The following is a 72,089-nucleotide window of genomic DNA, read 5'->3' as shown; positions in this document are numbered from 1 at the left end:
ATAATATTTATTATTATTATTATTATTACTGTTAAAGGAGAAAATTTTGTTAAAGGAGAAGACGGTATAAAAAAAACAGTGGACAAAATAGTGTTGAGATTATTGACAGTCGAAAGTATTCAGCTATTTATTCTGAAATAGTCCTGGACAATTTCTCCTTACGGTCTAGGGTACTGTCACAAGCAAATCACTTCTTGCATCCAGCATCGGGTCAGACCTGCTATGGGGTTTTTGAAGCACAATTGATTTCAATGGAGATTATAAAGCAAAGTTTAAGAAGCAGAGGTTAAGGTTATATGCCTTTGCTGTTATATTTACATTATTTATCATCTTCCATAAGTTGTTCTCTGAACAGCTGAGGAAGTTTAATGGAGACCATGCTGTCACTTGTAGGGAGCATGTGGATCCATTACTGCACCAGTGATGGTGTTAAAGCTGGGAGATGGTGGGGCTGGAGTGCCAGGTTCCCATCAAGCTGGTGTATCTGAGGAAGGATGTCGACCCGAAATATCACCTATCCGTGTTCTCCAGAGACGCTGTCTGACCTGCTGAGTTACTCCAGCACTTTGGGCCTTTTTATAGATGTGATGGGGCAGATGGGACTCGTCAGCCTGGGAAGGCAGTCCATCTAGAAGAGGGATAACTCTGATTTAAATCCTTCACTGCCTTGTGGCCATATCCAGTCATGGAAAAGGCTCCTGGAGTAAACCTCCAGAAAATCCGGAGCCCCTAAGGCAGTTTGTCGTTGTCTGCAACCTCGCGCTGGCAGCTCCTGCGAAGGAGCTGGTGCCAAACTGTAACGGCCCTGCTGTTCCTTTGGGCCGATCAGCGACGTGGAGAGGGGGGGACGTGCTGCATTGGCAACAGCCTGTCCTCCATATGACATTGCCCAGGCTTGCATCTGACCACACATCACCTGCAAACTAGGATGCATCACCCATGGTCAGTCATGATCGAGGGGGGCCTACCACTGCAATGTCATAAATACTTGTATCAGACATCTATATAGTTTCCCTGTATTTTCTAAGTTATGCCATTAAATTCAATTGAAGAATCTGTCCCAGATATTTATGTTTAAAAGGATAAAAGAGTCAGTGTACGGAAACGGAATATTAAAAGTTTTGATGTTGATGCTATTGACAAAGTATTTTTAAAAATTATTCCAGAAATCAAATAGTGTTTTGGGTATTCATTTTGGAAAGGAATGGCTACAAAATCTTAAACAGCATCTGCCTCAAAGAAGAGATAAGACTGTATATTATAGGAATCTTTGTCTGTAACGTCAACGGCTTGATATCCTAATCTCAAGCAATTAGCATGCAGTTTTTTTGTTGAGGGTGCTTGGAGATCATATAATTACAGTATCCTGTAATGAAATCTCAAAACATGGTCAATATTTAATTTAGTGTTGACATACAGGTGGTATCAACCTGTGTGTGTTTTGTGATGCTCAAAAATGAAGACTGTCAGTTCACATTTGTTGTTGGTTGAGTATTGCATTGTGTTAAGAATTGGCACTGAATCTTTCAATATCTGGTAGATACATTGGGGAGGGGAAGGGGGAGGGGAAGGGTTTAGGGGGGAAATAAATTTGAAATGCTGAATATCAAGCACTGACATGAAAAAAAAATTGTCCTATATTTTATGTAAAATGTGTTTTTGTTGTAATTTAACCGAGAATGAATTGATCGACATTCAATCATATAAAATGCAAAAATGGTCTGTGTTTGCTATCTTCCTCTTAAGAATGGAGTGGTGTTGGTTCACTGCAATGCTGGAGTGTCACGCTCAGCATCCATAGTGATAGGCTATCTCATGCAGCTACACGGACTCGACTTCAAAGATGCTTTCTCAGTCGTGAAGAATGCAAGGCAAGTTATCAGTCCCAACCCTGGGTTTGTGGAGCAATTAAAGAATTACCAGCCAAAGAAATGAATAATGGCTCTGAATAACAAGGATTGAATTTCGTGAGTGCTATGCCGTTAATGTGATTACACATTTAAAATCTGATAATGTCATTTTTATTGTGAATGTTTCCAATATTAATATTGTGTAAATATTTAAAAGAAAATAATTGTAATTGTGGTTTGTACGTTGATAATTTGCGAATTACAAAAAACTAAATGTGTATATTGTGCTCAGTTAAAGGAAGCTGCATTGTTTTATAAAATGAGCAAGACTGTATATTCTGTTTATTGATATAAATCAAAATACGATGTAGAAATCTATTTGCGTCATTTTGGATCAATGAATCAAACTATTTGTATTTTTAAAACCATGTTTACTTGATGTGCAATGGTTAATATTTATGATAACAGATATTCTACAAGTGAAACGCATAGAAAAATGAATATTTTGTTGGTGCTAAGAAATTGTATACAATTAGTTTTAAAGTAGAAATGGTTAAAGAAGGAATTTTTGTTCCAATCTATTTACCTGCCATTATAAATCACTAATGATAAAATATTTGATTTTTAAGGCAGGTCCCACCTAGTTATTTCAGCATATTTGTTTGCCATTGTTTCCCAAATGGATTCAAAATCTTCATTTACCAGGAAAGTTTAAACTTTGCAAAAATAAAATAATTCAAATTTAATTCTCTTTAATGAATATACCCTGGAGCATTTTGATTAAAATGTACAAAAATGCAATTATATTATTATTGTGTAAGCAATAAAATGTCGGGTTATTAAATTTAGTTTAAGGTGTCCTTTTCGGTTGTTAGAACCTCTCTACTAGGGGTTTATTTTTCTTCAAAAGCAGTTCTTTGGTGCGGCAAATATCGTAAGTGTAAGTAATCTCGACAATCAAGTGATCAAATCTACAGCTCTTTCTAATTTTCACCAGATTCATAACAAAAGTACCCTCCTTACAATAACATCCCAAATCAGTCCACACAATACATTATAACTGCTGTAGATGTCGGTTCCGAGGAGTGGGAAATGCAAAAGGTTGGTTGCAGGAGGCACTCCCGGGACTCAAGGATGTCCGGGCAAGGAGTGGGGTGTCGGTCCGTGTGCCGATCCGATCAAAGAAGGAAGAAAACCCTGCAGGAGCCTGGGGCTTACCTGGATTGGGAATTGTTTCAGTAGACCGAGTGTGAAGGTGGACCAGACTACAGAAATGGTGCAAAAACATGGCGACACGTGCATGTGTAAATATGCTAAAAGAATTTCACTGTGCTGTTGCATATATGGCATGCAAAGCACCATTCAAGATCTGTTAACAGTAATCACTAACAGAGTATAGATATTTAATATCTCCTAGAGCAATGTGTTCTGGAAGTAGCGAGCACAGGGTTTAAAGTGGGAGGGGAGAAATTTGTAGGTTTTTCACACAGGGAGTGGTGGTGAGCTGCTAGAGGAAGTGGCAGAGGCAGGTATGATACTATGTTTAAAGGCATTTGGACATGTACTTAGATAGGAAAGGAGAGAGGGATCCTGGCCTAATGCAGTCAAATGGAATTAGTGTAGATAGGCATGGGTAAGGTGGGTATTGAACCTATTTCTGTGATTCAATGATTCTAATTGTAACGGTTACAATTTGATAAAAGCAATGTGGCACACGGAATTCCATAGAGGGAAAGTGAAGAGCTCACTTTACACCAGGAAATACTTTTTGGGGAAAGATTTTATTAAAAGCTAGAACCTGTGCATTTGATATAGATTATTGTTTAAAAAAGACCAAATTGTCTTTATCTAGGTCCTCTAAGTAACAAACTTATACAAATGACCTGGAAACTATTGCCCATTTTGGTCCCGGCAAATATGCTTCGATGTTCCTACCATTTAATCAGCGGCCCATCTGTAGTTGTAGCACATTTAGAATCATCTTCTGTATATGAGGCTTCTTGTTAGAACATTTATCTTTGTTGAGGAATAAACTTTATAATTCAATTTTTTAATATTCAAAAAGAATATGCATTGAACCTTCTGGGGAAAAAAAGTAAAAAACGAAACAATTTTCCACATGTGCTGCATTTTTATCGTTGAACTGGAGTTAAAGGTGGAAGAAAAGACTGATGATCAGGTGCCATGCTGTTACTGCAACTGACCTAATACGTTCACCTCCTATTTCAGTGAGTAGCCAACATTTAGGTTCAATTGTACTTTATTTGTCACGTGGTCTGACGTACAGTGAAATTCATTTTGCATACAGTTCAGTACAAGTATCACAAGTACATCTAAAGTAAGTATCTCCGATACAGTTTGTGTGTGTGTAGCAGTAGTGCACAGAGACAGTATACAGGCTTGCGAGTTTGGTGCCATTTACAAGAAGTTTGGATGACAATCCTGTACGCAAGAGATAGTCTTAATTTTATGTGATAACATACAGTAGGTACATCATAATACAGATCCTTTGGCTTGCAATATCAGTGCAGAACTTAATGCTAAGAGTATGACTTATCTACTTGCACATGCCATATCCCTTCATTCTCTGCATATCTCTATGCTTATCCAAGTCTTTTAAATGCCACTAATGGATCTGCTTCAACCACCACCCCTGGCAGTGCGTTCCAGGCACTCGCCACCCTCTGTGTAAAAAATAAATGCATCTGATTAATGCACTGTGATCTTACTTAAACAACACAAATGTGAACAATGACATTGGATTTCAGTCAAATTAAAATTTAAACCAGTATAGCTCTTTACAGAGACAACAATGTTAACACTAATACTGTTGATTTATTCACCTCTTTTCAAAAGGAGGGGTGAACGGATGCCTGCTGTAAAATTAGATATTTTGCAGGAAAATGTGTAGCAATACTTTAAGGGTGTTCCTCAGATTTGTCTTTTCCTGTTTCCTCAACCACTGATTCCAACACTGCTATTTTATTTGTTATATGTTCAATTGATTTCCCCATGGAATAACATCTTGTGCATTTTGTAGAAAGGACCAGCAAATGAAAGATAACTAGATTTATGGGAATCCTTGTGGACGCAAACTGAAATAGAAGTAAATATAACTGCATTTATCTGATGTACATTTGTTAGAAGATACTCTGAATCACTAGAGAACCAGGGAAAGACACAATATGCTGGAAAATCTCAGCAGGTCGGGCAGTATCACTGGAGAATTGTGGTCCTGACCTGAAAGGTCACCTTTTCCTGTTCTCTAGGGATGCTGCTAAGTTAAACCTGCATTTTTTGTTTTTTTAAATTTCTTTAGCAGTTCTTCTTTAGTTCATTACTTTGATTCAGTCTATACATCTAACTGTTTATACATAACTAAAACTCTGATCTTGTTATCTTCGGGCTTGGCGGTCATTCTATTTGTGCAAAAACGGTACACAATAGCGCTACGATTTTCGGCAGCTTACTCACCATTCTTCTGCGCTGTGATTGCACCAAGTTTTGTTCCGATCGGTGGAAGCTGTTAAGAGCTATCGAGGTTTAAAAATCGTAAAAACCGCGCGAGCGCAGATCGATTGCCTCTTCTGCCATCCAGCGGCGCGTGGATTGGTCCCTTCTACTGTCACTCCGCGGGACGGTCCGCCCCTTCCTCCGCCATCACGTCTTTACTGCAGCTGCGGGAGGCTCTGGATGGCTGGCGGAGGTCTCCAACCAGACACAATTTTCGGAGGGAGGGACCGGAAAACGGCCCGACCCGGCCCAGCTCAGCCCGGCGCGGAGTCGGAGATGGCCCCGATGCTGCCAAATGGAAAGCGGAGACTCTGATCCGGTCGGAGAACGACCAGCGGCCAGCGCCCGCTGTGAATCTCCATCGCACCGCCAACCCCTTCCCCTCTGGTCCCCCTCGCTGGCTCCTGCCCCCCTCCCTATGATACCGCACTCTCCCCCAGATTCAGGGAGTTTCTTCCCAGCTGTTATCAGGCAACTGAATTATCCTACCACGACCAGAGAGCAGTGCTGAATTATCCTACCACAACCAGAGAGCAGTGCTGAATTACTATCTCCCTCTTTGATGACCCTCGGATAATCCTTGACTGGACTTTGCTGGATTTACCTTGCACTAAATGTCATTCCCTTACTATGTACCTGTATCTATACACTGTAAATGGATAAATTGTAATCATGTATTGTCTTTCTACTGACTGGTTAGCACGCAACAAAGCTTTTCACTGTACCTCGGTACACGTGACAATAAACTAAACTGAAACGGAACAGAGTGTTGCTGGTTGTATATCAAATAGTGTTATCACATCCACTTTTTGTACATAGCATAATTGTCACTCATGTGGCCATCTTGAGTGATAGAATGCTTCTGCTGTTTGAGAGTCTTTCCCACCTGTCTCAGCCCCTCTACATGTAGTAGTCCACAGAGGCTTTGCATTGGCTGCACAGCTTCAGTGTACCCCTCAGCACTCACCACTGCAGCCTGGAATGTGCCAGTCATAACATTCCCTTACACAAGTTCCACTGTGTTCGAAGACCTCCAAGGTTCGGGAAGACCAAAACTTTCACCCAGTTGATTATCTTTCAGCCGCACCTGATGACTGTCTCTGTGAGCATCTCTGGGGACAGCCTTTAAATCAGAGAGTCCTCTGATTGGGAAACCTCATAACAATGATTGTCTACAACACAACATTGGATGGCAAACAAGATGCTGATAATAAGCAAATCAAAGTAGTTGGTTAAAGTCATGCTTCCTGTTTCATACATGATGATTAGGTCACAATCACGTTAGGTCACAGCAATATTCATCACTGCTAGGGATCCACTGAAGTAATGTCTGATTTGAACTTTTAAATCCAATATGTACACATTCTGAATAATAACACTACAACAATCAAACATTTCAAATAAATCAGCAGAGCAGGTCAGTCAGCACTTTTTAAAGAGAAAAGCCATTATTCAATATTAGTTTTCTGTCCTTCATTATAAATGAACACTGAAAGGTACACAGCAATAAAGTAATAAAAATTGAAACAGACAAATTCTAGACAATTACATAAACGCTACATTAATTACCTGCTCTACAGAAAGGCTAAATTCAATGCGAAATACAATTATCATTTCAGTGTGTGGTTGCATCATCATGTTGAAATATAATGTCAAAACATCTTTAAGTGTGTTTGATAAAGAATAACAATGGTATATAGTCACTATAGTTTATGTCATTTTCCTGGGCATTATGGCTCAAAGTGACTATTGAATAAAACGGAGGACTAATTTCACAGACTTTCGGTATTCGAACCTCAAGTGTCAAGATGACCTTCACTTCAGTTCTGGTGGCATTTCTTTTAGTTAGTTAAAAAATGAAATCATGAAACATATTTTAACAAAGGCTCGTATCTCCCAAAAAGTTCTGAATAATGGGTAGAGACTTTAACGGCTGAAACTGAGGAGTTTTTTCTGCTGTCATAAGATAAGAGGAACAAAGGGGTAATGAGTGAAGTTTAGATGTGGATTGCCTGCTCACTCAATGAATGGTGGAACAGCTGTGATGACAAGAGTCAAGAGTGTTTAATTGTATGTGTAGGAAAGAACTGCAGATGCTGGTTTAAATCGAAGGTAGACACAAAATGCTGGAGTAACTCAGCGGGACAGGCAGCATCTCTGGAGAGAAGGAATGGGTGACTTTTCAGGTCGAGACGCTTCTTCAGACTGATGTCGGGTGAACAGGTTCTCCCACCAGCCTTACTGTCTCCGACTACATTCTACCTCTGTCCCGCCCACTCCCCTGACATCAGTCTGAAGAAGGGTCCCGACCCGAAACGTCACCTATTCCTTCTCTCCAGAGATGCAGCCTGTCCCACTATGTTTAATTGTTACACGTACAGCTAAGGAACAATGAAATTCAACTTGGTAGTCACAGTTTGCAGATTTCTAAACCTTCTTCTTGGTTGTTGGAGTGAAAGAATATTCCGAGGGATAGGTTATACAAGCATTTGGATGGGCAGGGGCTGATAATGAATAGTTAGCATGGTTTTGTACGTGGGAGGTCGTGTCTCATAAATCTGATTGAGCTTTTTGAAGACGTGACCAAAAAGGTTGATGAGGGCAGAGCTGTAGATGTTGTATACAGGAGCGGAAATTGCCATCAAAACATGAGGGGACACAATTTCTTGGTGCCCGCACGCCCTGGAAGGGCCTGTGGACGGTAACATCGGGAACTGACTTGGTTGGTGACCGACTCCGAACTCCAGCAACAGCAGCTTCGTCCGCCCCAAATCGTGGGGCTTCAATCGGCCCATTTGTGGGGGCATTCATCGACTGGCGCGGCTTAAAACTGGCCGCGGGATCTTCCATCGCCCGTCGGGGACTACAACATCGGGAGCCTGGATGCAGCTATTTGACAGCGGGGCGATGGAAGCTCCCGCGACTGATTTTAAGCCGCGTCGGGCGATGTATGGCCCCGCGAACGGATCGATTCAAGCTCCGCTCTATGGTCTTTGCTCCACCAGGACGTCTCCCTCCTCCAATCACCGTGCTCTATCCTCAGTCGCACCCCCCTACTTCTGCCTCTGACCGACACCTCCCTCCTTCAATCATCGCGCTGAATCACCATGTCCCCCCCCCCCCCATTGCCTGCTAACAGATGTCTCTCTCGTCCAATCGGCGCCCTCGATCATCAGTCCCACCTCCACTATCTCACGGAAAGCGCAGATTTTTATTTCACCAAATTTCAAAATCCGGATTACAAAACATGGGGGGATTGTCCCCCACCTCTCAAAACATGGAGGGGGTGTGTGTGCCCCGTCTCCCCCAGGATTTCCGCCCATGGTTGTATACATGGATTTCAGTAAGGCATTCGACAAGGTTCCACATGGTAGGCTGCTCTGGAAGGTTAGATCTCATGGGATCCAAGGAGAGATAGCTGAATGGATAGCAAATTGGCTTCATGGAACCCGAAGGAAGCAGAGGGTGATGATGGAAGGTTGCTTCTCGAAGTGGAGGCCTGTGACTAGTGGTGTGCCTCAGGGTTTGGTGCTGGGCCCATTACTGTTTGTCATCAACATCAATGATTTGGATGAGAACATACAAGGTTAGCAAGTTTGCTGATGATACAAAAGTGGGTGGTTTTGCAGATAGTGAAGATGGTTGTGAAAAATTGCAGCAGGATCTTGATCGATTGGCCAGGTGGGATGAGGAATGTTGATGGAATTTAATCCAGAGAAATATGAGGTGTTGCATTTTGGGATGTCTAACAAGGGCAGGACTTACACAGTGAATGGTGGGCTTCTGGGGAGTGCGGTAGAGTAGAGAGATCTAGGAGTACAGGTGTATGGTTCCTTGAAGGTTGAGTCGCAGGTAGATAAGGTGGTCAAAAAGGCTTTTGGCACATTGGCCTTCATCAGTCAGAGTATTGAATATAGAAGTTGGGAGGTCATGTTGCAGTTGTATAAGACGTTGGTGAGACCGCATTTAGAGTATCGTGTTCATTTCTGCGCACCATGTTATAGGAAAGATATTGGCAAGCTTGAAAGGGTTCAGAGAAGATTTACGGGGATGTTGCCAAGACTAGAGAGTCTGAGCTATAGGCAGAGGTTGAGTAGGCTGGGTCTCTATTCCTTATAGATGTTGGAGAAGTCCAGAATTAGGGGTCAGTTTAAGGATAAGAGGGAAGTCTTTTAGGACCGAGATGAGAAAATCATTTTTCACACAGAGTGGTGAATCTGTGGAATTCTCTGCCACAGAAGGTAGTTGAGGCCAGTTCATTGGCTATATTTAAGAGGGAGTTAGATGTGGCCCTTGTGGCTAAAGGGATCAGGGGTTATGGAGAGAAGGCAGGGATGGGATACTGAGTTGGATGATCAGCCATGATCATATCGAATGGCGGTGCAGGCTCGAAGGGCCTACTCCTGCACTTATTTTCTATGTTTCTATAAGATCATGAGAGGAATAGATCGGGTAGAGAATCTCTTGCCCAGAGTGGGGGAATCGAGGAGCAGAGGACATAGGTTCAAGGTGAAGGGGAAAAGATTTAATAAGAATCTGAGGGGTAACTTTTTCCACACAAAGGGTGGTGGGTGTAGGGAACAAGCTGCCAGGAGGAAGTTGAGGCTGAGACTATCCCAACGTTTAAGAAATAGTTAGACAGGTTCATGGATAGGACAAGTTTGGAGGGATATGGACCAAATGCAGGCAGGTGAGACTAGTGTAGCTGGGACATGTTAGCCGGTGTGGGCTGAAGGGCATTTCCACACTGTATAAATGAGAGCTGGGTTGCGGTGTGGAGGGCAGGTGCAAATGCTACTTTGGGTGTGGGAATGTAGAATTGAGGAAATAATCAGATCAGCCAAGATTTTTTAAACAACAGAGCAATTAAGTACCTATTTCTGCTTCTAATGTTAACTCATTTTCCCTTTCAAAAAAATGTTGCTTGACTTGCTAAATATTTGCAACATTCACAACATTTTGTTATAAATAATACCTGCTTTTTGAAAGAGCTGACAGAGACTCGATGGCCAGAAAGGTCACTTTCTGTGTTTTATATTACATCTTGTCACACTTTCTATCACAACGGCAGCAGACAGTCAGGGTGGGCAGTAGGACATCAAAAACCATAGCCGTGAGCACTGGCTCGCCCCAAGGCTGTGTCCTAAGCCCCCTGCTGTTTAGTCTGCTTACACACGACTGTACTGCTGGACTCAATAACAACTTCATCAACAAGTTCGCTGATGACACAACAGTGGTGGGTCTCATCAGTGACAATGATGAGTCGGCGTACAGGATGGAGGTGGAGCTGTTCACAGGATGGTGCAAATCCCACAACCTCATTCTCAACGTGGGAAAAACTAAGGAGATGGTGGTTGACTTCAGGAGGGCGGGAAAACAACACCATACACCTCTGCACATCGATGGAGCTGATGTGGAAAGGGTCAGCAGCATGAAGTTCCTAGGACTCCACCTGTCAGATGACCTGATGTCCACAACCAACACCACAGCACTGGCCAAGAGAGCCCAGCAGCGACTACACCCTCTCCGAAGACTACGTAAAGCAGGTCTCCCCACTACACATCTACGAACTTTTTATAGGGGGACAATCGAGAGCACATTAACCAACGGCATCACTTCCTGGTTCGGGAGCTGCAAGGCGTACGAACGGCACCAACTTGACAGGATTGTGAAGACCGCCAGCAGGATTATTGGTGCTCCACTCCCTTTCTTGCTGGACATATACAGGAAGAGATGTATCAACAGAGCTATCTCCATCATCAAAGACCCCTACCACCCATCGCATCACATATTCTCCATCCTGCCATCTGGGAAGAGGTACAGGAGCATTAGCTGCAAAACCAGCAGGATGCTCCTCAGCTTCTTCCCGCAGGCTATAAGACTGTTAAACGGACTTTGCCCCCTGCCAAAGTATCGCGCACCAACCACCAACCTGGACAGAGCCACTGTCGTGCCGCTGCCGATCGGAACGCCTGTTGATGTTTAGTTGAGAGTAGTGTTAAACTTGTTCATGATATATGTATTTTTATTTCTATTTATTTTTTACTGCACACTGAATGGACACTGGTTTGAGTAACGTTTTTTTGTTTCCTCTGGGTATGTGAGTACTCAGGAAAATAACAATAAAGATATACAATACAATACTTCACAGATTTCAATTTAGAAAATGCTGCAAATCCTGACAAACAAACTTCCATTTCAAACGTTAATTCTCTTTTTCCACACCTGCACCCTAACCTTGAGTTTTTCCAGTATGTTTTGTTTATGGAGTCCTAGTCATGCTGCATGGACACACAGACCCAGTTTAAGATTTCTAGAAGATTATAAGACACAAAATGCTGGAGTAACTCAGGCAACACCTCTGGAGAAAAGGAATAGGCGACATTTCAGATCTGGGGAGAGGGCAACTAATGGCATGAAAAGGTACCGAACAATCAGAGCAGGCACCGATAACTAAGATAGGTGGAGCCCACAAGAGTCAATTGTGTTTTATTGTCGTATGTCCCAGATAGAAGAAATAAATTCTTACTTGCAGCACAACATAATATGTAAACATAGTACACTGTAAACAATATGATAAACGAGAGAAAAATAAAAAAGTTCCATGTGTATATATACACACATAATCACAAGTACACACACACACATATATATATATATATACACATATACTCAAAAAACAAACAATAGTACTGCAATAATAATAGTCTATTGTAGTTCAGAGCTTATTTGAGGTTGTGGTGTTTAATCGCCTGATGACTGCAGGGAAGAAGCTGTTCCTGAACCTGGACGTTACAGTTTTCAGGCTCCTGTACCTACTTCCAGATGGCAGGGGTGGAATCAGTGTGGCCAGGATGGTGTGGGTCCCTGATGATGCTGGCTGCCTTTTTGAGGCAGCGACTCCGAAGTTGGGGAGGTCAGAGCCGGTCATGGACTGGGCAGTGTTCACAACAAAGATCTTATAACGGAGCTATAAGATCTTTGGTTCACAACTTTTGTGAAGTCAATTGTTGGCTTTGGAAGAGGTGATAACGAAGGGATACGAACAGCATCGTTTTTTTCATTTCCCTTGTAAATCACTTGAGCAACTCTACACGAGATTGCATCACTCTTGGTTAAAAAAATGCCTTGATATCAGTAGGATTCCTGCCCCGCCTACCTGCTTGTTGCTGTTCAGACCTGTATGATTTTGCCCATTGCTCATCTGAAGATTGCCAAAGCGGATAAAAATACGATTAGCATAAAGCTTTGGGATAAGATACCAGCCGGGGACAAGCAGCACCAAGCGAGACGGGGAAAGCCCTACGACCTCCAGCCCTTGGAAGCAAACACAGAGCAGAGTTGGGTGACGCTTGTTTTTTCCCATCGTGCAGCTCCGCGGTTGCAATTGGGAGGGAGAGATTTTTCCGCCATTTCTGAAAAACGGTGCGGAGCCTGCAGCCTCTGCTGCGGAGCCGGTGGGAGTTGAAGCAGAGGTTGCGGGCGCTGCTGCAGAGCCGACGCTCGTTGGTGTGGGGCGCTGCTGTAGATCCCGGCCGGAGTTGGTGCTGTTGAGCCGGCGGGAGTCGCAGAGCTTGCAGGGCGCTGCTGCTGTAGAACCGGCGGAGTAGCTGCACAGCTTGCAGGACGCTGCTGCTGTAGAACCGGCGGAGTAGTTGCAGAGCCGGCGGGTGCTGTTGCTGTAGAACCGGCGGAGTAGTTGCAGAGCCGGCGGAGTAGTTGCAGAGCCGGCGGGTGCTGTTGCTGCTGCGGGTCCGGGCCGCGCCGCTCGCGCTCCGGGTCCACGTGGGCTCAACATTCTCGAACCTCCCGGGGAATGGAGTTCCAAGGTAAGGTTCGGGCGGCCCGGAGCGCGCGCGCGCGGCCTCTCTGCTGTGCAACAACTCAGAGCAAAGGCCGCAGCAAACTCCGAATACACGCTTGCAAGAATGCGCAGAATCAATCTGAAGAAGGGTTTCGGCCCGAAACGTTGCCTATTTCCTTCGCTCCATAGATGCTGCTGCACCCGCTGAGTTTCTCCAGCATTTTTGTGTACCTGCGCAGAATCAATGGCCGGGGGGAAAGTGCAACACCACGCACACTCCGGCCCTGTCTGTGTGCAGGCGGTATATTTTAGGTAGGCGCATGGCATTCATGACTTAACGACTGCTCCGTGCTTTTATTTCTGCTTGCATCTGTGAGACTGCATCACGAGTTTGTGCATTGCACCCCAGTCCAACAAATGTTAGCACCCCAGATCTTTGCAACAAATGTTAATGATCTACTCGTGATCCAAGCTGAGTTAAAGATGATTACAATTTCTTCGTTGCGGCCTAGACACTAGCAGACGTTTCCGTTGGGATTTGGACACTGATTCGAGAGTATGTGTGTCCATTTAATCCGTTTTGCACCGAGGGCTGTTGAAAGTAGGACCCCACTTTTCCAAGAGCTAATTCCCAGAGGCAAAGCCCTGCCGTCGGGCATAACAATAGAAGGAAGAGGGAAAATGAAATCATCCCAAACCCTCGGTCTTGGATGACTCATTAACTACTTCACTGAAAATGTTGAAATGTTAAGTTGAAACAAGTCCGGGGAAATTGTGAGATCCCATGTGATGTCCTTTTGTTAAGAAGTTGTACTGATACTGGAGTTCATAATATTTATTGGTCAGCTGCTAGTTTTTAAAAATATACAAGTGAAAGTGCATGATTGGACTAGCCAGACTGATAGTTTAATCACTTGGTATTAAGGTCTTGCATGGGGATAACTTGAGTAATTTAAACCAAACTGTCACAAGCCTGAAATACTCCAGTGTGGTGTTTGAGTTTACGGATCAGTGACGTGGGATTGATAAACTGACTTATTGAAAAACAAATAAGTTAAATTATTAGGTGTGGTAAAAAATATAATGGGGACACAAGACTGCAGATGCTGGAATTTGCAGCAAATATTAAACTGCTGGAGGAATTTGGGGTAGAACAGAACCTGTGGAGGTGGAAAGGAATTGTGTAATAAATGCTCAGGTTTTTGCATTCATTTGCTACTGGATATAAATGAGTAGTTTAGTAATTCTTGTATTACATGGAGGATTCCTTGTAAACTGCATTGTAAACTGTTAGAAAGGCCGAAGAAAGCAAAAGCCCCCTTCCCAGTTTAAAACGGTAAAGGAGAGGAATGACACACCCACACGAGCCCCCACTGATCAACCTCTGACCGCCCTGTCAGTCTCTTAGGACACTGTCAAGTCACTTTTATTTCTATAGCACATTTAAAAAAACAACTCTCGTTGACCAAAGTGCTTTACATTGGTGCAGGTACCAACGTTATATAACAGTGGTTCATACTTTACGTATATACATATAGCCCTCCCTCAGAGGACGTCAAGAAAGGCTTGTGAGTAAAGATGAGTTTTAAATCTCGACTTAAAAGAGTCGATGGAGGGGGCAGTTCTGATGGGAAGAAGGATGCTATTCCACAGTCTAGGAGCTGCAACCGCAAAGGCGCGGTCGCCCCTGAGCTTATGCCTAGACCGCGGGATGGTCAGTAACCCCAAGTCGGCCGATCTGAGGGACCTGGAGGTGTTGTGGTGGGTGAGCAGATTTTTGATGCAGGTGGGGACAAGCCCGTTAAGGGCTTTGTAAACATAAAGAAGGAGCTTGAAATTTATTCGGAACCGCACAGGGAGCCAGTGGAGAGAGGCCAGGATCGGGGTGATGTGGTCCCTTTTTCGGGTACCCGTCAGGAGTCTCGCAGCAGCGTTTTGGACCAGTTGCAGACGGGACAGGGAAGATTGGCTGATGCCAGTGTAAAGGGAGTTGCAGTAATCGAGGCGGGAGGAGATAAATGTGTGGATGATCTTTTCGAGGTCGTCAAACTGGAGGAATTGTTTTTATTTTAGCTATAGTCCGAAGCTGGAAGAAGCTAGCATTTACCACTAGCTGTCAGAGCATCTTTCAAGAGGACGAATCCACACTGTGTTTGGACCAGACGGCGTACGTGGCCAGGAGCTAAAAACGGGTGAACCAACTGGCTGGAGTATTCAAGGCCATTTCCTGCCTCTCGTTTCTGTGATCCGAGTTTCCTACCTGCTTCGAAAGAGCATCTAGTTGTACCGCTGTCCAAGCAGATTGTGGTGTCCTCCCTCCTCGGCTACTGTCCTTTGGAGCATACGTTCATAGTAATTAAGTCCTTTGAGAGGTTGGTTTTGGTGTGAATCAACTCCAGGCTCAGAAATGTTTAAGAAAGAACTGCAGATGCTGAAAAAATCGATGGTAGACAAAAATGCTGGAGAATCTCAGCGGCTGAGGCAGCATCTATGGAGCAAAGGAATAGGTGACGTTTCAGGTCGAGACCCTTCTTCAGTCTGCCTTCACTCCTTTTCAATCTGTCTATGGTCACAGCAGGTCCATAGGAGATGCTATCTCACTAGCTCTCCACCCTGCTCAGGACAAACTGGATAACAGCAACACATACGTCAAGCTGCTGATCATGACTACAACTACACAATCATCCCCTCCAAACTCACGACCAGGCAAAAAGACCTGGACCTCCGTCACTCTGTTTGCAACTGGACAATGCTCAGTTAGGTGGATGAGTATCGACATCTCCTCACCATCAACATGGTGCACCTCAAGGCTGTGTGGGCTTATACGTCTGCTTTGGGTTTGTAGAGATACCTGTACATTGCCCTTCTTGTGCTTATGACAATAAACTCAACTTGACTTTAATGGAATGAAAGTGCATTTATAAGCCATATACCATGTGTGCATTTATAGGCCATATACCATGTGTGAAAGGGAACTTGCAGGTTTCTTTTAATGAATCAGGTGCTTTTGTCCTAGTTGATAGGGGTTTCGATCTGAAGGGTGGCGCAGCGGTAGAGTTGCTGCCTTCCAGCCCCAGAGATCTTGGTTCAATCCTGACTACGGGTGCTGTCTGTGCGGAGCTTGTACGTTCTCCCCGTGACCGCATAGCTTTTCTCCGGGAGTTCTAGTTTCCTCCCACATCTCAAAGATTTGCAGGTTTAATTGGCTTCCGTAAATTGGCCCTAGTGTGTAGGATGCAAAAGTGGAATAACATAGAACTAGTGTGAACGGGTCAGCGTGGACTTGGTGGGCAGTAGGGCCTGTTTCTGCGCTGTATCTCTAAACTAAACACCTGCCCATCAGGTTTGCTGTGTGGTCCTCTGCTGAATCTTCAACATGGCAGCCGAGATACTTTTTAAAAAGAAAATTGCTTGAATAATTTTTATATACTTGCTTACAATAATCACCCATTGCGTTTAATTATAGCGTCTGAACCAATGTCTCTGGGATCACCGACGTCTCCTAAGCCTGGTGGAGGGGCCCAGTTTCTGCCTGGTTTCTTGATGGGGGATTTACCAGCTCCAGTCACTCCACAAGCACGTAACTATGTTGGCAATTTGGCCGGTATAACGGATGTACGAATTCCATTTGGAGGTGAGGCGTGTGACGCAATGGAACAGACAGAAATGATGCTGAAGTTTTAGTCTGCTCCTTAAATTGTACTTGGCCATTGCATTTTAGTTTTGGGAACAGTACAAGTTGATGGCAAAGTCATGTCTACATGCAATTATTTCATTTTAGTTTTTTTTGGAGAATATTTTCAGTGAGGACATTGAGATTTGTCACGTATACTGAGGTACAGTGAAAAGCATTGTTTTGCATCCTATCCAATCAGATCAGATAATACTATATATAAATACAATCATGTCAAACTCAAGTACAACAGGTAGAGAAAAGGGGAAGATACAGGGTGCAGAATATAGTTTGCAGCATTGTAGCTACATCAGATCCATAAGCAATGTTCAATGTCTGCAAAGGGGTAGAGGCGCATTAGAGTGGACCCTAGACTTAAGGAAGGTCCATTCAGAAGCATGATAGGAGGGGAAGAAATCCTGGGTTTGCAGTCATCAGCTTTTGTTACCCTTGAAGAAAAGCAGGGCTTTTAGCTGCATACTATCCTAACGTCAGTGTAAAATGCTGCTTAGTCTTCAATATATGTGCAGACATTTGTTCATTCTTGTATTATCAAAAAGAAAGAAGGTAATGATAAGACAAAACTGATCCTTAATTATAAGAATGTCCTATTAAAATTTTTAGTTACTGATCCGTAAAGTAAAGCAATTTCATGTCTGCTCTGTGGATCTTATCTTGCATTTGGGTTGACATTTCTGGCACAGCAAACACAGTATTTAACTTAGCCATTAAAAAATATATTTGCTAAAACTGCTAACAAAATTATAACTGTTTTAACTGTAAAGCTGTCTTGCAAATGAGAAACATATTGTTGCATCCTTTTTTTTTTTTTTTCAAATTAGGGGGCACACATCCCCAACCAGTCGTCTCCAGCCCTAAAGATAAGTGTGGTGGTGCACCACCGGTTCGTAGTCTCTATGATGACCTGGGAACGTCAAGAGCTGGACTTGCATCCTTAAACTCACGGCAACTGGTAAGGAACTAGTTTCAAGCACAAGGATTGTTCTTGTGGGTATGGGCGGAAATCTCAGGGGGGGGTGTGTGTGTGATGGGGGGCACTTCCCCCCCCACTCATGCTTTGAGAGGTGGGGGACAATCCCCCCCCCCCCCCCCCCCCCCCCCCCCCCCCCATGTTTTGTGATCCGGACTTTATCAGACGTTTTCTAAGGGCTGAATCTGCTCGTTCGCTGGGCCTTTCATTGCCCGGCGCAGCTTAAAATCAAACTGCTGCGTCGAGGCGACCAAGGCTCCCGATGTTGAAGTCCCCGCCGGCCGATGAAAAGGCTGATTCAAGTCCCACGGTTCGGGGCGGACGAAGCTGCTGTTGCTGGAGTCGGTCACCAACCAGGTCAGCTCCCGATGTTACCGTCCACAGGGCCCACGGCCGAAGCCTGTGTGTCTGTGCGCACGTGCGGACGCCAAGAAATTGTGTCCCCCCCCCCCCCCCCCCCCCATGTTTTGATAGTGATTTCCGTGCCTGCTTGTGGGTAAAATATCTCTGCAGCTCAGGGCTGCGATACATATCTCTCCCTGCAGCAGCATACAGCAGGATTATCCCTCCAATTGTGTGGTTATGAGTGAGGAAGGCCTGGGTGATGTTTATACAATTTTAAATGTAAATGAGTAGAAGCAGTTTGATTTCTTTACAGGAAAAATAAATCAATTTATTTCAGTTGAAATTTTATGTAATTCAGATGCAATGTTGGATGGCTGTTTGCTCTATTTTCTATCAGTGCTAAACAAGACATAACTATTTCCTTTAACTTTTACATGAAATTAAGGATAGCATTTAAAACAAGCTATTCATTTGGGTTTTGGTGACCTTCCTGGTATAAATTGCAATAACCACCAGCTAGATATCCCCACCCACCTTCCACCAAACTCACTGAATAAGGATAGATTCCCCCTAGTTTTTCCCCAACTTTTATCTCACTAGCCTCTGCATCAACACGTCATTTTTTTGATTTTTCCACCATCTCCAATGTGATCCTGCCATCACTCACATCTTCCCACCCCCTTTTTCACATTCTGCAGAGACGGCTCCCTCCGTAACTCGTTGGTTTCCTTTGTCCTTCCCACCCAAACCATCCCCTCCCCAGGTACTTTCCCATGCCACAGCAGGTGATGTAACACCTGTCCCTATACCTGCTCCCTCGCATCCATCCAGGGACCCCAGCAGTTCTCCAGGTGAGACAGAGATTCACGTGCACCTCCTCTGATCTCTGCAACCAGTGTTCCCGATGTTGCCTCCTTCAAATCGGCAAGACCATATGTAGACTAGTCAACTGTTTAACCAAACGCTTGTGGTCGGTCCACCGAGGCCTACTGGATCTCCCAGTTGCTAACTATTTTAACTCTTTTTCCCATTCCAAAACTGACCTTTCTTCCCTGATCCTCCATTGCCAGAGTGAGGCCTTATGTAAACTTTATTTCACATTGTTAATTTACAACCCAACGGAATGAACATTGATAGTGGGAGGGGTGTTGGGCAATTTAACCACCCCCCCTCCACCCACATTCCTTCCCCAGGCTTCTCTAATCATAACTCTTGTATCCTTCTCTCACACCTTATTCTTCATCTCTAGCCTTTGTTCCACCATCTGCCTATCAAAACCTCCCCTCACCTGTAATCACCTATCACTTGCCAGGTGTTGTCTTGTCCCTCCTTGATTTCACCTCCCCTTCCCTCGCCATCACAATACTCCTGTGTGAATTCTTTATTGTGAGATTTCCAAATCATTTTTCATTGGCTGTTTGTTTTATTGTAGGGGAATATTACAAGGTTACAAACTCCTGTGTCTGGATGTAATGCTTCGACACCTGGATCAGGTATGTTTGCTGCAAATGTAACAATCAGCGCACTGAAGCATGCGGTTTATTGCCCAGGAACCTGATTGTATGTTGTTTGAAGCCTTTAGTGTCGTCAATTTGATTTATTTAGTTTAGTTTCGAGACACAGCGCAGAAACGGGCCATTCGAGCCACCAAATTCACGCCAACTAGCGATCCCTGCACATTAACACTACCCTACATGTACTTGGAACAATTTTACATGAATACCAAGCCAATTAACTTACAAAACTGTACGTCTTTGGAGTGTGGGAGGAAACAAAAGATCTTGGGGAAAACCCATACGGGTCACAGGGAGAATGCTCAAACTACATATAGACAGCACCCATAGTCAGGATTGAACCCGGGTCTCTGGTGCTGCAAGGCGGTAGCTCTACCGCTACGCCACCATGCCGCCGAAAGTGTATAAACAAACTTCACCGTTTTCATGACTAGAAAGGCATGGGAAGTTCCTTTTTATTTGGCAGTTGAACATGCTGATGCTGTTTTACACCGAAGATACATACGCACAACTTTTCTCCTCTTATTTGCTTAATCGATTCATGTGCTCATCACGATACTTAAATGCTCTCAGCGACCCAGTTTCAAACGTACCTGGAATGCTCTGCAAGAGTATATCCCACTCTCTGAGTGAATAGGTTTCCCCTCAAATCTAATTTCACCGTCTTTAAATCTATGTACCTCAATTATATCCCCTCCCCTCCAGGGAGATCAAACCTAGCATCACCAATCTTTCCACATAACGGAACTGCTCATCCCAGGCAATTCCTGGTGAATCATCTCGGCATTCTCTCCAGTGCTATCACATCCTCCCTGTAGCATGGGGACCAGAACTGCACATAGTTCTCCAGCTGAGGGCTGACCAGGTTTCAGTAATGTTGGAGTACAATCTCCCTACTTCTGTATTAATCCTCATCACCAATGAAGGGTACTCAACTGCCTTTACAAATGGATCCTTGACTTCCTCAATCAGCAAAGATCGTTAACAGCACCTCCTCCTCACTGACCCCACTATTATAGTTACGCCTTGAGGATGCCTGCTCTACATTTTTTAATTTACAGCGTGGAAACGGGCCCATCGAGTCCGTGCCGACAAGCGATCCACTTACACAAGCACTATCCTACACACTGGTGACGATTTACAATATTTACCAAAGCTATTTAACCTACAAACCTGTACGTTCTTGGCGTTGGGGAGGCAACCGGATTGCCCAGGAAAACCTACGTAGTCACAGAGAACATACAAATTCTGTACAGGCTGTACCTGTAGTCGGGATCGAACTCGGGTCTCTGTCATTTAAGGCAGCAACTCTACCACTGCGCCAACGTGCCACCCCATACTTTCTTTACACCCACGACGGTGTGGCTAAGCCCAGCTCTAATGCCATCTATAAATTTGCTGTTGACACCACTGTTGGCAGAATCACCAGTGGTAATGAATCAGTGCAGGAGCGATAGAGAACACCTGGTTGAGTGATGCAACAACAACAACCTCTCACTCAGTGTCAGCAAGATCAAGAAACTAATCATCAACTTTAGAAAGGGGAAGTCGAGAGACCACGCGGCATTTTTCATTGCTGTGCTAACAGCCTCAAATTTCTGGATGATAGCAACAGGGATGAGATGAGTGGGCCAGCACATAGATGTAATACTGAAGAAGGCAAGCCAGCACCTCTACTCCACTTTGCACTCGAACAAACTTCTACAGATGCACTATCCTGATTTGTTGCATCATAGCCTTGTGTGGCCATACCAGCGCACGGGAACGCCTGAGACTGCAGAGAGTGGTGGACTCGGCCTGGTGCATCATGGGCACACCCTCCCAACATCGACACGATGTGCTGCCTCAATCATCAGTCAACTCCACAATCTGCATACACTGTTCTTGCTGGAGGAGATACAGAAGCCTGAGGTGCCTCACCACCTGGTTCAGGAGAAGGGTCCCGACCCGAAACATCACCTATCCTTTTTCCTCCAGAGATGCTGCCTGATCCGCTGAGTTATTCCAGCACTGTCTATCTTCAGAATAAACCAGCATCTGTAGTTCCTTTTTACATTCTTACTTGCCGTATCAGGTTCTTCAACCAACCCGCACAAGTCTAATCCTTCCTCAACAACTGAACGCCACAGGCTTTTTTTCTAATTGTATTTTGCAGCATGTTTTTTTTCTCTTTTTACTGTCTTGAAGAATTAATGTACAATTAGTGTTTTTGTGTGCCTAAGTCTTTTGTGGCTGTGATGTTGCTGCAACCAAGATTTTTAATTGTTCCTTTCCACACGTGTGCAAAATCATTAAGCTCGACATGAACATAAAGGATTGACACAATCTATCTGACTCCGCAATCTGTCCTGCTGAGTAACTCAGCATGACAAGCAGCATCTCTGGAGAGAAGGAATAGGTGACGTTTTGGGTCGAGACCCTTCTTCAGACTTAAACCAGCATCTGCAATTCTTTCCTACACATGAACATAAAGGACATGAGATAATAGTCTGAGGATAAAGGCAAGCCACTTAAGATACAATGAGGAAAATTGTCTTCTCTTGGTGGATGGGATAACCTGAGGATGGGGCAGCATGGTGGCACAGCAGTAGACTTGCTGCTCGACAGCGCTTGCAGCGCCAGAGACGCGGGTTTGATGCTGATTACGGGTGCTGTCTGTACGGAGTTTGTACCTTCTCCCCGTGACCTCATGGGTTTTCGCTGAGATTTTCGGTTTCCTTCCACACTCCAACGACGTACAAGTTTGTAGGTTAATTGGCTTGGGTTTGTATACTTGGTATAAGTGTAAATTGTCCTTAGTATGTGTAGGTTAGTGTTAATGTGCGGGGGATCGCTGGTCAGTGCGGACTCGGTGGGCTGAAGGGCCTGTTTCCGCGCTGTATCTCTAAACTAAACTAAACTAAACTGGATTCTTGTGCTGCAGAAAGCAATTGACTCCTTTAAATATATTCAAGGAGGTGTTAGATATTCATAAGTTTATAGCAGCAGAATTAGGCTCATTCGGCCCATTGAGTCTACTCCACCATTCAATCATGGCAGGTCCATCTCTCTCAACCCTACCGACAATGTTGTTCTTAAATTAAAGGGATCAAGGGATATGGGTGAAAGCTGCCATGGAGTATCGATTTCGAATGATCAGTTGTGCTCATAATGAATGGTCTACTCTTGCTGCTGTTTTCTGTATATCCTAAAGTGAAACGATTGTTCTGTAGAATGTGTGTGGACATGATGGTTCATTTTCTCATCATCAGGTGGTCATGTATTTAGTCCAACCACAATTGGCCATCACCGAAAGTCCACACTTTCACCAGCACAAGCAGATCCTTTCTACACTCAAGGGGAGTCCCTCACTTCGGATGATCATTTAGATGAAACGTGGATCACAGTTTTTGGGTTTGTACCATCTTTTTTTCTCTATAAATTGTAGTAATGGCCATGAATCTGCACCACAAATAATGGTGAGGCAATACAATGTTGCAATCTTTATAATGGGACAATCGAACAGTGATTGCTGGAGTATACATATGTATTGTTAAATGCATAAATCCAGAAGTTGCTTTCACTAATTCTACAACTGCGTGATGAATTGTTCCTGGTTTTTCTAATGGATTCAGCGAATTGGCAAGAACTTTAACTATTTATAACCTGTTTTCACTAAAATAAATCTCGGATAATGTGTTTTTGTGATTGAAGTAAAAAGAGTTCTCAATAGTGAAAAATATCCTCTGGCCTTAAATAAATACTTATTTCCTTTGATTGTTATTTAACCGTCATTTCTAAATTTCATGCCTGTTTAGACTGAGGTTTAATGAGAGTCATACTGGCTCTTAAGCCCAACCCCGTTCATGTTGACAAAGATGCCACATCTAAACTGGTCCCATTTGTACACATTTGGCTCGTATCTTTCTAAACCTTAGTTTAGTAAATTAGTTAACTTTTAGAAAGCCATGACTGAATCTATTTCCTACACTCTCTCCGGCAGGGTATTTGGGATGTTGTGCATTCATTGCAAAGCTAAATCCACTCCTTTAAGGCTTCTGGGTCTTAGACATACATATTGACTGTCCAGTTATTACTGCTTCCAGTTAATCGAGTATTTTAAAGGTCTTTTCTTTCCATTTTTGCTCTTAGCCCATGACACTTGAGGGCGAGTAAATTAACGCAAGTCTACCCACAGAGTGACAATCTCTTGTCCACGGAACAATTCTACCATGTCCCTTCAGAAACATTCTTCCTCATCCTAAAATTCACTGGCCAGAAAGGGCACTATACTCATCTGGGCACAACTAGTTTTTTTAAATTCTTGCGTAAGTTCAGTATAACTTCCCTCAGTTTTCCATTCTGTTACTCTGTTTATCAAAGTCTGCATCACCCCTGCTTTGTTGACCTATTTTATCACCTTTGAAAATGTGTTCACAAATATTCCCATGCAAACTTTGTTTTACGTTGGAGAGCAGAATGGGCCAATCTCACTTTCCTTAATAAAAGGTAATTGAGAAGGATGCATTGAGAAGAGATGCAAGAGGTTTCACGGAAGTGTATTTAAATGGCTATTTCCAAATTAAGTTAGAACTTTAACTGTGTCTTAAATTGTGCGAGTTCGCTAAACCTTCAATGCAAATTCCATGGATTTGTACCCCTCCTCATTTTGTCCAGGGGCCATTTAGAATTCTCTTGTTTCCCCAGATTAAACCAGTTTAAATTTGAGAGTTGTCATTTTGGCATTGATCAACCTTTTGGGACACTGTTAAATCAGAAAATGTAGTGTTTATTATATTCTTAATGAATATCATGGCACATTTTACCTATAATAATAATAAAAGCAATATTTGCATTAACTTCAACTCGGTAGAGGATTCTTATGGCATCAAATGTTATGATAGCACAGGCTATTCTACTGACTAGTTTATAATCTGTGATAATTTCCATTCTCTTCTGTATTGGTTTTAATGGCCGACAGTTGAAGATTGAACAGTTGGTTTATTTTAATAATGGAATGAACATGGAAACCACTCATCTGGTTGGTTACATTTTTTTCTCATTGTAAATGCTGAAATTGCAAACATTTATCTGCAAAATGAATCAAATTCTAGGACCAAAATTAATCTTATAAAACTTAGTCATTGTTGATGTTTGTAGTTTTTAATTGAATGTATAGCTTGCACAGTAAGATCATAAGTGTTAGGAGTAGAATTAGGCCATTCAGCCGATCAAGTCTACTCCACCATTCAATCCTGATCTATCTTTCCCTCCTAACCCCATTCTCCTGTCTTCTCCCCATAACCTCTGACACTGTAGTATGAATCTATCGATCTCTGACTTAAATATATCCACTGACTTGCCCCCCACAGCCTTCAGTGGCAAAGAATTCCACAGATTCACCACCCTCTGATTAAAGAAATACCTCATCTCCTTCCTAAAGAAACTTCCTTTAATTCTGAGGCTATGACCTCCAGACATAGACTCTCCCGCTAGTGGAAGCATCCTCTCCACATCCACTCTATCCAAGCCATTCACTGTTCTGTACGTCTCAATTAACATCCCACCTTATTCTTCTAAACTCCAGCGAGTACAGGCCCAGTGCCGACAAACGCTCATCATATAATAACCTACTCATTCCTGGGATTGTAAACCTCCTCTAGACTCTCTCCAGAGCCAGCATATTCATCCTCTGATATGGTGCCCAAAACGGCCTGCAAAATTCCAAATGCGGCCCGACCAGCACTTTATAGAGCCTCAACATTACATCCCTATTTTTGTATACAAGCCCGCTCAAAATAAAAACTAGCATTGCTTTTGCTTTCTTTATTGCGGATAATGATGGTTGGAAAATCTTATTGCAGGTTTCCTCCCGCCTCTGCTTCATACATCCTCCTCCAATTTGCACAATATGGGAATATCTTAAAGCACGTGGTAAGCTTCTAAAAACTGATTAAACTGTTTAGTCGCTGTGAATTTTCATGTGGCTTGTCCTATGGAGTCTTTTATCAATGTATTCTATAATGTTATGGGATAATTCATTGGTTGGTATAATACACAAATGTTTCCATTGCCTCTATTAAGCCATGTTTCTGACATTGAATTGGTTGGGTGCGATCAGTAGGTTGAATGCAAATTTCACTTTGAATTGTGCTCATTTGCCAAAAAGAGATTGAGAGCATTTATCTCAAACGATGCACACATTTTAATCTCTGAAAGTGACTTTTAACCTCGTAAAACTTTGTCATCGCTTCCGTAAAACATGAACACGTTCCCTTTAGGCATAAATTGAAACTAGATGTTTCCACAATGACAAATCTCCCATTGCCCTGGGAGCTAACAAAGTGTGATTACTTTCTCATTGATTTAAGTGTGACAGACCAAGTGTAGTTATTAATATGTTTGGGCTTTTTTAAATTGATCTGGTATTATGTTCATAATCGTTAGTACAATATTGAATATAAATAAATTATTATAAAAATAGCTGTCATGGACTTAGCTGATTTAGCTTTGCAAATAGTTTACGTTTAAAAAAAATTGAAAGATAATTTCTTGTGGCTCTATTCATTGAAGCAGCTCTTTAACGTGTAAATGAGCAGTGTACTCAGAGCTGCCAAGTAGTACGGATTTGCCGTATTTTGTACGGAAATGCGATTAGAATACGGATGTACAATTTTGTGTTGTTAAATACGGATTTTAAATATGGAGTTCAGTTCAGTCTGAAGAAGGGTCTCGACCAGAAACGTCACCCATTCCTTCTCTCCAGAGTCGCTGCCTGTCTCGCTCCAGGTTTAAACAGAGCGCTGTCAGTTTAACGCGTGGGAACTTAAACGAAGAGCTGTCGGCCACAGCGCTATGGGTTCTAAAAATAGCGCTACCAGCTTGAGTTAAGCCTTTGATTATTTTTCAGGCAGTGGTAATATTCTGGATAAGCCTAGTGGTGAAAGGTTACCAGTGGGATTGCAGTTGCATTGGGATTAGCGTTGATTTTACAGAACAGAAGGTGGGCTCAAGGGGGAGAGAGGGAAGGGTGGAGACAGTGAGAGAGAGGGAGAGGATGGGGAGAGGGGGAGGGAGAGGGGAAGGAGAGAGGGAGGCTTCCAAAATGGCTTCTACATCATCATCTGGTGCTAAAAGCAGGAAGCAGCCGTTCAAACAGCAGTATACAAAGAGATGGCAATGAATGCACTGTCAAGTAAGGTGCGTAGAAGACATGTCAATTGGTAGCAAATTTATGCATTCTTGTACTCTTACATGAGTATGACTGCACATTAAAAAAAAAAATTTCAGGAAAATGGCACTGTAAAAATACTGATTTCCTCCACAAAATACTGATTTTCAGGTACTAGAATACTGAAATGCTCTGACAAAACTTTGCAGCTCTGTGTACTGGAAGGAGCATTTGTAAGGTGAAAATGTGTATACGTATGTATAATATATTTGATAATTCCGACTTGTATAAGGAAAACATTAATTGTGCATTCAGTTAATGAACTGGAACACTTGTTCAGTGAACTGAATTTAATTGATCTGAGTTGCAGCGGACTGCGACAATGTGGTTTTATTCGCATGATCCAAGCTGAAGCTATTGGCATTTTTCCCTTTGAAAAATACAGCAAATTCATCTGAATTTTCCTGAGTCAGTTTGAAAGGCATTGTTTATGATTTATTTTGTGTTTTGTTCATTGTCTTTCACTGGGAATGTTTTTTTATTTTGCATGGCATAAATTAAAAACCAGAAGAGATTCTGGAGTCAACATTTAAAAACAAATTTGATAAGTTTGATCAAATGCTGCACATTGAATGCATTACATTGCAGCCATTGATATAGATATATGAATATATTTATAGTATTTTTCTGCTGTTGTAGAGATTTTTTCCTTTGCATTTGAACTATGGTCTTGCAAAATTGTACACTTGTTTGGGAATGAGATTCTGCAGTAAAAAGTATATATTTGTGCGTCCTCTTCATTGTTCCCTAGGTTACCTTTCCACACATAATCACCAAAAGTGCACTGCAATAGCCTGTGGAGTCCACTAAACAAAGCCTCTACAAAAATAAAACATTCACACGTGTCAGCATATGATGAGCATTTGACAGCACTGGGCCTCTACTCGCTGGAGTTTAGAAGGTTGAAGGGGGGACCTCATTGAATTTTACAGAATAATGGAAGGCATAGATAGGGTGGATGTGGAAAGGATGTTTCCACTGGTGGGAGAGTCTAGGACCAGAGGTAGGTCATAGCCTCAGAATTAAAGGGTATTCTTTTAGAAAGGAGGTGAGGAAGAACTTATTTAGTCAGAATGTAGTAACTCTGGAACTCATTGCCACAGAGGGCTGTGGAGGCCAAGTCAGTGGATATTTTTAAGGCAGATAGACAAATTCTTGATTAAAATGGGTGTCGAAGGTTATGGGGAGAAGGCAAGAAAATAGACTCGATCGGCCGAACGGCGTAATTGTACACCTATAAACATTGAATGTGTGTCCTGAACTCCCTCTGAGTGGAATAATTTCTGGATCAAGCCATTAGCTTCGTTCTAAGAGAACATTGTACCCGTGAATCTCTCTCTCTCTCATCTGTTCTTCCCCATTTCCCTCAGTTTAATTACACTCTGATGCTGCTTCCTCATGTCATCTATTTCAAGGTTACAGTTTGACTATTCAATGGGAATAATATAAATCTTGTTTATTTTGAACCCTGCCTTGCTGTTGCTTCTTAATTAGTTCTTCATTGACAATTTCCGTAGATTTGAACTTGGTGCATTCAGTTTACACTCTTCAGCAAGTGATACACCATAATCTTTCACTACTGGAAACACTACTTTTTGAAACAGATATTTGATTTCAAATCTTATAGTTTAAAATAGTCAACTGTTCTCAATTGGCTTCTCTTGGGTACATTAATAGAACAAAACTGCACACTGTCGAAGGTGCACACTGTCGAAGGTGCACAAATTTACCAATTTGATGTACATTTTTCATTTTCTACATTGTCCATGGCAAAAAATGGAAACAGCTGGCTTACAAAACCGGATTTTGCCGGGTACAGGTCCTCCTCAGCATTCTTGAACTGTTCGTAGTTCAAACCGTTCACGTCAGAAAGGTGGCTTTGAGCCAATTCCCACATGGGAGAAGATGCTAGGTTGTCCCATAGGAACAGATGGTCTGGGAAACATTCAAATCTGTTTGCCAACCTTGATAATAAAGCTTGCATATATATGTATGTATGTGTATGTATATATATATGTATATGTGTATGTATATATGTATGTACAGTGGCTTGCAAAAGTATTCATACCCCTTGAACTTTTCCACATTTTGTCACGTTACAACCACAAACGTAAATGTATTTTATTGGGATTTTATGTGATAGACCAACACAAAGTGGTGCATAATTGTGAAGTGACAAAATGTGGAAAAGTTCAAGGGGTATGAATACTTTTGCAAGCCACTGTATGTATATATGTATATGTATTTTTACCACGGGCGAAGTTTTAATTACAATCGACAAATTTAGAAAGGACAACGCAGCTGGCCTGGGCGGGGTGTGTCTACATAAGATGCTCAAAAGGAACAACATCACATTAACTAGAATATATTTGAACATAAATCAGTACAGCACATGAACAGTCACTGCAGCCCATAACATCCATAGCGAATATGATGCAAAGTTAATGCCATCTTACTGCACACAATCTATTTCCTTCCATTCCCTGCATGTCTGTGCCTATCTAAAAGCCTCTTAAATGCTGCCCTAATATCTGCTTCTACCTACCCCCCCTGCAGTGTGTTCCAGGCACCCACCACACTCTGTGTAAGGGGACAAAAAACTTCACCCTCTGATCTTAACATTTCCACCCTGGGAAATGGGTTGTCTGCCTGTCTACTCCATCTACTCCTCTCATAATATATATACTTTTATCGGGCCTCCCCTCAACCTCCAACGTTCCAGAGAGAACAATTCAACTTTATCCAACCTCTTCTCGCAGCTAATGTTCTCTAATCCAGGCAGCTTTCGAGAAAACCTCTTTTATGCTCTCCCCAAAATCTCCACATCCTTCCTGTGATATGATGACCAGGATGGAACACAGTGCACCAAATACAGTTTAACTAAAGTTTTATACAACTGCAATATAACTTACTGACTCTTATACTCAATGCCCCAACCAATGAAGGCATGCATACTTTATCTACTTGTGTTTAAGATGGAACTGCAGATGCTGGAAAAAATTGAAGGTGGACAAAAATGCTGGAGAAACTCAGCGGGTGATGATGCCTCACCCGCAGAGTTTCTCCAGCATTTTTGTTTATCTACTTGTGTTGCCACGTTTGGGGAGCTATGGACTTGGTCACCTAAACTCCCAATGCTATTAAGGATCTAGCTATTAAAGGTATACATTTACCCTTATATTTGACGTCCCCATGTGCAGTGCCTCATACTTGGATTAAGCTCCATCTGCCATTTCTCCAATTAAATCTGTAACTGATCTGAATCTCGTTGTAGTCCTCGAGGGTTTGATATGGCAAAATTCCAACTGGTGTCAAGAACAGTCTATTGGAGCACGGCAGCAGTTGGCAAATCCATCCTCCGCTGTTCAAATGCTTGTTTCATATGTTCAGGCTGTGTATGTTGTGTGTTTATAGGCTGCGGTGGACCTGTACATCATCTTGCCCAGCACAATGTTTGCTTAAGTAGTTAAAAAAAACAAAAAAAAACACATGGTATTGTTCTCTTGCTGCTTCAAGGAAAATTCAACTTTGCATCTAAATCTGATTTTTGTTTTGGTTACGCAGATGTCAAACAATGGGAATTGGATGCACGTTCAGTATCAATCGAAACTTCAGGCCAGGAAAGCATTAAGTAAAGATGGGAAAGTATTTGGCGAGTCTATCATGATTGGAGTGAAGCCATGCATCGATAAAGTAAGTTGCCTTTTGACTGATTTTAACTGAAGTCAGCGTGTTTCTTCAGGAAGGTCAATGTGAAGAGACGTTGGGAAATGCTGCTGGGCCATTGATTATACTTTGGCCTTGTAGTACTTGTAGGCAGAGCAGTGAGTTGCCTGATGTAGCCTCTATGACATAAATAGAGTAAACCTTGACATGCTCAAGATTCTTGTGTCAACTGGCAGATTTTCCTATCTATTTGATGTTACCTTTATTAATACCCCAAATAATTCACTTTTTTTTAGACGTTACAAAATATAATATTTTTTTTTGTGAATCGGATATGTTTCAAGGGAGTGTGGAAACGCGTCCCGATGAGCAGGGGAAATATTAACTGGAAAGCCGGATGGCGAATAGTTGGGATTTCTGAATATTTGAATGACATCTTATGGAAGTTTTATTCTTTTTAAAGAAATAATTTTATTGCACTAGCTTTTATAAAAGTTAGCCTGAATTATCAGTTTATTTTGGAACTAGATTACACGTATTTAAAATAGACTCTAATGGAATTTATTCTGTTAAATAAGGTAATGAACTTATCAGTAGCCTGAAGTGCACTATTATTATTAGTTTTCCGTGATTTGTGATGTTTTTTCCCCATTTTCCTGTTTTAAAAAAAAATTGTTCAGATATTTTGGTGAGAGGATTTGAAAAATCATAATTTCCAGACACTTCAGGATTTTTAGAGCAATTTGATAAAAAAGGAAAACCTGTTGGTATTCTTTTCTTCTCTTAGTACCTTTCCCACTTAGAAAATAAGTCTTGTTATGATAATGTATGAATGTCCTGATCAGTAATTTGACATTTGTAATTGGTGCAATTTTGAGAATTAAAGTTTACAAAATGGTTTCAAACATTTGTTTTCTTTGTGATATTAGAGTGTTATGGAGACAAATGATCGAAATTACGGACCTGTTTTCTCTGTCTTCACTCCTCCTATCAACACTGTGGGAACACCTGCCCCGTCGCCAAGCACACCCAGAAATACTGCAATCAGGCCTTTGGCCGCTGCATACAAAGCATCTAGCAGCGACTATCAGGTACGCGATTGGCAAAAATTTTGTATGCTGGTACAACCATTAATTAGGTAATCTAACAAAGTCTGAACAAGGGTCTCGACCCGAAACGTCGCCTATTCCTTTTATCTAAAGATGCTGTCTGACCCTCTGAGTTACTCCAGCTTTTTGTGTGTATCGTAAGCTAACAATGTTATTGTGTCTGGTTAGAGGAACAGAATGCTAAAGTAGGGAAGTTGTGCTTCCATTAAAGAGCGCAGTGATGAGGCAGTTTATACAATACAATATACAATATTTTATTACATGTCGTTTGAACCTCGGTGAGGCTCAAACGAAACTCAGTTTCCATAGCCATACAAACAAAGGCAATTCCTACAAGACATACAAACAATTCAATTTACACAAACATCCATCACAGTGAATCTCTTCCTCACTGTGATGGAAGTCAAAGCCTTTTCTCTCCCCTGCACCATTTCTCTCCCGATGTCGAAGCCCCAGGTGGGTGATGGTAAGCCCCACGGCCATTTAAGGCCGTACAGGGCGATGTACGGCCCCGTTCCGGGTAGTTCCAACACCGCGACACGGGCTGGAGAAGCTGCGTTGCGCGAGCTCCGAAAAGCGGTCTCCCACCCGGACCCGCGAGCCGCCAGCTCCCGATGTCCCAGTCCACCGGTCTGCAGCTGGAGCCTCCGAGCTCCGGAATGAGCAGCGAGCCACCACCGATTTATGAAGGGGAAATCGTGCTTGACAAATCTTCTGAAATTTTTTGAGGATGTAGCAAATAGAATGGATAAGGGAGAACCAGTGGATGTGGTGTGTCTGGACTATCATAAAGCCTTTGCAAGGTCCCACCCAAGAGATTAGTGTGCAAAATTAGGACACCTGGTATTTGGGGTAGGGCATTGACATGGATAGAGAACTGGTTGGCAGACAGGAAGCAAAGAGTAGGAATTAACGGATTCTTTTCAGAATGGCAGGCAGTGACTAGTGGGGTGCTGTCAGGCTCGGTACTGGGACCCCAGTTATTTACAATATATATTAACGATTTAAACAAGGGAATTAAATGTGACATCTCCAAGTTTGCGGATGACACAGCTGGGTGGCAGTGTGAGCTGCGATGTGGATGCTATGAGGCTGCAGGTTGACTTGGATAAGTTGGGTGAGTGGGCAGATGCATGGCAGATGCAGTATAATGTGGATAAATATGAGGTTATCCACTTTGGTGGCAAGAACAGGAAGGCAGATTATCATCTGAATTGTGTCGGATTAGGAAAAGGGGAGGTGCAACGAGACCTGGATGTGCTTGTACATCAGTCACTGAAATTAAGCATGCAGGTCCAGCAGGCAGTGAAGAAAGCTAATGGCATGCTGTCCTTCATCGCGAGAGGATTTAAGTTTAGGAGCAAGGAGGCCCTACTGCAGTTGTACAGGGCTCTGGTGAGACCACACCTGGAGTATTGTGTGCAAGTATGGTCTCCTAATTTGAGGAACGATATTACTGAGCTGCCAAGTAGTACTGATTTTCCGTGTTTTGTACGGAAATGCGATAGGAATACGGATATACGGATTTACTTAGTAAAATGCGGATTAAAAAAAAACTGGCCCAACGTCCTGTTTCATCCTGCTGCTTAACAAATGCAAGGATATAAAAAGTTATACTTTAACTCTAAAAATTATAGCAGATTAAATCTATTAATATTTTAAATTTCAAGATCTGGATGATTATTTTTGTAAGCTTTAATCTGCCTGTCCAGGTTTAAACAACACTGTCAGTTTAGCGTGGGAATTTAAACGAACAGCGTTATGGGTTCTAATTATAGCGCTACCAGCTGGAGCACTATTGCCTTCACACATAGCGCTATGGCCACAGTGCTATGGGTCACAGACTGTTTGGAGAGGGAGTGAGAGGGAAAGGGGGAGGAAGAGAGGGAGGGAGGGATGGATATGAGGACGGAGGGAGAGAGAGCGAGAGAGGGAGGCTTCCAAAATGGCTTCTACATCATCATCTGGTGCTAAAAGCAGGAAGCAACCGTTCAAACAGAAGTATACAAAGAGATGGCAATTAATGCACTGTCAAGTAAGGTGCGTAGAAGACATGTCAATTGGCAGCAAAGTTGTGCATTCTTGTACTCTAACATGGGTATGTCCGCACATAAAAAACAACATCTTTTTTTTTTAGCAAGACGGCACCATGTAAAAATACTGATTTCCTCAGCAAAATACTGATTTTCGGGTACTAGAATACTGAAATGCTCTGACAAAACTTGGCAGCTCTGATATTATTGCTATTGAACCCGGGATAGCGGGACTGAAATATGATGAAAGAATAGTCCGACTGGGCTTGTATTCACTTGAATTTAGAAGGATGAGAGGGAATCTTATAGAAACGTATAAAATTGGAATATGGATTAAAAGGTTTTTCTTGTAAGATTCTTCTAGGTGCAGGAAAAATGTTCCCGATGTTGGAGTCCAGAACTAGGGGTCACAGTTTAAGAATACCGGGTATTGTTTAAGAAAGAACTGCAGATGCTGGAAAAATCTGCATCTATGGAGCGAATGAATAGTTGACGTTTCGGGATCTCAACCCTTTTTGTGTATATCATCCGTTTAAACCAGCATCTGCAGTTCCTTCCTAAGTATCTCTGGAGTACATGGATAGATGATATTTTGGGTCGGGACCCTTATTCAAAATCGAAGGTAGACAAAAATGCTGGAGAACCTCAGCAGGTGAGGCAGCATCTATGGAGCGAAGGAATAGGTGACGTTTCGGGTCGAGACCCTTCTTCAGACTGATGTGGGGGTGGGGGGGCAGGAAGAAGAAAGGAAGAGGCGGAGACAGTAGGCGGGAGGGCTGGGAAAGGGAGGGGAAGGAGAGAGAAACCTCCCCCCTTCCCCAAGGACTATCTGAAATTGGAGGTCAATGTTCATACCGCTGGGGTGTAAACTGCCCAAGCGAAATATGAGGTTCTAAATACACCACTAAACAGGGGAATTGGAGAAAGGCACCAGTAAATATGATCACGAGGATAGATAGGGAGAATGTAGTCTTTCATCATTCATGTTGAATAAGGGTCCCGACCCAAAATATCATTCATTTATGTTCTCGAGAGATGCTGAGGAAGGAACTGCAGATGCTTGTTTAAACGGAAGAAAAACACAAAAAGGGACGAGACCCAGAAACGTCACCTATTCCATCGATCCATAGATGCTGCCTCACCCGCTGAGTTTCTCCAGCAAGAATACGGGGTAGGCCATTTAGGACTGAGATGAGCAAAAACTTTTTCATCCAGAGAGTTGTGAATCTGTGGAATTCTCTACCACAGAAGGCAGTGGAGGCCAATTCACTGGATGTTTTCAAGAGAGAGTTAGATTTAGCTCTTCAGGCTAAAGGAATCGAGGGGTATGGGGGAAAAAGCAGGAACGGGGTACTGATTTTATATGATCGGCCGTGATCATATTGAACGGCCTATTCGATAGACAAGAGGTGCAGGAGTAGGCCATTCGGCCCTTCGAGCCAGCACCGCCATTCAATGTGATCATGGCTGATCATCCCCAATCATTACCCCCTTCCTGCCTTCTCCCCATACCCCCTGACTCTGCTATCTTTAAGAGCCCTATCTAGCTCTCTCTTGAAAGTATCCAGAGAACCGGCGTCCACCTCCCTCTGAGGAAGATTTCCACAGATTTTCATAGCGTGTCCAAACCCTTAATAATCTTAAATGTTTCAATAAGATCACCTCTCATCCATCTAAACTCCAGAGTGTACAAGCCCAGCCGCTCCATTCTCTCAGCCCCTTTTTTTACTCCTGCAACTTTTTTTCTATGTTTCTAACTTTGCCGCCCCTTGTTGAGACTTTGGAACACTTTCCATCAAAATGTGGCAGAAGCATGCTTATTGCAGAAGTATTCTGCAGAAGTAGTTTATTGCATCTCTCGTCCTGAAGGGGGTGGGTGGGAGGGAATGTGAAGTTGAGGTGGCGAGCAAATCAGCTGTAGCCCTACAGAACGGGTGGGGGACGGACAAGCTCGAGAGGCTGAGGCTCCTGCTACTGTTCCTAATTCACACGTTAATGTGGGAAAATGAAATGAAAATGTTGTTTCATTAAAAATGTAACTAGGCTAAATCAATTAATAATTTCCCTTTTTCCCCTCTCTCCATTTAGGTAGTTTCAGACAGGCAGACCCCTCGTAAAGATGAGACTCTTGTTTCCAAAGCCATGGAGTACATGTTTGGTTGGTAGTTCAGCTTTCCTCCAATTAAAGAACCTGGAAAATAGACTTTTTTCTTTCAAGGTTAATGATACGTGCTGAAACTCTATTTTAATGTGCAATTACGGACACCATTTATTAACAGGGAAACCCACCGTACTAATACAGTTTGGTTAGTTGTATAACCACTGCTATTGTTGGTACAAGGATGTGCATTTATTCAGGTCTACTTTCTGACCAAGCACCCTGTAAATAGTTTGCACTTTAGAGTTTAACAATGCATAAATTTGCAAGAAGTCTGATTAAAGAAAGGTTTGCCAGATAATATGGATTGTGTATGAATGTCCAATTGTTGCCTTTTTAATGTTTTGATGCATGTATTTTCCTGGTATGACAATGTGTATTTGGGGGTGGTGTTAAACTTTTCAGATCATGTACATTATTTCTTTGAATTAACATCTGTCCTAAAGTTCACCGATTGTAATTTTATAATCTGCATTCTCAAGCAAAAATAAATTATCTTTCTACATGCAGAAAAAATTCCATGAACGTGAATAACAAATATAGAATTTGTCTTTTTTATGTGGAACTGACAATGTTACACAAAATGATCGGGAGGGTAATCTAATTTTTATTTTACAAGTGAATGCCAAAAAGTTCCAGATTTTAATTATTGAGCTCAATTACTGCATATTCCTAAGTATTGATAGTATTTTTTGGTATTCATTGTTTTGTAAATCTTTTTTAGAAAATGTATTTTTCAAAGTCATATTGTTGTATGGCATTCAACGTGATTTGTGACCAGTTAATAAAATATGTGGAGGAGAGTTTTCTGATTGAGTAGATTTTACAGAATAGTGTATATTTAAAATTGGTAAATTCTGTATATTTAAAAATCTTAAAGCATTGCAATCTGCAATTGCAAGTTAAAATTAATAAAAAACTTGCGTATATAAAATGTGGACACAGAAACATTGACACTTTTCAAATAAAAGTTGGATGCTTTCAGTGATCAGTGACATCTCATTATCAGTCAATATGCCCAATTTCATTCAAGTGTTTCATTGGAAAGAGTCATAGTCAGTCATACAGCGTGGAAACAGGTCCTTTGGCCCAAGTTGCCCATGCTGACCAAAACATCCCATCTACACTAGTTCCACCTGCCTGCGTTTGGCTCTAAATGCCTCAAACTATCATGTCTATATACCTGTCCAAATATGTTTTAAACACTGTGATAGTACCTGCCTCAGCTGCCTCTGGGCAGCTCCTTCCATATACCTGGTACCCTTTTTTTTTTTTTTTTTTAAGTTGCCTCTGGGGTTCCAATGAAATCTTTCACCCCTCACCTTAACTGTGTGTCCTGTTCTTGATTCCCCCACTCTGGGTAAAAGACTCTGTGCATTTACCCTATCTATTCATCTTGTGATCTTGTAAACCTCTATAAGATCACCCTTCATCCTCCCACGCTCAAAGGAATAAAGTCCTAGCCTGTACTGTATTTTTTATCATTAACTCAATTACAATGTACCTTGGGTGGCACAGTGGGGCAGCAACAGAGATGCTGCCTTATAGTGTCAGAGAGCAAGGTTAAATCCTGACTACGGATGATGTCTGTATTGAGTTTGTACACTCTCCCTGAGACCGTGGGGGGTCTTTCCGGATGTTCCGGTGTTCTCCAACTTTTCAAAGGGGTACAGATTTGTAGGATAATTTGGCTTTCGTAGAGATTGCAAATTGTCCCTAGTATATAGTATAGTGCTGGTGTATAGGATCGCAGTGGGCTGAAGGGCCTTTTTCCACACTACATCTCTAAACTAATGCACGGTTCACATTGTATAACTCAGTATTAAAAACATACACAGATATTTCCCCTCAGGAAAACAGGATTTCTCGATCTGCCACTGCATAGGTTTGGTTCTATGGAAATCCCTTGAATCCGAAGACACTTTCAGAAGGTAGAAAGGAAATTGCAGGTGCCCTGGCTGAGATTTATAATACGATAGAACTTTATTTATCCCAGGAGGGAAATTGATCATATTATGAGTCGTCATTAAATACAGGTAAGGTGCCGGAAGAGTATTGTGCTCAGTTTCGGTCACCCTGTTATAGGAAAGATGTTGCTAAGCTGGAAAGAGTGCAGAAAAGCTTTACAAGGATGTTGCCAAGATTCAAGGGTCTGAACTATAGGGAGAGTCTTGAGCAACTGTAACATAACCTCATAATGTCTATACTAATTTCTCTGACTGATGAAGGTCAACGTGTCAAAAGTCTGCTTGACCGCCCTATCTACCTGTGACACCCCTTTCAAGAAACGATGTACCTGCACTCCCATATCCCTTTGCTCTACAACACTCCCCAGAGCCCTGCCATTCACTGCGTAAGTCCTGCCCACGTTAGACTTCCCAAAATGCAACATCTCGCGCTTCTCTGTATTAAACTTCATCTATGATTCCTCAGCCCACCTGCCCAACCTGCTTAATTGTACGTATTATATATAGTTACGTTTGGGTTATATAATAGGGTATCTTTATAACTGATGGTATTGATAGATGAATAATTTTCTTGATTAATTTGTGTCATTGGATAGGGTTAGATTGATCTATACTTATGCAAGTGATACTTATACTTCATGGACACTGTAACCTAGTTTCCAATGCATTATTTAAGTTACAAACAAATTTAAATTTATTGTCACCCATCCAAAGCTCAGTCTGAAAAAGGGTATTTATCCGAAACGTCACCTATTCCTTTTCTCTAGAGATGCTGCCTGACCCGCTGAGTTACTCCAGTATTTTATGTCTATCGTCGGTGTAAACCAGCATCTGCAGTTCCTCCCTACATCAAGGTGCAAAACTTTGTTTTGCATTTGAGTTATTATCTACCTCAGCCTTTTAGCATTAGTATACAAACTCGCTGTCAGTTAAGAGAGAACAGTTTTAAGGAGTACTAGACCAAGTGCAGACCCGTTGGGAGAGAGGGGTGGGGGAAGGGAAGAGAGGGGGGAGTAGGGAAGAGGAGAGGGGGAAGAGTGTGAAGGAAGGGGGAGAGTGGTAGGGAGGCGGGGGAAGAGTGGGATGGGAGGGGGAGAGGGGTGGGGGGAGAGGGGGGAAAGAATGGGGAGGGGGAGGGGGGAGAGAAGTGGAAGAATGGGGAGGGAGGAAGGGGGAGAGGGGTAGCGGGAGTGGTGGAAGAGGGACAGGGGAAGGGGTGGGGGAGAGGGAGGGGGGGAGGGGTAGGGGGAGTGGTGCAAGGGGGAGAGAAGTGGGGAGGGGTAGGGGGAGTGGTGGAAGAGGGACGGGGAAGGGAGAGGGGAGAGGGGTGAAGAGAGGGAGATGGAGTGGGAGAGGGGTGGGGGAGGGGAGGAGAGGGTAGGGGGAGAGGTGGGGGAGGGAGGCGAGGAGGGAGATGGGGTAGAGGGGGAAGAGTGGATGGAGGGGGAAGAGTGGGAAGGGGTGGGGGAGGGAAGGGGGGAGAGGGATGGGGGTGGGAGGAGGGAGATGGAGGGGGGGAGGGGGATGGGGAGGGAGGGGTAAGAGTGGGGGGAGAGGGGGTGGGGGAAAGAAGGAAAGGGGTGGGGGAGGGAAGGGGGTGGGGGAGAGGGAGAGGGATGGGGGTGGGAGGAGGATGGGGAGGAGAGGGAGATGGGGAGGGATGGGGGAGAGAGGTGGGGGGGAGGGGTGGTGGGGGGGTAAGTGTGGAGGGAGGGGGAGAGCGGTGGGGGGAGAGGGGAAATAGTGGGGAGGGAGAGTGGAAGGGGAGGGGTAGGGACAGTCCATTTGTTCCCCATTCCCTTTCACCCCCAATCCTCTTTGTCTATTCCCACACGTGATGACGCGCTTCGACACAGGCTGCGGGGGAGGGGCTGGGGCTCCTGCAAAGGCATATGTAAATTGATCCATTTTGATTGGACATCTGTGAGCATTGGGCATTGTGACATCACACGATGGAATGTTCACCAACATTCTATGGGTGAGAAGCAGTTTTTTTTTTTAATTAGGGGGGGGATTAAAAATGTGTACATAAACACGACGAAATTTAATCAGGAGTGGATACCGAAATGGAAAAAATCTCGGCAATTCTGCGTCTGGTGTTGGCGTAGCAACGAATTAAAGGCTGGCAGCCACAAGTCTCTCACACACACACACACACACACACACACACACACACACACACACACACACACACACACACACACACACACACACACACACACACACACACACACACACACACACACACACACACTCTTCGACCCACTGCTTCTGCGGTCTGAGGTTCTCAAGTGCTGCAAAGGGCAACTATCGTCCAAGAAAAGAATGGTAAGTAAGTCTTTTTTATTTAAATAGCACTTTTAAATCAAATCACATTGAAGCCAAAGTGCTTGACAGAGAAGAAATTAGGTTACCATACATCCATTTAAAATAAAAATTTTAAATTAAAAAAAAAAGGCACAAGACGTTTAGAGTTTAACATGAACGTCCCCCCACAGCAGAATCAACATTTCCCACTGTGAGAGAAGGCACCAAAAAGTCCAGTCCTCCTCCACTGAGTTCACCCGAGATCGGGGGGCCTATTTGAGGCCTCTGCAGTCGCCGCAACGGCAGCCTGATGTCATAGGCCCTCTCGCCGGATGATGGAGTTCTGGCGTCGGTAGAACTCTCTTCAGCGGCATTGGAGTAACTGGAACAGCCGCTTCCTCCCCGGAGACCGCGGCTCTCGAAGTCCCCAGGCCGCACTGGTTGGAGCTCCGACTCTGGCGATCTCTGGCCCGCAGCCACAGCTCCTTGATGTTGGAAGTCGGCACTCTGGAGCTTACCACACGGTGCTTCAGTTCTGCGCCGCCGCCAAAGCTGTAGTCCAGGATGATCCCGGCAGGAAAACGCTGCCCCAGTCCCGCTGATAGGCCGCGAAGAGGCAGCTCGGAGGAAAGCCACATCTCCGATCAGGTAGGACTGTGAAAAGGCTGTTTCCCCCTTCCACCCCCCCAAAAGGGTGAAAAGACAGACTGCAGGCAGAGCAGCCATGCACAATGGCACCCCACTCCTGCACATCCGCCATTTATATGAGGAACTGCCTCAGTGACTACATTTGGTGGGTCTTACATTCACCGCACTGAAATGCTTTGAGAGATTGGTAACGGTACAAATCATCTAGAAACAGAAAATAGGTGCAAGAGCAGGTCATTCAACCCTTCGAGCCAACACCATGGCTGATCATCTCAAATCAGTACCCCGTTCCTGCTTTTTCCCCATATTCCTTTAGGCCTAAGAGCTAAATCTAACTTGAAAACATCCAGTGAATTGGCCTCCCCTGCCTTATGTGGCAGAGAATACCACAGGTTCACAACTCTGGGTGGGTGAAAACGTTTTTCCTCGTCCCAGTCCTAAATGTCCTACCCCTTTTTCTTAAACTGTGACCCTTGGTTCTGGACTCCCCCCAACATCCGGAACATTTTTTTCCCTGCATCTAGCCTGTCTAATCCTTTTAAGAATTGTATATGTTTCTATAAGATGCCCTCTCATCCTAAATTCCAGTGAATGATCTGGATTCACTTCATTTTAAGGCATTGAAGACAAGGTATTGAAGAGGTATTGAAGACAAGACATTGATGACAAGGTAGTGAAGGCATTCAAGGCATAGAAGGCATTGAAACCAAGGCATTGAAGGTAAGACATTAAAGGCATTGTCTATTGAGATCCCATTGAATGGCCTTGCTGGCTTGAAGGTCCAAATGGCCTACTCCTGCACCTATTGTCTTAACAGGTCAATAGCAGATGCAATTTCATTGGATCACCACACTGCCCTGAACCATCTGGAATACAGCAACTTATAAGTCAGGCTGCCATCCATCAACTATCCATACGGCTCGAAGGGCCGTATGGCCTCCTCCTGCACCTATTTTCTATGTAACTACAGCTCAGCGTTCAACACTAATATATCCTACAACCTCACCAAGCTCCAAGACCTGCGCTTCTGAACGTCTCTTTGAACTGGATCCTTGACTTCCCTATAAATAGGCAGACCTCAATCAGTGGAATGGTAAAAACATTTCCCTCCTTCAGTTGTGCCTCTAGGGTCAGCACAGCTCCGAATCCACTACAAATTCGCAGAGGAAACCACTTGTTTGCGGAATCACGTGTTTGTGATGAGTCCGCATATAGGAGAGAAAACCTGAGATAGACACAAAAAACTGGAGTAACTCAGCGAGTCAGACAGCATCTCAGAAAATGAATAGGTGACGTTTCGGGTCGAGACCCTTCAGTCTAAAAAAAGGTCTCGGCCAGAAATGTCACCAATCCTTTTCTCCAGAAAGCTACACAAAGCTGGAGTAACTCAGCGGGCCAGACAGCATGTCTGACCCGCTGAGTTACTCCAGCTTTTTGTGTCTATCTGGTTTAAACCAGTATTTGCAGTTCCTTCCTACACAGAGAGAAAACCTGGTTGAGTAGTGCTGCACATACATCCTCATCGAAAACGTCAACAAAATCAAGGAACTAATGTTAACTTCAGAAGCAGAAGTCAGGAGCATATTGTGGAGGAACTCATCGGTGAGAGTTAATCTTTACTATCCCACAAACATTGAAGAGCTTGACATGATACTGATAACAAATACCAGCAGTATCATTTAAAAAAAAAGTTCTCAAGGTTGCACACTATTTACTGATAAGTAAATGTTGCTTTGGGGCCCAGTCTTGGTACAGCCAGTGATTTTTTTTTTCTCCAAATATTTGTTTCACAATTATAGCTTGCAAAAGTGAATGTTTAGTTTAAAGATACAGCATGGAAACAGGCCCTTTAGCACGAAGACTTTTATTATTGATCGCCCGTTCACACTTGTTCTGTTATCCCACTTTCTCATCAACTGTACTTTAGGAGCAATTTACAGAGGCCAATTAACCTGCATGTCTGTGGGGTGTGGGAGGAAACTGGGGCACTTGGAGAAGCTCACACGGGAGAATGTGCAAATTCCACACAGACCGCAGCCAAGGCCAGGATCAGACTAGGGTCCCCAGTGCTGTGAAGCTGCAGCTTTACAAGCTGCGCCAATGAGCCGCATTTTAATGTATGAAATGACCAATTTAATTAGTTTTATTAGATCTACTTTTTAATCCCAGAGTTACTTTTCAAATGCTACCTCTGTACGAAGAATCCTATCGGTATATTTAAAACGACTGTGTGACTGGCTCCTGCTCATCCGCTGAGGAGCAGGAGAGGAGGATGGAGGGAGCAAACATCTATGCTCTTTGTTCTAATCGGGTATTGTGCTTGGGTATTGCAATACTCTACTGAACTGTACGCAAACCAAGAATTACGTCTGTACATGCGACAATAAGGAACTCTTGATATTTCACTCATGTTGATTGGGACTTTAAAGTAAGATATTCAAGTGAATAGTTCCTTTTTCAATAGTGCTTGGACTACAGCTTAGTGGATAGAATAGAAAGCTGTCTTTAATTCTGGCAGCATAGAACGGATTTAAATCTTAATGGTTTATTTGAACTTTAGATGTTACCATTAAAAAGCATGCATCTTCCAAATCTTATGCTGTAATTTGTTAACATTATGTGTGAAATGAGCATAAATCTTAATGGTTTATTTGAACTTTAGATGTTACCATTAAAAAGCATGCATCTTCCAAATCTTATGCTGTAATTTGTTAACATTATGTGTGAAATGAGCACCATCTAGTGATCATCAGAACATTTTGCACCAATTTCTGGAATCGCCCAGCAGGGTATACAAATGCAACCTTTCGCTTCTTGTCTGGTAATTTTTTTTAAACCTCACGGAAAAATAAAAGTACTCCAAGCTGCTTATTGGCGCCATTTAGGGTCAGATATTCCAATCGGAAAACTTAAAAAAAAATCGTAGTAAAGTCAGAACATCCTGGAATAAGTTTAATACGTCAGGCACTATCTGTGGTGAGAGAGGGAAATAGACCTAAGAGAGCAAGTTCCAGAGAGCTAGACTTCCAAAGCAGGCTACCATACGGTAACCTTATCTAACTAAGTCCACTGTTGAAATCTACTATGTCCATGTTCCTGGTTACTTCTTAAAAAAATGATCACATTTGTGAGGCGCGTTCTCCCATGTGTAAAACCATGCTGACTATCCCTTTCAACCCATGTCTATCCAAATGCATGTATATATTATCCCTCAGAATCATCTCTAGTAACATTCCTACCACAAATGTTAGTCTTACTGTTGTGTAGGTCCCAGGTTTTTCTTAAATAGAGGCACAACATTAGCCATCCCCTTGTCTTCCAAAACTTCACCCATCTGTGACGATAATTCATATGTTTCAGCCAGGGCTCCTGCAATTTATTTTCTAACCTTGCATTGTCCTTGGATTTACAGTACCTGATAAAGGTCAGGCAATTTATCGATGTTCATATAATAAGACATCCAATAACACATAAGATATCCAATGAACTGTAATGTGGGCTGTCCTTGTGTATGGCATGCACAGCCTAAAGTTGTAGGACAACTTGTTCTATTTGATCTTATTTGATTGTGCACACCAGGTTGATTGCATTCGTCGAAACAGGGCGGACCACGTGAAGGTTGCAATCTCCCACCCCAGGACAGTCCTTAAGAGACTGCCATTAAATTTCCCAGATTCGCTTGTTTTCACGATTTCTTCCTGCGATAAACACAGAAGAAATATTCATTTAGGAACTTGCCCATATAGCATGAGGAAGATTTCCTTAACGCATTTGACAAATCCCACCCCAACTAAGCCTTGGCACCATGGCAGTCCCAATCCAAATTGATCCCAAATTGATCCCAATTGATTGTGATCATACATTGTCTTTCCACTGACTGGTTAGCACGCAACAAAAGCTTTTCACTGTACCTCAGTACACATGACAATAAACTCAACCAAACTAACTCCACTTTGGGAAAGTTACATTTCCTACCATCACAACGCTATTACTCTTGCAGCTGTGTGCCATGTCCCGGCATATCTGTTCCTCTAATTCCTGTTGACCATTTGGATACAATGCTATTTTACAGTAACAAGGTGATCCCTCTACCAGCCTGTCCAGCTAACTGGACTTTTGTATTTTGACTTTGAAATTTGCTTCAACTTTCTCACCTGTAACATTAACCCTTTGCTTCCAACCAATCAGCGCTGACCAGCGATCCCCATACACTAGCACTATCCTACACACTAGGGACAATTCACTTCTTTTTTTTTACTGAAGCCAATTGACCAACAAACTACTTTGCTGCTCTAGATGGTATGTTTAGGTTAATCTAACTGTGGTAGCTATAGTTTAGTTTCTTCCGAGATATTAATATGCAAGTGAATGTAATTCCAGAAGTAACATAATGAAGACATGCACCAGCTTTCCCTGACAGACCCATAATGCATTTATTTGTCCTTATTATAAACTAATTAGGAAATTAATGGAATGGAAATCTGGTTGTGGGTGTCTGTTCTGGGGATCTCATCCAGAATGTCAGCATGGGAGGTTTCTGGTGTTTAACTGCATTCTCTTTCCAGATTGTAGTACTTGGTAATTTGCAAACCTGTATCATGTATTGAACAACTATTTCCCCTAAAACAATGTCAGATACATCACACTTATTACAGAGAATGGAGTTCTTCCCAAGTGAGATGTAGACATTATAGCTTAGTCAATTAGCATCAACACTATATTAATAATTCAGACCAAATAGAGTATTCATCAACATTTTCAAGAGATAACAGAATTCATGAACAAGGAAACATAGCTTTCTAATCAATCTTTTTGAAGAAAGACTTGTTTTTATTTGGTGTCTTTATTGACAGAAGTATCACAAAGCACCCCACACTTGATGAAGGACTTTGTTGTTGTGATGCATTCATGGTGGATAATTCTAAAGTAAAAATGAAAGCATAAATAAACTCAGCAGGTCAGTGAGCATCTGTAGAAACCACAAGAGTTAATATTTCAGTCTGGGATTTTTATTCAGAACATAATTTTAAAGCAGTTGTAATTTTAGTTTAGTTTAGTACATATACATGATAAAGGGAATAGTGTAAATAATGTTTAGTGCAAGGTAAAGCCCAGTAAAGTCTGATCAATGATAGTCCAAAGGTCTCCAATGAGGCAGATAGTAGCTCAGGACTGCTCTCCAGTTGATAAAATGGTTCAGTTGCCTGAAGAAATTGTAGATAGACACAAAATGCTGGAGTAACTCAGTGAGATAGGCAGCATCTCTACATAAGGAGACAAGGAATGGATGACGTTTCGGGTCGAGACCCTTCTTCAAACTGAATGTCGTGGGACAGGGAAACGAGAGAAATAGATGAAGATGTAGAGAGAGATATAGAACAAATGAATGAAAGATATGCAAAAAAGTAGCAATGATAAAGGAAGCAGGGCATTGTTAGCTGTTTGCATGGTGAGAATGGAAAGCTGGTGTGACTTGGGTGGGGGAATGATGAAGAGAGAGGGAAATGCCGGGGTTACTTGAAGTTAGAGAAATCAATATTAATACCTCTGCGTTATAAGCTTCCCAATGAAATATGAGATGCTGTTCTTACAATTTGTGTTCAGCCTTGTTGTGACAATGGAGGAGGCTTAGTCTCTGAACCTGGAGGTGTGTGTCTAGACACTTCTATTCCTCTTGCCTGATGGGTGAGGGGAGAAGAGGGAGCGGCCGGGGTGCGATATCCTTGATTAAGAATCACAAATAAATGCTTAGTACAAAGGTACATAGACAATCATACTGAAGAAGGGTCCCAACGCAAAACACCACCCAGCCGTGTTCTCCAGAGATACTGCCTGACCCACTGAGTTACTCCAGCACTTCCGAGGCTATGACCTCTAGTCCTAGACTCTCCCTCTAGTGGCAACATCCTCTCCACATCCACTCTATCCAGGCCGTTCACTATTCTGCATGTTTCAATGAGGTCCCCCCTCCTTCTTCTAAACTCCAGCGAGTATAGGCCCAGTGCCGTCAAACCCTCATCATATGTTAATATTCTAATATGCTGTATCAAAATGTTAAGAAATACCCCTGTATTACAGATGCATCCAGTAGTGGAGCAGGAGATCAGATGCATCTGCACCAGTCCTGCAGCATGCTCTGTGCTGCACCGCACTGTGCAGGTGCCCAATGTGTTGAAGTGAGGACTGCAGAGAGCCAGCACTGCTGTTCACAACTCCCCCACCGGTAGTGGGATCTAACCCAGTCTGTATTCTTTGCTCATCATCACTGGAATAGGTATGAGTTTTATCTCGCGCTGCAGTTTGGGAGTTAGACATAGACTTTAGAGATACCGCGTGGAAACAGGCCCTTCGGCCCACCGAGTCCGTGCCGACCAGCGACCAACTCGTACACTAGCACTACCCTACACACTAGGGACGTTTTTCAATTTTACCGAAGCCAATTAACCTACAAACCTGTATGTCTTTGGAGTATGGGAGGCACCCGGAGAAAACCCACGCAAGTCACGGGGAGAATGTACAAACTCCGTACAGACAGCACCCGTGGTCAGGATCGAACCTGGGTCTCTGGCGCTGTAAGGCAGCAACTCTACCGCTGCTTCACCGTGCTGCCCCACTCTTCGTGGGGGGAAGGTGGGATATTGGAATTCAAAAATAAACTTTCAGCAGTCACACCATCTCCTCTTCCCCACCCTCCTGCACTTCACTGGTGACTATTGCTGAGGCTTTATGGGCAGAATTGAACCTTGTAATAGTGTGCTGTTGGAAATTGCCAGGGGGCCTGCTGAGGTGTTCTGATGTGGAGTTCCTGTTGTGCAGATCTGAGAGCTCACGTATCCTTTCAGCCTGCAAATGTCACCAGTAACCCTTGTAAATTAAACAGGATAGAGAGGTGTGTAATATGTGTCACAGGGATGATCTGTGATAAGGGATTAATGAAGGATAAGCTCTATGATCTAAATACGGTCTTGTAGAAAAGGCTTAGAACATTTACATTTTCTTATGGTTAATCATTTCATGGAATAAATATATTGTGTGGCAAGTAGAAACTATGTCATTACTTTGTAGATCTTGGGGGTATCAATAAAGCATTTGCTTGCAGCCCGGACTGACATTACCCACCATACAAATGATCAATATTAGAACTGTGACTTGGTAATCTAAATTCAATGTCACCAGCAAGATCAAGAATATCACAAATTATTTAAAGGTTCAGGTTGCCCTCGGTGCTTTAATTGTTTCTGCCTCCATTTTAAACACAGCTCAACAACCTACCTGACTAGTGTGTCATCGGCAAAATTGGTAACCATATCTTAGGTGCCTTCATCCAATTCATGTATATACAATGTAAAAACGTGAGGCTTTCACATTATTCCCGATGTTAATACCAGGTTACAACTTGCTGAAGACATAAAATAATGATTTTGTACCCTTCTCTTTCCTGTTGGCCAACCAACCATACTGATATTTTACCTCCTCTATCATTTTCTTTGCAATAATCTTCAATGTAGCACCTTATCCAATGCCTTTGGAAATCTCTCAGGATGGCGGACCCATTGCTTCCACTCCTTCTTTGTGGGTTCTGAGGTTGAGGCCAACGCAGGAACTGCAGTCTCTTTCATGGACGCCCTATATTTAATCAAGCATATATTTTACTTACAGCAGTTTAGTAAAAGCAAAACTGATCAGGACACTCAATCAGCATTTATAATAATTCTTGGAAGTTAGGCAAAGTGAACATGGTTTAGTACGAAGCGAGTCACATTTGAGCAATTTATTAGAGTTATTTATTGAACTGCTGTAGCTAAAGCGAGCCTGGGGGATGTACTGTATTTGGAAGGCTTTGAATAAGGTGCTACATTGAATTTTATTGCAGAAAATAAAAGTGATAACACAAAAGACAGGTTTTGTTTAGCTATGTTTAAAACAGAGACAGAAACATTTAGAGCCTTTAAATAATTTCCTTAGAAGAGAAAGCAATTTGCCTTTTGTTCTTTAGTTGAGTTTATGGTTCTACTAAGAGGAATAATCTCCCTATTTTTAAAATAAATATTTGCATTTATATGGCATCCACAGGGACTTTAGTCTATCTCAAGGAGTTCTGCAGACTTGTTTTTAAGTTCATAAATTTGAGTAGAATAAGGCCATTTGGCCCATAAAGTCTACTCCGTCATTCAATCATGGCTGATCTATGTTTCCCTCTCAAACCCATTCTCCTGCCTTCTCTCCATAATCCCTGACACCCGTACTAATCAAAAATCTGTCAATCTGCACTAAAAATATCCATTGATTTGGCCTCCACGGCCTTCTGTGGAATGAATTCTACAGATTCATTACCCTCTGACTAAAGAAATTCCTTTTCAACTCCTTTCCTAAAGGCATGTTCTTTTATTGTGAGGCTGAAACGAGACCAGGCAGGTTGAGTGAAATAGTTTTTATTCACAGAAATCGAAAACAAAACTCGTGAAAACCGCATGCCTAGCTGAGCTTACAAAACACAGCTTCTGCTGGGAGGACTGCTGACAACTGGCTAACAGCCCGTGAACGAACCCCTGCGGTCACGTGACCGTGCTGACCAATGACGAGGGTTCTGACTTTCCAGCCCCAGCACTAGGTGCCGCCACAGGACCCCCCCCCCCCCTCAGAACCAGAGGAAAGGAAACGAGCGGGAGTCTGAATCAGGCGGCCAGACCAAGTGGAGTCAGGTGGAGCCGGCACAACAGGCGGAACGGGCACAACAGGCGGAACAGTCACAACGGGTGGAACGGGCACAACGGGCGGAACAGTCACAACAGGTGGAGCCGGCACAACAGGCGGAACAGTCACAACAGGTGGAACCGGCGAAAGCAGGATGGCTAGCGGACGACCTCTACGCCGGGGTTGTGCCGCCACCACCGGGCTGTCAAAATCCAGGTGGGTGGGCTTGAGGCGGGCCACCGGAAAGATCTCCTTATGGCCCCGACATCCAAAACAAAAGTCTCGACGCCGGGCCGCAACACCCGGAAATGACCCTCATAAGGCCGCTGTAGCGGAGTCCGGTGCGAGTCCCTGCGGATGAAAACCAAAAGGCAGTCCTTGAGCGCAGGCAGAATAGAAGAATGAGCAACACCGTGGTGAGAGGTCGGAACAGGAGCCAGTCCACCCACTTTCTCCCGCAGGTGCACCAGCACAGACGGAGTGGGTTCCTGCAGCCATCGAGCAGCAGGAAGGAAATTACCAGGCACCCGCATCAGGGAGCTGTACACCAGTTCCGCAGAAGACTTGTCCAAATCTGCCTTGGGGGGCCATGCGGATCCCCAACAACACCACTGGCAACTCGTCCACCCAATCCGAGCCCGTGAGCTGCGCTTTCAACGCGGACTTCAGGTACCAGTGAAACCGCTTAACCAACCCGTTGGCCTGAGGATGGTACGCAGTCGTATGATGCAGATGAGCGCCGTACAGCTGAGCCACGGCCGACCACAGGGCAGGGGTGAACTGAGCACCATGGTCTGTAGAGATGTCAGCAGGAACACCAATACGTCCTACCCAGTGGGCCGCGAGGGTCCGAGCACAAGTCGCGGCGGAGGCGCCAGGCAGCGGAATGGCCTCGGGCCACCTCGTGAAATGATCCACAATCGTGAGCAGGTGGGTGGCACCCCGGGACGTCGGCAGAGGGTGCACCAGGTCGACATGAATGTGCTCGGACCGGTGTTGAGCGACAACGAAATCCTGGAGCGGCGCACGGATGTTGGACGTCTGGCAGAGAATGCAGGCCTTGTCCCAGGCCCCAACCTGCTTGTGGAGGCCATGTAAGACGAACTTGGCCACCACCAACGCAGTAGTCGCCCGGATGGAAGGGTGGGGCAGCCCGTGAATGGAGTCAAACACACGCCGCTGCCAACATGCAGGGACGATGGGCCGGGGCTGCCCGGTGGAGACATTAACACAGGACCGTTACACCTGTGGGTCTGAGCGGGACATCTGCCAACACCAACCCCAAAACAGCATTACGATAGGCAATCATCTCGTCCCTATCTCGTTGCGCAGCAGCCAGCCCAGAATAGTCAATGCACGGGGCCACGGACAGCACGGCATTGACCGCAGGACAAGAGAAGGCATCAGCGACCTGGTTAAGTTTTCCTGCCACGTGCTGGACATCGGTGGTAAACTCGGAGACGAACGGCAGGTGGCGCTGTTGGCGAGCAGACCTGGGGTCGGACACCTTCGTGAATGCAAAAATAAGGGGCTTGTGATCGGTGAAAGCCATGAACGGCCTGCCCTCCAGGAAATGCCGGAAATAAAGAGCCAGCAGTTCATGGTTGAATGCACTGTAGTTCCGCTCAGTGGGGGGCAGGTGCCGGCTGAAAAAGACAAGCGGCTGCCAGCGACCGTCGATAAACTGCTCGAGGATCCCCCCGACGACAGTAACCGAAGCGTCGACTGTGAGGGCGGTTGGGGCAGCAGCCCGCGGGTGCACGAGCATGGAGGCATTGGCCAGCGCCTCCTTGGCACCGTCAAAAGCGGCCACAGTCTCAGCGTCCCACACTACGTCTCGCGGTCAGGCACTGGAACAAAGGCCGCATGACCCGGGTCGCTGCCGGCTCAAAACGATGGTAAAAGTTAATCATCCCCACGAACTCCTGGAGCCCTTTAATGGTGAGTGGCAGTGCAGGAAACTGCCGAATCACCTCCACCTTGCCGGAGAGAGGCTTAGCGCCTTGCGGGGTAACGTGGTGTCCGAGGAAAGAAATGGAGCTGAGACCAAGCTGTCACTTGGCGGCGTTAATAACGAACCCGTGGTCCCGGAGGCGCTGGAACAGCACCCGGAGGTGTGTACAATGTTCCTGGCGGCAGCGGCTGGCGAACAGAATGTCATCCCGGTAAATTAATACAAAGTCCAACCTGCAGCCAACCATGTCCATAAGCCGCTGAAAAGCTTGCGTGGCGTTATCAAGGCCGAACAGCATCCCCAGCCACTCAAACAGGCCGAACGAGGTGATGATAGCGGTCTTGGGCACATCATCGGGGTGGACGGGAATCTGGTGGTATCCGCGCACCAGATCGACCTTGAAGAATATGGTAGCCCCGCCCAAATGGGCTGTGAAGTCCTGGATGTGCGGGCTGAGTAGCGGTCTGCGGTCGAGTTAAGGCGGCGGTAGTCCCCACAAGGCCTCCACCCACCGGACAACTTGGGAAACACATGGAGTGGGGAAGCCCATGGGCTGTCGGAGCGCTGCACTATCCCCATGTCCTCCATCCTCTGAAAGTCTGCTTTAGCCAAATGCAGCTTGTCGGGCGGGAGCCGGCACGCCCGTGCGTGAAGCGGAGGGCTGGTGGTGAGGATGTGATGGACAATCCCATGCTTAGGGGCAGCCGAACGAAACTGAGGGGTCAGAATCTCCAGAAACTCGGCCAGAATCAAAGCGTATGCACCATCCACATCCGACACCGATCCGAGATGCAGGCCGGAGGAAACCGCGGGCTGCGGTGACGCATGCTGGAGGGATTCTGGAGGAACGAGGTGCTGGCCCCAGATGTCAACTAGGAGGGATAAGGCCCGTAAAAAATCGGCGCCTAGCAGCGGCTGGGAAACATCCGCGATCGTGAACGGCCATGAGTAACGGCGAGAGTGGAAGACGAGGGAAAACGGTGCGAGTACCATATATGCGGATGGGGCTGTCGTTGATGGTGGTCAGGGTGGAGCCACGCTTACCAGCATGGTTATCGACCCTGGATGGAGGTAAGATGCAGAGCTCAGCCCCAATGTCCACTAGAAATCGGAGCCCGGAAAGGCGGTCCCGGACGTAGAGGCGATGTTTCTGGCCGACCGTGATAGCCTCTACTGGCGATCAGCCGAGGCAATTTCCGGATACGAGCATGGGGCGCAGCATCGGCAGGCCGCCGCACCGCAACATTGGTTGTAATAACAACACTAGTGCTTACTGCGATCCACGGCAGTCAGCTGCGGCGCGGCGCTGTCGGCCGATGGTGGAACGGTCTGTTGAGGCTGCTGCGGAGGCGAGGACACCCAGCTGATGGAAACACTGTCCTGCTGCTTGGAGAGCCACAGCTCGTCCGCCCGTTCAGGGAGCTGCAGGGGGTCAGCGAAGTCAGACCCGGCGAGGAGCAGGCGGATGTCGTCGGGCATCTGCTCCAAGAAAGCCTGCTCGAACAAGAGGCAAGGCTGATGGCCGTCCATGTGCGACAGCATCTCACTCATTAACACCGACGGCTTACGATCGCCGAGGCCGTCCATGTGTAAGAGCTGGGTCGCGCAATGGCGCGGCTGAGCCTGAAGGTGCGTAGCAGCAGCGCCTTGAGACCCTCATACTTATCAACGGAGAGCAGATTCTGCAGGAAAGGGGGCAAACGGTAGAAGTCTCCTGGTTGAGCGTATCCACCACGTAGAAATAGCGGGTGGAAACCGCGACAATCTGGCGGATCTCGAACTGGTCCACGATGTGCTGAAACCACACATGAGGCTGAACCGCCCAGAAAACGGGCAGTTTAAGTGAAACCTCGTTCTGCTGGGCAGGGAATGGCGGCGTTCATGTTGAGATCCGAAAACCTTGCCGATCGTTAGAGTCACCACTGAAGTGAGACCAGGCAGGTTGAGTGAAATAGTTTTTATTCACAGAAAACGAAAACAAGACTCATGAAAACCGCGTGCCTAGCTGAGCTTACAAACACACCTCCTATCGCTGGGAGGAGCGTTGATAACTGGCTAAAAGCCCGCAAACGAACCCCGCGGTCGTGTGACCGTGCCGACCAGTGACGAGGGTTCTGACTTCCCAGCCCCACCACTAGGTGGCGCTACAAGGCTATGGCCTCCGGTTCTAGTTAGTCATTTTGCACAAAGCACACTCTCACAAAAATAAATTGAAGTAATTCCAGTACACACACACACACACACACACACACACACAAACACACAAACACACACCCCCACACCCCCGCCCCACCTTAGCAGTAGAAATTCATCCTCTGATGTATCCCAGCAACCCTTCAGCATATTTCCAGTGGAATTTGAACCCTCATACCTCTGACTTGTAAGCCAGAGTCCTATAAACGTTTTTTGTTTTGAAGTAAATACTTTTTCATATGATGGGTACCAGATTTAAAGAGAGTCATTGAGTTATTACCGTACAGTGTCTTGCTTTACTTTAATTAAACGGCAATGTGCAAATAAATATGAAAACTTGCTGACATGAGCTAATATATTGAGTTAGTGAACTGCCTCCATAGCAACCCTGGATTCTGATTCTTTGCCTTCTTGACTTCAAAATCTATATCTTTCTGTTTTGCCTTTCTCTTTATCAGGCGACATATAAATCTATAGCTCTTTGTTAATCTATTTTAGCACATATGCTCCTTAAGTCATGATGACAACATTAATTAGCTTAAATATTAGTTATTTTTTGGTTGTTCAGTACGCCTGCTGCAGTCCTGCTTCAAAATATACAAAAGCTATCTCATCTATCCCCCTGGGAGCCAGCCAAGGCCGGTAGGATTAAGTGAAGAATCATCATCTTGGTCTCATGGCTGGCCTCCAAGAATTACCACTTTGCAAATTAATTTGTTCCTTATTATCTGCAAATGCCGATATTTGTGTAACTTCTGAATTTGCTGTGGTTGCATTTGCTGTAACAAAGCACAGAATAAAAAACCCATCATGTTTGGCTATGTCTCCTTGGTATTCCCTTTCATATGAAGCTTCTGAAGTTTTGCTTGCTGTCAGTTGCAGATTAAGTTTGATGCCTTATTTGTCATTCTGTTGTGTTTCTGGAGTTGGAATATCCTCTTGTATCCTCCTTATCAAAGTATATGAGTTTGCTTCTCTTGTTTTGCTTTCATTTGTATTTTTCATTGTTTGTGATGAATCTTTCTAGTTTTCATTGCATGCTTGCGTGTGAGAGGTACAAGCTGTTGTGTGAAATGCTGGTGTTTCTCTCGATGTTATTTTCTGTGTGGCTTTCACATTATTATTTCACTACTCTGGTCTTTTGAGACCAAAGGTGATGAAGATCAAGGGCATTGTAGAATGGATCATTGTTAGCCGAGGGGAAGGTGACAACGAGGCATACAATCAGTCTACAGATAGACGCAAAAAGTTGGAGTAACTCAGCGGGACAGGCAGCATCTCTGGAGAGAAGGAATGGGTGACGTTTCGGGTCGAGTACCTTACACAATCAGTATCTGCAATTCCTTCCTACACATTGTATCATCTAAAAACTCGCTTACTAAGTGTTCACATTGTGACCATTAGGGGGCAGACCAGCACCACTCTAAGAAATGACTAACCTGTATTCAGTGAAGTTCATATGTTTACACTGTAGATATGAAATCATTGGCGACACAAATTGGAGGGATTACAGTTATCCCCTGCTAGTCACAGGACCCAGTCTTTGACTCAATCAAACTCATTGAAATTGAACACTAGATAGGATGTGCAAAACTATTAGATGTAATGGACTTTTCTTAATCCCCTGTGAATGTGGAATTTCCACCCGTTTCTACTTTCAATCTAACATACCTCTGTTTATGGATGTGTATTTCTGTTCAATATTTGAAAACGCACGTATGAATTGAATTCCGCCATCACAGTAAAGTTGCTGCCCTACAGTGCTTCCAGCACCACAGACCCGGGTTCGATCCTGACTACGGGTGCCGACTGTATGGAGTTTGTACCTTCTCCACGTGACCGCGTGGGTTTTCTCTGAGATCTTCGGTTTCCTCCCACACTCCAAAGATGTAAAGGTTTGTAGGTTAAGTTCAAGTTCAAGTTTGAGTTTATTGTCATTTAACCAGTTAAGGTACAGTGAAATTTAAGCAACAATACACACAGCCACATACAACAAAATTGAACATAAACATCCACCACAGTGGATTCCACATTCCTCACTGTGATGGAAGGCGATAAAGTTCAGTCCCCTTCCTCCATTGTTCACCCGTGGTCGGGGCCGAACCCTCCGCAGTTCGCCGCTGCCGATGGTCCGTTGTCCAATCCCTCGCGTCGGGATGCTCGAAACTCCGGCCACGGGATGGATTGGAACACTCCGCGGCATGGAGCTCCCGAGTCGGCCTCTTCTTGGAGACCGCGGCTTCACGGTGTTAAAGTGAGTCAGAGCCCTTTCACTGGCATTCCTCGACAAAGGATCGCAGGCTTCGCGATGGTAAGTCCGCGCCGAGCCCGTGGCTTGAAGCTCCGGGCCAGTCTCCAGGAAAGGCCGCACCACTCCACGTTGTTATGCCCCAGGGGGGGAGGCTGAGATGTGACACAGAGAAAAATCGCATCTACATCGAGATAAGTGGCTGAAAAAAGTTTCCCCCGATTCCACCCCCACCCCCCACATAAAACAAAGAACATGGTAATTGGCTTGGTATAAATTTAAATGGTCCCTAGTGTGTGTAGGATAGTGTTGATGTGTGGGGATCGCTGGTCGCAGGTGCGGACTCGGTGGGCCGAAGGGATGTTTCCGTGCTGTATCTCTAAACTAAACTAAACCAAGAGGTGTAGAAACAAGGAACTGCAGAGGCTGGTTTACAAACAAAAGACACAAAATGCTGGAGCAACTCAAACGGTCAGGCAGCATCTCTGGGAAACATTGAAAGACCCTTCCTCAGGCAGTCTGAAGACGAGTCCTGACCCGTAACATCGCCTATGAATCTTTCCCAGAGATGCTGCCTGACTCGTTGAGTTACTCCAGCACTTTGTATCTGTCAGCAAGAGATGCCTGGCAGAGGTTAACTTTCTCCAAAAGACATGTTAATGTTGTTAAATTCATTCAGTGGACATGCTACCAAAATTTCGACAACATCGTCAATATCTGTGGTTGTTTTAACAATGAGGCTGAAGGGAAAGAAAGGTGTGGTTTTCCTTGGGTGTGTTGACCTTGTGCATGGCTTGATTGTATTCATGCAGAGTATGATTTGAGTTGACTGGATAGCACGCAAACAAAAGCATTCCACTGTACCTTGATGCGTGTGACAACATAAACTAATATCAATACTATCATCAATCCACTGAGAGTTGGAGATGAGACTCAAAGTGCTGGAATAACTCCACGAGTCAGGCAGTATCTCTTGAGAAAAGAAATAGGTGATGTTTTGAGTCTGGGAAGCGGGAAACTAGAGCTATGAAAAACTACAACAAAGGACTCAGCGGTAGAGCTACTGCCGAGAGACCCAGGTTCGATCCCGACTACGGGTGCTGTCTGTACGGAGTTTGTACGTTCTCCCCATAACCTTACGAGATCTTTGGTTTCCTCCCACACTCCAAAGACGTACAGGTTTGTAGGTTAATTGTCTTGGTGTAAATGTAAAATTGCCCCTAGTGTGTGTAGGATAGTGTTAATGTGTTGGGGTCGCTGGTCGGTGTGGACTCGGTTGGGCCGAAGGATCATTGTTTCCGCATTATCTCTCTAAACTATATCACAGATGACTCAAGAAAAGTGGAGCCCACAATGGTCCATTGTTCATCAGGCTAACGTGAGTGCATGTGCCGGGCCTTGGATCATTGACCATAATACTTATATTTGACAATGATGTGGTTCAAGGCAAATCCAGGATCTAAAATTTAAATGGTAACAACCATAAAGGCCTCGAAAGAATCAGATGTGAATACAGTGAAAGGCATGACAGTGGACGGGCAAGGGTTAACATCTAAAGAAATAATTAAGAAAAACATGTTTAATGCCACAAAGCCCCATGGCTAATTTGAGAAATTAAAGAGAAATCAAATGAAGAGGCTAATATGTTTGCCAAAAATAGCAATAGGTTTGAGAATTTGGAGCATTGGAGAACTCGGCAGAGGAGACCCAAGAAATTGATAATGAAAAGAAGGCTTAGAAAAATGAATGTAGATGGGTGGAATGTAGACTGTGGGAGCGATCCTCTCTATATAAAAAGGAGAAGACTGGTGAAGGCACATTGAGACTTTTATAGATAGAGACAGAAGAATTTATTATGGGAAAGGAGGAAATCGCAGAAGAGTTAAACAATTGCTTTTGTGTTTGATTTCACAAAGGTAAGCAACACGCTTCTATATTAGAAAAGCCTGGGTCTGGTGAGAATGAGGAATGAAGTAACTAAGCATTGGTCAAAAACAGTACCAGAGAAGATAGTGTTTGAAAGCTGGACCTATTGACCTACAGGGGAGGGTGGGAGTTTTCCACTGTACCTTGGTGCACGTGACACTAAACTAAACTTAAGGGCCTGTCCCTCTGTACGAGTTCACCCAAGAGCTCTCGCGAGTTAATAAAAATCAAACTCGTGGTAACGCGTAGAATGTACGTAGCGGGTACCATATAACCATATAACAATTACAGCATGGAAACAGGCCATCTCGACCCTTCTAGTCCGTGCCGAACACGTATTCTCCCCTAGTCCCATATACCTGCGCTCAGACCATAACCCTCCATTCCTTTCCCGTCCATATAACTATCCAATTTATTTTTAAATGATAAAAACGAACCTGCCTCCACCACCTTCACTGGAAGCTCATTCCACCCAGCCACCACTCTCTGAGTAAAGAAGTTCCCCCTCATGTTACCCCTAAACTTCTGTCCCTTAATTCTCAAGTCATGTCTCCTTGTTTGAATCTTCCCTACTCTCAGTGGGAAAAGCTTATCCACATCAACTCTGTCTATCCCTCTCATCATTTTAAAGACCTCTATCAAGTCCCCCCTTAACCTTCTGCGCTCCAAAGAATAAAGCCCTAACTTGTTCAACCTTTCTCTGTAATTTAGTTGCTGAAACCCAGGCAACATTCTAGTAAATCTCCTCTATACTCTCTCTATTTTGTTGACATCCTTCCTATAATTAGGCGACCAAAATTGTACCCCATACTCCAGAATTGGCCTCACCAATGCCTTGTATAATTTTAACATTACATCCCAACTTCTATACTCAATGCTCTGATTTATAAAGGCCAGCACACCAAAAGCTTTCTTTACCACCCTATCTACATGAGATTACACTCTCAGGGAACTGTGCACAGTTATTCCCAGATCCCTCTGTTCACCTGCATTCTTCAATTCCCTACCATTTACCATGTACGTCCTATTTTGATTTGTCCTGCCAAGATGAAGCACCTCACATTTATCAGCATTAAACTCCATCTGCCATCTTTCAGTCCACTCTTCCAACTGGCATAAATCTCTCTGTAGACTTTGAAAATCTACTTCATTATCCACAACCCCACCTATCTTAGTATCATCTGCATACTTACTAATCCAATTTACCACACCATCATCCAGATCATTGATGTACATGACAAACAACAGTGGACCCAAACAAACAACAGTGGACCCAAACAAACAATAGTGGACCCAAACAAACAACAGTGGACCCAATGTGTACGTCGGCTGTGTACGTCGGAGCTCGGGACGTCTCTTAGCGGCTCGTAACGCTAAAGGCCGGTACTTGGGAAACATGGTAAGCTCGGGAAACACGGTAAGCTCGGGAAGACTCGTGAAGATTTTTCAACATGTTGAAAAATGTCCACGAGAACCCCGAGTACCTACGAGCGGCTATTACCGTAATTCTCCGAGTTCGAATCAGGGGAAACTCGGGAGAACTCTTGAATTAGCTCGTACAGTGGGACAGGCCCATAAACCTGATCCAGTCTGAAGAAGGGTCACGACCCTAAACCTCACCCATTCCTTCTCTCCAGTGATGCTGCCTGTCACGCTGAGTTACTCTAGCTTTTTGTGTCTATCTTCTGCTTGACAGGGTAGATACTCCCCTCCTCCCTCTCTTCATCAATGGAGAGGTGGTTGAGAGGGTCACCTCCTTTAAGTTCCTCGGGACCACCATACATCAATCCCTATCATGGGAGCTCAACACCAGTCTCATAATCAGTAAGTGCCACCAGCGACTCTACTTCCTGCGGCAGCTCAAAAAATTCAGGGTCAGTCGACCAGCCATGACCCACTTCTATAGGTCTACCATAGAAAGCATACTCACATTCTCCATGCTTGTCTGGTATGGTCACACAACCTCGCAGGATAGGATTCGGCTGGAGAGAATAATGCGCCGAGCTTCTAATATCATCGGTTGCAGCAGACTTCCCTCAGTGACATCACTTTACTCAACAAGACTCACCAGAAAGGCCAAAAAAGTCATAGCAGACCACTTTCACCCGGCACATTACCTCTTTAATCTCCTCCCATCAGGAAGGAGATATAGAAGCATTAAAAGTAAAACATCTCGCTTCAGAGACAGCACCTACCTCCAAGCCATCAGATATTTGAATTTGCACTAATCACTTTGCACTTTCTTTTGCACTTGCACCTACGCTTAACATGACGCTGCTGGGTACTGTCCTTCCTGTATATATTGTCCTTCGTACGGTATTGTCTGTATTATTTATTGTGGTGTATGTGGTGGTTGTACTGTACTGTATTGTATCTGTCTGAGAGCGAACCAAGACACATTCCTATCAACTTGTTAACATGGCAATAAATTTCTTGAATCTGAATCTGAATACAGGGAGGGATTTTTCTGCTGAGTGAGTAGTCTACGACCAAGAGACGCTGTTGAGAATAAATGGTAGATCTCTTCGGACTGAAACGAGGACAAGTTACTTTGATCGATGGTGAGAAAAAATTTAGCACCCTATTGGGCTGGCAGTGGAGTTTCAGCCCGAGCATCCATTTATAGCACAGAACAATAGCGTTTTGGCCATTAGTGGAATAAAGGTGATTTGGTAATAATGTTGTAGGTAGAAGATTAGCCATGATCGCGATGAAAGGCAGAAAGGGAATCAACGTCTGGGTGGTCTAATCCAGCTCTTAGTCCTTATGATGTGACAGAAGAATACACAGTTACATCTATGAAGTATCGATCCTGAAAAACAATTGCTGCATTTTCTCAATGAAGAGCTGAAGCACACTTATTAATGATTCGGTGTGCTAATCTTTAGATGATACAGGAAATTCTCAGGATCTATGGATGTAGAGGGTGCTGAAGTTATACAATACAATATCCTTTATTGTCATTCAAACAATTAAAGTTTGAACAAAATTGCGTACCTTGCAGTCATGACTAAAAAAGCAACAATCACACAATGAACACAGTTTAACACAAACATCCATCACAGTGAGTCTCCAGGCACCTCCTCACTGTGATGGAAGGCAAAACGTCTTATCTCTTCCTTGCTTGTACTCCCGCTGGGTCGAGGCGATCGGGGCCACGTTGAAGTGCTCCAAATTTTTTAGGCAGCGCAGTTCTTAGGGTGGAGGATAATTTGCTTTGACTCCAGTTCTAAGATGTCTGACGAGGTTAATGCAGGAAACAAGATTCTCTTATACGTGGAGCAGGAGGTGCTTGATGATGCTTGATGAGGTAGGCAGGAACTAAATTACGTTTGGAGTGTGGGAGGAAACCAAAGATCTCGGAGACCACGCAGGTCACGTGGAGAATGTTCAAACTCCGTACAGACAGCACCCGTAGCTTCCAGGAGGCTTGATGAGGTAGGCTGGTGATTTAGTCATGGAGAGTCATGATACAGTGTGGAAAGAAGCCCTTCAGCCCAACGTGCTCACACTGACCAACATGTCCCATCTACACTAGTCACATTTGCCTGCATTAGCCCATATCTCCCTAAACCTATCCTATCAATGTACCTGTCTAAATGTTTCTTAAATGTTGCGATAGTACCTGGTTTGTTGGTGATTTTGATGTCTTCTCTTGTATGTATTGCAATGTATTGCATTTGATGTTCACAGTGGGGTCTCCTCTAGATTGGAGAAACCAAATGCAGATTTGGAAACTGCTTTGTGGAGAACCTTTGTAACGTCTGAAGGGGTGTTCCTGAGTTTACTGTTGCTGGTCACCCTAATTCTTCACCCGACTTTCACTCTGACCTATCCTGCACTATCACTTCCTGCGGTAACTTCCTGCACTGTCACTATGAGGTCCAACGCAGGTTTGAGGAACAGCACCTCAACTTCCATCTGGGCACTGTGTCATTCTGGACTCAATATTGAATTCCATGACTTCAGGTTACTTGATTTCTCTGTCAGTATTGGCCACCCAAAATTGATATTGGCTTAGCTTGTTTGTTCAGAACACCTCTCAGTCTCAAGAAGGGGCTCGATCTGAAATGTCACCCATTCCTTCTCTCCAGGCGCTGTGTGTACGGAGTTTGTACGTTCTCCCCGTGACTATGTGGGCTTTCCCCGGGTGCTCCAGTTTCCTCCCACACTAAAGACGTGCATGTTTGTAGGTTAATTGGCTTCGGTAAAAATTATAAAATTGTCGCTAGTGTGTAGGATAGTGCTAGTGTACGGGGCGATTGCTGGTTGGAGTGGACTTGGTGGGTCGAATGGCCTGTTTCCACGTTGCATCTGTAAGCTATATTAAACCTCACCCTCTAACGGATCACATTTACTCAAGGACCAGATCACCTTGTTGGTTTTTTATATGAAGAAGGGTCCAGCACTCAAACGTCAACTTTCCATTTCTTCCACAGATGCTGCCTGACCTGCCGAGATCCTCTAGCACTTTGTGTTTTACATCTCATCCCTCTAGTAACACGGGCTTAATCCTATCAGAGCCATCACCCAGCCCCCCACCCACCCCCATCCTCCCTGCAGTTTAATGAGCCTCTTGTGTCCTTCCCAGTTCTCATGAAAGGTCGTTGACCTGAAACATTAACTCAGATGAAGCCTAACCAGCTGAATATTTCCAGCATGTTATGTTCTTTCTTTATAATTCCAGCACCTGCATTTTATTTTTAAATTTTCACGATAATGGTTTGTGCATCAGCCGATAAAAGTACCCCTATGCTGCAGGCACGGAACTCGCTATCTAAATATGGATGGGACCGGGGGACAGGGGGACACATAATTTTTTGGCGGCCCCGCGCGCATGCGCACACTCACTCACACACACACACACACACACACACACACACACACACACACACACACACACACACACACACACACACACACACACACACGCGAGGCTTCGGAGGCGCAATTCAGCGCTAAATGCAGATCAACTCTGCCTGTCTCGCCGGGTTAACCTACAGCCCTGCCTAGACTGATGGGATACCAGCGCTGCTTCTCCGCGCTGGCCATATTTCCCGCAAGCCCAGGCAGGTTAACCTGGCGGGTCAGGCAGAGTTGAGCTGGGTTTAGCGCTGCTTCTCTGCGCTGGCTGTAAACCTGGGCCATATTTCTCTCAAGCCCAGGCAGGTTATCTTGGCAGGAGAGACAGATTTGAGCTGGGTTTAGCGCTGCCTCTCTGCGCTGGCTGTGGGCCTGGGGGCGCCGCGCCCGTCTGACTCCCGACCTCTCTGGCCACCCGTGGGGGGGGGTACTCGGGACAGCGCCGGAGACCCGGCCGGGATCGATCCTGGCTGCGGATGAGGCGCAGGTCTGTGCCACCTCTCCCTCCTCCAATCACCGCGCTCTATCCTCAGTCCCACCCCCCACTCCTCCCTCCTCCAATGATCACGCTGAATCATCATGTCCCGGCCCCATTGGCTGCTGACGACGTCTCTTTCGTCCAATCGGTGCCCTCGATCAGCAGTCCCAACCGCATTGTCTCGTGGAAAGCGGAGATTTCACCGGGTTTTAAAATCTGGATTACAAAAACTTGGGGGGGGGGGGGATGTCCCCCACCTCTCAAAACATGGGGGGGGGGACGTGTCCCCTCTGGCCCCCCCCCCCCCCGGGTTTTCCGCCCCTGCCTATGCAAACGTCACCTGTATACTGTGGTTTGATGCTTGGTAGCACCTTGACTTTGGAGTGGACAAACTCCCATTTATCCTTGCGTTAGCTGCTTTCCCGTATGAAGCTTGTTGGAGATGCAGCACAATATTGCAGCATAAAATACTCAGAAACACATCGAAGCAATAACACAGGTTTTCTTGGCCCCAGTTAGCACTGGGATTGCCTTTATGGTAGAGGCTTTGGTTAGAATCACAGCTTGCTTCTCATCATTTTAGCTCTTCTCCAACAAAACAAAAAGACAGCATTGAATTTCACGAACATACTCTGTCTCTTATCCCAGGTTTATCAGCAGAATTGAATCACTGACTCAGGCCAAAAACCTGTTATGATTGCTTTTGATATCTGGAGCTGTCACCCAGACAATGATGAACTGTTGTTCTGAATTACGAACATTAGTTTGTAAAACCCATCCTGTATTTAAAGAAAGCTGAGGAGAGCTGAACACTTGATCATACAAGACCCACTGAGTTTGGAAGTGAATTCATTCTTGTTTTCTTTGCATTTACTTTTGTTGCAAAGCAAACTAAACCTACAAAAAATTAAATTCACAGCCGAGATGAGATTATTTGGAGCAGCGTGCAATGTATAACAACTCTCAGGATAAACTGGATTCCAGATACAAAGAGGCAACCCAATGGTAGAGCCGCTGCTTCATAGGGTTGGAGACCCACGTCCAATCCTGACCTCGGGTGCTGTCTGTGTGGAGTTTGCCCGTTCTCCATGTGATTTAAGATTAAGGGGTTGGCCCTTTAGGACTGAGATGAGGAAAGATTTTTTCACCCAGAGAGTTGTGAATCTGTGGAATTCCCTGCCACAGAAGGCAGTGGAGGCCAATTAACTGGATGTTTTCAAGAGAGTTAGATTTAGCTCTTAGGGCTAATGGAATCCAAGGATATGGGTAAAAAGCATTAGCGGGGTACTGATTTTGGATGATCAGCCATGATCATATTGAATGGCGGTGCTGGCTCGAAGGGCTGAATAGCGTACTCCTATTTTCTATGTTTCTTTGACTGCCTGGGTTTCCTCCAGTTCCTCTGGTTCCCTTCTAATCCCAAAGGCATGTGGGGTTGTAGCTTAACTGGCCTCTATAAATTGCTTCAACTGTGTAAGGAGTGGACGAGAAAGTGTGGGACAACAAAGAACAAGTGTGAACGGGTGATTGATGGTCGGTACGGACTCAATGGGCCGAAGAGCCCGTTTCCATGCCCTATCTCTAAACTAAACTAAGCTCCAAACTAAACAAATATCCCAAATTTGGCACAGTGATTTTCCCTCCGAAAATAATGTAATTATAGATTCACAAGAAAGATTTGTACAAGTAAATCTGAATCAAATGATGTATCCTGATCCCTGAGGCCTAATGATAGTTATGAGAATACAAATTGAAAAAGCAAATCTATCCGTCTTAATCATTGTATTCAAAGTCATCAAAATTATGCAAATAAATATTGAGGGCACAGTAAAAATGTTCTCAGGGTAATCACAGCAAGTTGCACGCATTAAGATCTTTGCTTAAATATGCACTTTGCTAAAAATGTGATGAGGCACTTTTGGGCCCCAGAGCCTGTTTCACTTAGTCAGTTTATTGTGCTTCCATTTTGCGCAACGTACGGCCCATTGCCTCCGCACTTTGTACAGTCTTCCTGCTTTACAAAGCCTTTATTTTCCTTAATCACTCCCATTATGTCTTGTGTTTATATCACATTAGCCAGTAAATCACTTAGCAACTTAAAGAACGTTGTAAACCATTCCACCTCCTTGCTACTGTGAGCTTTTATTCTGGCCTTTCCTTGTGATCTATGACTTTTTAAATGCCAATCCACTTCATTCCCTTTCTCACAGAGAAACCACCAGATGAAATTTTAACTCGTCGGTTCTCTCCAAGTTGCTGATTGACCTGCTGAAGATTTGCACCATTTCCTATCTTTGTCTCCCACTTATTGGAAGTTGCTTTAATCAGTCCCTGCCTACTTGTTACCAATTTATCTGCCTAATGCAGCATTTGGGAATGCCGTCTCCTGTTCAATAACTGATGTGTTTCCCTTAATACATTTTATTTATTTTATTGGCAGTCAATAATTACACTAATTGCATCTATTTCCTCCTGGGCCTTTTTGTTTTATGGGATATGGCTAAACGTACTGGTATAAACGTGGGACACCTACAATAATGCTCAGTCTTTTAACAGCACTATGTATCAAGTAACAGCCAAAGTTTTTAATCCAGCTCTGGCATCAATTAGAAAATGTCTACACTTGGAAGGTCCGTTTCTGCATTTTGGATGAAAATGGATGTTGTCAACATGGACTTTAGTGAAGTATTTTATCAAGGTCCCTTCCCATCCCTTACAAAGGATGGTCCAAAATATAGGCATACGGGATCCACAGTGAGTTAGTAAAGCAGATGCAGAATTGGCTTCGTTATGGAAGACAGAGGGTGGTGGCAGTGGGGTGTTTCTCTGACTGAACATCTCTGACCATTGATGTTGAGCAAAAATCAGTTCTGGGACATCTGCTGTATGCGATATAAAATGGGGGAGTTGTGGATAGTGAGAAAGGTTTGTCTAAGTTTAAAGCTGGATATACTCAGCGGGTGCGGCAGCATCTATGGAGCGAAGGAAATAGGCAATGTTTCGGGCCGAAACCCTTCTTCAGCCGAAACGTTGCCTATTTCCTTCGCTCCATAGATGTGCCGCACCCGCTGAGTTTCTCCAGCATTTTTGTCTACCTTCGATTTTCCAGCATCTGCAGTTCCTTCTTGAACATAAAGCTGGATATTGTGTAGGAAGGAACTGCAGATGCTGTTTTAAACTGAAGATGGACACAAAAAGCTGGAGTAACTCAGTAACAGGCAGCATCTCTGGAGAAAAAAAAGGTGACATTTCGGGTTGAGACCCTTCTTCAGACTGAAAGCCACAGGAAAGGGAAACTGGTTATTGATTAATTGGAGATTTAGGTGAAGAAATGGCATGAAGGAAGGACTGTAATCCACAAGAGTGTGAGGTATTGCATTTGGGGAGATCAATTGCAAGTGGAAAATATCCAGGGATTTGAAGGAGCATTGATGTGCAGAGGGATCTTGGGGTTTAATGCAAAAAGATAGGGTGGTGAATAAGGCATGCAGCATGCTTGCCTTCATCGGTCAGGGCATTGATTGGAAAAGCTGTGAAATCATGGTTGAAACTGCATAAAACATATGTTAGGCCAAATTTTGGAATTCAGTTTAAAGGCACCATCTCTGAAGGGTCTGAAGAAGGGTCTCGACCCGAAACATCACCCTTTCCTTCAATCCAGAGATGCTGCCTGTCCTGCTGAGTTTTTCCAGAATTTTCTGTCTATCTTTGGTGTAAACCAGCATCTGCAGTTCCTTCCTACACACTGGAGTTTAGTTTAGTTTAGTTTAGAAATACAGCACGTAAAAAGGCCCTTCGGCCCACCGAGTCCACGCCGACCAGCGATCCCTGCATACTAACATTAGTCACACATACTCGGGACAATTTACAGTTTACCAAGCCAATTAAGTTATAAACCTGCACTTCTTTGGAATTTGGAAAGAAAGCGGAGCATCTGCAGAAAACGCACGCAGGTCATGGAGAGAACGTACAAACTCCGTACTGCCAGCACCCGTAGTCAGCATCGAACCCGATTCTCTGGCGCCGTAAGGCAGCAACTCTACCGCTGCATGACTGAGTATTGTGCACCTTTGGTTGCCATATTACAGTAAAGATGTGAGGCTTTGGAGAGGGCACAGAAGAGGTTTACCAGCCTGCTGCCTACATTAGAAGGTTTTAGCTGAAAGGAGAGTGGACAAACTTGGATGATTTTCTCTGGAGCATTGAGTGCTGATGTGCAACCTGACAGAGGTATATAAAATTATGAGAGGCATAGAGAGAGTGGATAATCAGAGGCCATTTTTCCACAGGGTGGAAATGTCAAATAACCAGAGGGCATGGATTTAAGTTGAGAAGGGGAATGTTTAAAGGAGATGTGCAGGTTAGTTACTTTACACACAGAATGGTAGTTGCCTTGAATGTGCTGCGGGGTAAAGTGGTAGAAACAGATATGATAACAACATAAAAAAAATATTTGAACAGTCACATGTCCTGGCAGGGAATAGAAGGAAGACACAAAATGCTGGAGTAACTCAACGGGACAGAAGGCAGCATCTCTGGAGAGAAGGAATGGGTGACGTTTCGGGTCGAGACCCCTCTTCAGACTTCGATTTAAACCAGCATCTGCATTCCTTTCCGACATAGGGAATGGAAAGGTATGGACCGTGTGCAGGTAGATGTAATTAGTTAGACGGGCATCATGGTCAGGGCAAACATGGTGGACAATTGGACCTGAAAGAAACTCGGAGGATCTCAGGGGAAATATGTGAACTCCGCATGGAAAGTGCTGGTCAGGTGGCTGGATCTCTGAGGCAGTGGGTCTACTAGCTGTGTTCAAGGGTTTATGCACACTTTCTCGGAAATGCTTCCTGTCGAGCTTTGTGATTTGATCTGAAAGTGGAGGTTTTGGTGCCATCATCTGCGGTTGGGTTTTGACACAAATAAACTGCCTTAATAATGACCTGAAAAGACATAAAGTGCTGGAGTAACTCAGCGGGTCAGGCAGCATCTCTGGAGAACATGGATAGATGACGTTTCAGGTCTCGACCTTTCTTCACTCCAGAGATGCTGCCTGACCCACTGAGTTACTCCGGCACTTTGTGTCCTTTTTTTGTAAACCAGCATCTGCAGTTCCTTGTTCCTACATTTCAATGATGACCTGACCCACTTCAATTTATTTATCATCGCAATAGATTGACAGCAGGCGCGATCTCGCCGACTGTCCACTCAGGGTACTGATTTAGGATGATCAGCTAAGATCATATTAAATGGTGGTGCTGGCTTGAAGGGCCTACTCCCGCACCTATTTTCTATGTTGCTACGTTTCTAAGTGAGAGGAGAAAAGTTTAATGGAGATGTACAAGGCACCTTTTTTTAAACAGGGAGCCTGGGGGTTTGGAACGCATTGGCAGGGGTGGTGTTGGAGGCAGATACAAGAGTAAAATTTAAGAAGCTTTTAGATAGGTTCATGGAAGTGCAGGGAATAGAGGGAAATGGATCATGTACAAGCAGATGAGATCTGTTTAACTTGGCATTATGTTCTGCACAAACATTGTGGGCTGAAGGGCCTGTCCCTATGCTGTACCGTCCTATGTTCTATGTTTCATGTTCTATGTTAATAATCACAAGTGAAAGTTCTTTGCATTTCCGTTTGATGTCCATAGCTTTTCATCCGTGGGCCGGCAGTTGAGAGCCCACAGCTTCACGTTCCTGGGCATTGTGAAAGAACAAATGGCAATTGTATAAAAAGACATACAGTAAGTATAAGGATGTCGAAAGAGTAACAGGATATCTGTTTAGCTGACATGAGGGTGGTTCAGGAAGACCCAACCACGGAGATGTGTTTGTCGGGGGCTACATGATTTACAGTTGTTCTCAGAGCAATCTAATAACAAAGGAATGCTGAAGTATCTTTGTGGAATCTGTTACGGGTTCTGTATAAAAGCGTTACTTGAATCTTTGTTGGGTGAACAGCCCAGTGAGGCTGTTCACAATGATCGTTGTATTTGATGCTGTTCAATAAAGTCTAGATTGCCTTGCCCAAACTTTGTTGTGTGTTTTAAAGTTTTCTTACACAGTGTACGGATCTCTGACGATCTGTCCTGGGCCCAGCACATTGATATTATCACAAAGAAAGCTCACTATTGCCTCTACTTCCCCAGAAGTTTGATAATACTTGGCATGTTGCTGAATATTCGATCAAACTTCAACAGTCTTCTTCTTCTTATCGAGTCCACACACAAGATTAGAAGTTGTTCAGCCAGAGCTGAACACACTTCTCGGCATCTGCACAATGGTGTCTGTCTTGCGCTTCTTGTGCTTCTTGTGCGTGGTGGTGGAAAGATTGGTTGAAACAGGGCCGCTACGTGAACGCTCTTTCCTTGGCCCCACTTCAACAGTGAAGTGCATTCTGAGTGGCCGTATCATGGCCTGGTTCAGTAATTCAGATGCCCAGGAGCAAAGCAGGTTGCAGAAAGTGGTGGACATTCAGGGCACTCACTTAACTTTTTTCCCCTGTTGCCAGCCGGGGAACCTTGGCAGCCTTTTAGGTTGCCAAATGATAATTTAGGTGGTCATTTAAGATGGTTTGCATGACGCGTGCGATAATGTGCTCGGACGAAGTGCGTAGTTACCATTCAGAATTATGCTCAATGAAGCATTCACATATTATTTCTGCTTCAAATAAAGTCACAAACTAAACATATTCACCAATCAAGACATGATATATACCACAATGACATGCAGCAAAATTATAATACACATTGCAATTAATGCAATTTCTATTAGTTCTTTCCACTTCCAAACAAAAATGTGGTTGGATTATTCAGTGTACGATTAACCTGTGTCAATAAATCCTGGACCATGGTAATATATATGCTTAACCATGCACACTACAGATTGATGCAAGCATGTTTTCTGTGAAGGACCGAAAATTACCATGACATGGCCATAGCATGGGTAGTTATTGCTATTGGTACAGAAACACTCTCGCTTCCCACATAATTTATCCATAACAAAATATACAGGTTGCAAGGAAATTTCTAAAGATATTTTATGATAATAGCTGTTATAACTGATTATACCCATCTGACAGGTTAAACATTACACTAACTGACAAGAGATGGCCAAAGGACATAACTGCAGCAAATGTTCTTTTGGTAATATGTTTAAAGGTGTCAAAACGCCACATTACTGGACATTCAGATTAGATGTATGTGTTGTGAACAGCAATGAAGACACCCTGTTTGTTAGCACCAAATTTTTTGATAAACGTTTTTCTATCATTCCCATTTCAGAATTAACATTAAAATTGCAACTGAAATATCTCCTGACCAAATTTGTGATGTATATGACCGACTGTAGAAGTAAAACCTGGATAAATCCAACGTATAGTTGTGAATGTTGCTCATTAAATAACTACAGTACTGATACTCCATATTAAGAGCATTGATTTGCCGTTAAAATGAATTCTGTAATAACGTGTCAACGGTAGCAGTGACAATCGAACACTGCGGTTTTAATGTTTCACGTGTTCACAATTTAATTAATCCATCTTTATGGACTAAAACAAATAATGGGAATTCAAACACATTTGATTGCATTCCGTTATCAAACATAGTCAATGTTCGCTCTGAAGACATTTCCAGCACATTAGGGTCAGGGAGGGGTGTGTGTGTGTGAATCAGTGCGGGGTGGATAGATGGTGGGGGGGGGGGGTGGGGGATGGTTGAGAAGGCAATTACTTGATGGTTGAAAGGTGAATTAGTACGTGTTGGTTAGCATATGTAAAATTGTGAGGGGAGAGCACGGGGGATGTCAGTGGTGTTGAATGGGGGGGATCAGTATGGGATGGATGGGGGGGGGATCAGTACAGGATGAATGGGGAGATCAGCACAGTGTGGATCGGAGGGTCTGTGCAGGATGAATGGGATATCACTACAGGATGAGTTAGGGGATCAATACAGGATGAATTGGGGGGGATCAGTACAGGATGAATGGGGGGTTCACTATAGGATGAATGGTCGCGGGTGAGGCAGCATCTATGGAGCGAAGGAAATAGGTTCTGGTCGAGACCCTTCTTCAGACTGTTCTCCCCCATTCTTCTTGAATGGGGGGAATCAGCACAGGATAAACAGGGGGGGGGGGGGGTCAGTACAGGATGAATGGGGGGATCAGTACAGGATGAATGGGGGGGTCATTACAGTGTGGATCGGAGAGTCTGTGCAGGATGAATGGGGGATCACTACAGGATGAATGGGGGATCACTACAGGATGAATGGGGGATCACTACAGGATGAATGGGGGATCACTACAGGATGAATGAGGGGATCACTACAGGATGAATGGGGGATCACTACAGGATGAATGGTGGGGTCACTACAGGATGAATGGTGGGGGATCAGTACAGGATGAATCGGAGGATCAGTACAGGATGAATGTGGGGGATCAGTAAAAGATGACTGAGGGGATCAGTATAGGGTGAATGAGGGGATTAGTATAGGATGATGGGGGATCAGTAAAAGATGAATGGGTAGATCACTACAGGATGGATGAGGGGGGTGGTGCAGGATGAATTGTGGGACCAGTGTAGTTTGGATGGGGGGGGGGGGGGGGGGGGTGGTGGCAGGAGAATCAATGCGAGGTGGATAGGGTGATCAGTGCAGGATGAATAGATGGGGGGGGGGGGTAGATGGGGAGGGAAGCACAGGGGATGTCAGTGAGGACTGAATAGAGGCGGGAATGGGGATCAGTGCGGGATGGAGAGGAGGGGTCTCAGGATAAGGGGGGTGGAGGGGGGCGTACAGAGAGAGAGAGAGAGTGGGGGGAAGGGGCAGAGGAGGTGGGGAGGAAGGAAGGTCAGCGCTCCTCGGTCAACATCGCCGCGCTGCCTTTGCCGTCCCTGTCCACCGCCAAAGGGGCAGGCGGTTGGGATCTCCTCGCCACCGCTTCCCCTGCTCCGCCAGCCA

At 44.2% G+C, this 72,089-nt stretch overlaps 2 protein-coding genes across 3 annotated transcripts in view; both read left to right on the top strand.

The window, feature by feature from the left end:
- The window catches only part of dusp19 (dual specificity phosphatase 19), a 10,954-nt gene extending 7,250 nt beyond the window's left edge, over window positions 1-3,704 (top strand). The window contains exon 4 of the mRNA XM_033023808.1: window positions 1,747-3,704. Coding sequence (XP_032879699.1) covers window positions 1,747-1,935 — 189 coding nt within the window. The 3' untranslated portion in view covers window positions 1,936-3,704. The remainder of the gene's footprint in view (window positions 1-1,746) is intronic.
- Window positions 3,705-12,435: 8,731 nt separating this feature from the next.
- Window positions 12,436-36,851, top strand: nup35 (nucleoporin 35). 2 transcript variants are annotated; one of them, XM_033023806.1, is made up of 9 exons: window positions 12,436-12,703; window positions 16,634-16,801; window positions 17,683-17,813; window positions 19,609-19,669; window positions 22,942-23,083; window positions 25,534-25,603; window positions 30,465-30,593; window positions 31,496-31,657; window positions 35,797-36,851. In XM_033023806.1, the coding sequence occupies exons 1-9, from the start codon at window positions 12,547-12,549 to the stop codon at window positions 35,872-35,874; spliced, it is 1,098 nt and encodes a 365-aa protein (XP_032879697.1). In that variant the 5' UTR covers window positions 12,436-12,546; the 3' UTR covers window positions 35,875-36,851. The 2 variants fall into 2 exon arrangements, with proteins under 2 accessions (XP_032879697.1, XP_032879698.1); XM_033023807.1 differs by lacking the exon at window positions 12,436-12,703 and adding an exon at window positions 12,739-13,192.
- The last annotated feature ends 35,238 nt before the right edge of the window (window positions 36,852-72,089 follow it).

The sequence above is a fragment of the Amblyraja radiata genome, chromosome 7, assembly GCF_010909765.2.
Source record: "Amblyraja radiata isolate CabotCenter1 chromosome 7, sAmbRad1.1.pri, whole genome shotgun sequence".
Classification (NCBI taxonomy): domain Eukaryota; kingdom Metazoa; phylum Chordata; class Chondrichthyes; order Rajiformes; family Rajidae; genus Amblyraja; species Amblyraja radiata.
The sequence above is the reverse complement of the archived record's forward strand: the minus strand, read 5'-3'. Positions and strand labels throughout refer to the sequence as shown.

Bases quoted from the DNA above. Each gene is read 5' to 3' on its own strand.
- nup35 (XM_033023806.1), top strand. From the start codon at position 12,547: ATGATTTTGCCCATTGCTCATCTGAAGATTGCCAAAGCGGATAAAAAT. The intron at 16,802-17,682 runs GTGAGGCGTGTG...TTTTCAAATTAG, and splicing joins TGTACGAATTCCATTTGGAG to GGGGCACACATCCCCAACCA. The intron at 19,670-22,941 runs GTATGTTTGCTG...TCTCATCATCAG, and splicing joins TGCTTCGACACCTGGATCAG to GTGGTCATGTATTTAGTCCA.